Here is a 72,089-nt window from a genome sequence, read left to right on the forward strand (position 1 = left end):
AAGTGCATGCATGCACTTATATTTAGTATAGGAAATCTATGGAAAATACAGGGTCAACCTCAATCTAATTGCAAAAAAACCAAACTCAGCTGATATTGCATCTTCAATATATCCTGAATAACAGAAACAAAGTTGCCTGGAATTGTCTTAGGGGAAAGTGTTGAAAATGGCCTGTAGGCTACAGTATGGCCACCATTGACATCCTATTATAAGGCAATATTTTCTACATTTCCTTATGCTTTAAGTAACATGTGACGTGTCAAACTAGGGGGTTTTCATGATGCTGAATCCATTCCAAGCATTAGTTTTGCACAAAAACAGTCATTGGGCTAAATTTGGCCATACCCAAATGTGCTGACATCATCACATTTGGGCAAGTTGCTATGGCCACACAGGAAATCATCATAGAGGAGGTACAAAGGGGGGAAAAACATATACAGTGAGGGGAAAAAGGGGTATGTGGGGGATTCAGATTTTACGGGGGCCAGTTTCGAATTGCAGCCGTCAGTAGGTGCCCTTTGAGAGCGGTTTTGAAGGAGTCAAGGGATTTGCATGTCTTAATGACTGTTGGTAGGGCGTTCCACATTTTGGTGGCATAGGAGCAAAATTAATATAGTCCCTTGTTTGTTCCGAATCTGGGTTGCACATGGTTTGTTGAACTCCCTCTGGTGTTGTGGGTGTGGACTTCGCTGACATTAAGGAATGATCTTTGGTTGCAAGATGCTGTTCTCTGTCGTCAACCCTAAGCCATTCCAGCCTGTCAAAGTGGGCAGGGGTGAGGTGGGTTCGGTGTTCCATTCACCTCCACCATCTGTTCTCTCCCCTCCAGCTCACTGATGTGCTATCAAAACCAATTGCTTTTAGCTTGTTAACCAGTATGGACTGGTTCACAGTGTTCCATTCACAGCATACACCATACTGTCTTTGCTAATTTACTGTAAAGATGAAATAATCTATAGTTGTATTTTCAAACACAATGCATAGGAACCAGCATGAGAGTGCACAAAGCAGACTTCACCTGATCACAATGCTTAAAGTCAAAAGTAGAAGAACTATTGCAACACCCCGAAACTGTGTGGGCTCCCAAATTATACAGGCCAGCTCTATAGTGTTATTTAATATTCGGAGCTCAGACAGTTCTGTAGACACCGGGCAGAGAGGTATATCCCTCAATCCTCATACTATGTGTGAACAAATGAAAATGTGTATCCAGTCGAGTCACAAACAGGATTTCGCACAGAGTTTCATTACAGGTATCCGTGTAGTTCAGTTGAAAGTGATTCTTTGCTACAGTATGTATGCTGAATTCTGCAGCTTGAAAAATGAAATGGAAAGATAAGACAACTGGATCAAGTCTGATAACCCAAATGGCATATTAAAGATGGAGTGTGTTTATGAAGTGACAGACTGACAGTATACTTCATTACACCCCTTGGCGTGGTTGTTTTGGGCAATGATGTCTTCCCTTTGTATTTAGGGTTTCGAAACCTTGACAGTCAAAGTGCCAATGAAAAGAACAGTGATATAGTGACATCACAATATCATCCCTCCCCCTTTTTCATACAACAACAGCTGTGGGTGCGGCTTCAGTTCAGGTGGATCCAGAGTAATATAGTAAGAGAGTGGCGACACTAGTGTTGACTCCCATTGTAACAATGGAATGTGGAAGTGCTCATTCTATCTCAATGGGATAGTTCCAGTCATAGGACCAATGTTTGGAACTATAACCCATAGGCACCCGCTTTGCGGCGAGATCAAAGTGTGTCGCTACTCTCCTACTCTACACTCTGGGTGGATCACCACCCATCACTACCCACCAGGCAAACCAGGCATACTTAATAAACTGGTGGGTGTGTCCACATAAAAACATAATTTTAACAAATACTGTACACTTAAAAAAAATCTTCATCCTTATATAATAACCGGTAAGACGCCTAAGGGCGAGAAGCAACGTCGCCCTAAAGGGCGAGGTCACCTGCACTCATCCGCCTCGTTGACGGCAGACTGTTGGGCGAGTGCTGGCGCTTTGGCATGGGGGCCCTTGGGGGGGTCAGATCAACATGGAATTAATTCTGTACTGGCCACATAAGGAGCTTGACTTCAGTGTACAGGGTTTGATAAGGTCAGAACAGGTCAGCTCCATATATGGAGATATCCTCAGGGTTTGATGAGGTCAGTGTCCTGATCTTCATATATGGAGATCCAGGTGATGATAGTCACGCTCCCACGTATGGAAATCCAATTGTGTTGTACCAACTTGGTTCATTTGAAAGTCTGAGTAGCGTCGCGGCAACCACAGTAGTTAATAGTTATCATGACTGTCACAATATGGTCATATATTGACATTCCCATATATGCGCTTAATATTGATCACATTAGGGATCTCCATATATGCGCATAACAGGGATTGTATAAGGGCATACGCTGGGAATGCCCATGTATGGACTTTTTTCCATTCACGTTTTAGGCCTATATGGATTTTCTCACGTTTTCGGGCTGGGTATGGCGTAAAATGTGTGCTGCTAATTAGTAAGGCCAGGCGCTCCGCCCGGGCCACCCCAGTTAGGGCCCAGGTAGAGCCAGACCTTAATTTCCGGCCCTGTTGAGAGCTCTATTATTCTCTGTCACTACTAGCCACTGGTCGGATTTCCATTACTGTGGTGTCCACTTGCTCATTATCGTTGTATGTCTCCAGTTTGACATCTGACCTCACAGATTCCATAAGGATATATCTGACCTGTTGTGACATCACAATAATGACTCACTGGCCAATATCTCTACTGCTGGGGCAGACCGGCGTGTGCACGCATCCACCTGGGTGATGGCAGACTGTTGGGTGAGTGCTGTCGCTTTGGCATGGGATCAACTTTGCCCAAGAAATGCACAATGAAAAATGGGTATGGACAGGGTTCATGGCCATAGCCAGGGTTCATAGCCATATATAGCGTGTCTTGGAGACGTGACTACTAGTCTACTAGTGATATCACAATATGTGACCATATATGGTGACATTCCTATATATGGGCTTAATATTGATGACATCAGGGGGGGCATTTCCATGTATGAGGATTTTGAGTGACTGACTGACGGGAAATGTATTATTTCATAGTAAATGCGACCTGCTGTCGTAATAATACCTGATCATGTTTTAGGGTGGAAAAAATATCACGGCACTCCATCTTTAACATACTGTATGTTAGTTAGGGCCCATTGTTTAAATGGCTAATGCCAACTTGCATTGCACGCTCTCGCACACACTCATTAATAAATCTCCATAATATTTGCATGCTCTGCTGATAGCTGAAGGTCATGAGGGCAGGGAACACTATGTGCTCTCTCAGAACACACGCCCCTGCCCTGTTCACCACAGTGCACGCACCTCATAGGTTCTGCTGCATAATTTAAGGTGGAACTAATTACTTTAAAACAAACTCACAGGAGGTTACCATTCAAATCATTTAAGGACTCTTAATGAGTTTCTAGGCATGCATTACAAAGCTATTTATCAGGTCAAGGAAACTTTGGCTCGGCAGCACTGCTTTGTTAGTGTCACCACTGATTTATGATGTCTTGCCCTCCTTTATCCGGCTGAGAGGAAAAGTTAAAAAGCATGCAGTGTTGAGGGGAGTGTATCTTGAGATACCAAGGACAAATGACAGAATACACCTGAAAATACCAATATTTTTGTCAACCGTTCAATGCTTACATTAGGTCAAAATGTGACTATGTGGTTCTAGGGCCCGTGTGGCGCAGGTGTAAAGTGCGCAGTGGGTTTGATTCCCGCTCGGGACGCTGGGGGCATGTTCTCTCCTCCGCTGGGTAAACTATCCAACTGAACCAAGTTTTCATGCAATACAAGGACGGGTTCAGGAGCGACTTAGCGAAGGGAAAATTGACACTGGGTAAAAAAAAATGGGTTGCAAAATCGTGGGATAAAAAAAAGTAATGCGCGTGTCGGACCAATGCACCGTCAGACAAATGACAACGGAACCCCGGAACCACCACAACCACCAGCTTGAGCCGTTGATACAAGGCAGGATTGATCCATGCATTCTTTCACCTTGTAGACACCAAATTCTGACCCTATCACCCGAATGTCGCAGCAGAAACCGAGACCTATCAGACTAAGCAATGTTTTTTCCAATGTTCCATTTTGGTCAACCTGTGCAAAGTGTAGCCTCAGTGTGCTGTTCTTGGCCGACCGGAGTGGCACCACGTTTCAAAGATGCTCTCCTCGGTTGTAACGAGTGGTTATTTGAGTTGCTGTTGTCTTTCTATCAGCTCGTACCAGTCTCTCGATTCTCATCTGACCTCTGGCATAAACAAAGCATATAAATAACAAACAAAACCTGTGTGCAAAGATCAATACATCATGTCATTCCGGGCTGTATACTGAGCAGGGTTAGGTAAACAACAGCCAGGGGCAGCCATTCATTGAATGCTGATACATTATGAGATATTGTACAGTGTCAAACATAATGGACATTCCCCCAGGTACTGCCTGCCAGTGTTGCCAGGTCAGCTTATTATAAGCGACTTTGGGCTTGTTTTCCTATAAAGTCACTTGTAAATATTCATAGTTGCGAGTTGCTTATTTTGTTTGGCTTGTTTGAAAGTTGTCTCTGAAGTGTAGTTGCTTATTATTTTGGGCTTGCGAGTTGAGATTGAGAATATGGTACTGTCATGCACTAGGGATCGAGGCATAGCAAAAACAGGGAGTTCACACAAGAGTATAAATGTTTTTAACGTATATTTATTAAGTTAAAGTAATTAAAGAATGGTAAATAATCAGGTGTGAGATGTGAAGAGATCAATTAATCAGTAATGTCTGCAGTGTATGGATGTGTGGAGGGTGCTGTGTGCATGTTGTATTAAATGGTGTAAAACATATAACTTAGACCAAAGGTTGGTTATAGGCCCTTGGGCCAGGTGGTAACCCAAGCAGGTCCTGCTTGCAGGGAGGACAGAGAGAGACTGAGCTGCAGCCAGGAGAGCTCCCTATATACTGCCCTAAGCTCCACTCTGCCATCACAGAGGCTGCCGACTAGCCTACAAATGTTGTGTTTATTGTCATGAGTTGTCACCATCCGAGTTGGCTTTGTCCGAGGCTTACAGGTCTTTAAATAAATACGTGAAAAATGAATTGGAAATTCTCTTCCGGGCCGCTCGTCGGGGACTTCGACACTCTATAGCAGACGAGAAGTCCACTTTACAGAGTTTTATCCCCTCTTCACCATGCAGCCCACGTCACGACGACGGGTTCTATACGGTCGGGACCTGACCCGGACCTGAACCTGAACCTAGCTGCAATATGTACACCAGGCTGTCGGCAGGAGACACTTTCCAGCGCCTTCCGAGTTGGGCCGAAATCGGCACGGTGGCTTTACTGTCTGTCATTTTTGTAGGAGCTTGTTTCTCTTCAAATGAAGGATAATTTATGTATAAACATACTGTGGTAACAGCTATGGCCAAGAAAGATCTACGGTATGCAAAGTACGGTATGCCACAATCCCACACAAAAGCATAACCTGTTGGTGTTGTTTTTGACCTGACCTAGAGTTCATAAAACGGCTGATTAATACTGCACTCAAATCAGGGCAATGCTAGTGATGACTAGAAGATGAAGACATCTTCAGTGTTAATGTAATTCGAACCACAACTTTCTTCACAAAGGACTGAAAGGAGAGAGTATAGTACAGTAGTTTTTGAGGGCAGAGATATATGCCCACTCGCTGCAGGGCATTTCAAGTTTAAAGCATACATTTACAAGCTTTCACAAGACTGAAGTAGAAGTATTGTAAGTCCCTATGATGTTATTCTTGTCTGAAGGATTTGAGTGGTTCTCTCTGATCTTGAGACTGGCCTAATCATGGCTTTTACCAGCATAAAAGCCTGGCCTTTCAAGCTGCAGCAGAATAGCTATACTTTTGACAAACGGCATGAAACTGCAAAAAGATGGGGCTAAAGCTTTCCAATGCTTTTAGGCCAGTGCTGTGATGAAGGGGGCCTTTTGTGGACAAAAGTCAGGATGGGTAAGCTTTCAAATGCATGCAGGGTTAATGATGTACAGTACATTAGGTGCAACAATGCTAGATGCCTTTCAACGGCATGGTAAAGAAGAAGCGGGGAGAAGTAGAAATAGTACAGAGAAAAGGTGATGAATTGGGGACTGCCCACTGGTCCGACCTCCCCTTAGTCCGACTAAAGAGAGCTCCTAGCAGTACCAACAGCCTGACCTCCCGTTAGACCGCTGTCAAAGCAGCTTTTTCAGAGCGCATTAAAGCAGCCAATGTAGACAGTAAAACCAAGCGTTGTCATATTTAAAATAATATAAACATTATTAATTTGATGAATTTGGTTGATAAAAGATCCAAGTGTGTCGCTATAATGTCGTGTTAACTTTATCGACATTATGAATTAAGCACATTCTGGACTTGTATGTCATAATAGGTGAATATTTGGAAGAAATGTGCAACCATTATGTGACAATTATGCTCACAATTCAAGTATCCAAGTATCCAACATGCTAATTCTCATTGCTCCTTGCCAGTGATAGTGGAAAAAAGACATGCAAAGAAGGAGGAAAGAGAGCACTTGGCCATGCCTCCTTCCCTGTAGGAACCACATGTCCTTTGGGTCACCTTAGTTAATTTGAAAGCCTTAGTCTTCAAAGGCACTTGCCTAACACTTGAGGTGGGCAGTAGTGTGAGAAATTACAGGGCTTCAATTAGTTTCTACCCCTTTTGCCTCTGAACCGTGACACCCAGAAAGAATCGATAACCTCTCAGTTATGGTGGCGAGTTCGCTAATGAGATGCATGAGAACACTCCCTGTGGCAGGCAGGCTCGCTCTCAGACACATATTAAAACATTCTCTAATCAACCAATGAAGGTTGTCAGGGGTTTTTGAAGGTTAGTTGCTTGGATATGTCAAAGGGCTATGCGTGTGTGACTGTATGTGCGTGTGTTTGCATGCGTGTGTCTGTCTGTCTCTGGGTTGAATGAACATGCATGCAACAAAGACATGAGATCTAATACTCGAATGTTCCTGAACATTTGTGTACGATGCAAATTTGTTTGTCTCCACCAGCCGAAGGCTTGGGGAGAGTATGTTTTGCACTCCGTCCATCCGTGTGTCCGTCCGTGTGTTTGTCCGTCTGTTACCAGCTAATCTCCGGCACCGTTAACCCGGTCGATGCCAAACTTTGCACATACACTCCCTGGATGCCAACGACAAACCTCTGCCCCCAAATTTCCACCATGAGGCAGCTTTTCACCTTTTTTCCCTATACCTGCACCGATCTGCGTGAAACGTTGCATGCACACTCCCTAGAGGCCAAGGACAAACCTTTGACCTGCATTTTCCACATCTGCCTTTTATAGCACCACCAGGAGGCTGACTTTTGTAAAACACATTTTTTGATATTACTCCTCCAGATTCTGTCCAAAAATCATGCAAATCGTTACACAGTATCTCTATAGTCATGTGCTCAAGACGGCTAACATTGGCTTTCAAAGTTTGCACGATTGGCCCGTTTTGAACAAAAAGCCTCAAATCGCAGCGTGCAATTTACGTGAAAACTTTCACGTACTTTCCTACTAGGCTGAGGAATATATCCCACCCATTTCACATTGGCCTATTATCGCGCCACCAGGAGGCCACAACCTGACCTAGCCTAGTGGAGACCTGTGCCCCGAGGGGCACTTTTTCTAGTTAGTCCTTCGTTTTGTTTTGTTCTTTTGGTAATTTCTCCCCTTGTTAGTCCCCTTTAGGTCGACCTACATTTCCTCACAGACTTGTCGCTGTCATTTCTGTCCCTGAGTGGTAAACATTATTCTGTTGCATGTATGTTATCACAACTATAGTAAATGTAAAGAAATCTGGGGAGGGGGTGACAGAAATCCTGAAATCCAGAAAGCCTTGAAATCTGCCTAGACATCTATACGAGAGAGAAAGACCTATGTCACAGAAGCAAGGCCTGAATGATCAGGTAACCACAGAATAAAAGCAGCTACACCACTCACAACCACTGATGACGGCGTGCCTGACTTCAAACATATATATATGTTTATATAGAGATATAACCTATTGTATCTGTGTGTGCATAAACATACAGCTGCAGCATTTCTTATAGCGACTGGCAACATATATATATTTAACGCTGATTTATTATAATTTCATTTCAGCTCCAACCTCTAGTGAGTACAGTAATTGAAGCATACAGTATTAGGGATGGAGCTTGAAACCCGATACCCGGAAAAACCTGATAACAAGCTTATTGATGCCCTGTAATAAGCTTTAGTTTGGGCTTATCAAGCCTGTTATCGAGTGTAGCTAGTGGCCCATGACGTCATATTTAAACAATCGACTCTTGTCTTGATTAATTACCCTATTGGCCTGAATATAAGACTATGTTCATGGCAATATCCTAAAAAAATGGGGTCGTATTATAATCTGGGACTAGACTATTTGACATTCAATGTTCTTTTTCCACAAATGAGTCTTGAAAAAGCGGGGTTGTCTTATAATGTGATAAGAGTAGTCTTATATTCGGAACAATACGGTAATCGCCCATGCTGGCACAAACATGTCTGTCTATTGACGGTGTATTGATACCTGCCAACCAGCGCTGCCCGGGTAAACAACATTGTGCTTTTAAAGTGACTACAGACATTAACCCAAAGTTGTTCTTTGGGTTAGCAACAGTAAGTATCAGTGACAGATCACTTGGCAGAGTCAAAACACTACAAAACTAATACTTGGAAATCATGAAAACCCTCTAGTTTGACACATTACATGCTTCTTAAAGCATAAATAGTTTTTAATGGTAGCCTACTCCAACTTTCAACCCCTGAATTTACCATGATCCAAAATGTACATAATTCTCAATTTTTCAGCATCTCCCCTAGGCCAGGGGTAGGCAACCTTTATTATCAGAAGAGCCATTTTTCGCCCAAAAACGTATTACAATTCTATCTGGAGCCGCAAAATATGTTTGCTTTAATTAAGCAAACTTTCATTATTTGTGATTTTTCTGGTCTTTTAATATTACATTTTATTGTTTGCTAATTTCTCAAAGCATGTCAAGTATACTGTACCAGTAAGCCAGCAGCATTGGTGGTGAAAACAAACATAGATGTGAGATGTCTTATCATGAATACATTCTTCTATTCTTCTATTTTCCTTCATTAAGAATTAAATTCTTATTTTTATCTGGTGTATAGGCAACATTGTTTTGCAATATCAAAATGAAAGAATAACTTTATGCCTACTACAAATTCAATAGTACATTATGATTAAATGTAAAAATAAAAGAAAACCTCATTCCTTTTCATACTTCTTTGCCGCCCGTAGCAACTGGGAGCCACGGGAGAGGACCACATGAGCCACATGTGGCTCTAGAGCCGCAGGTTGCCCACCCCTGCCCTAGGCTCATGAGATGGTGAAGCATCAAGCCCTTCACGGAGCACATGAGGCAGCATAGCTGTCGGCTCACACGCTACAGTTTGTCCGCACGGTTTCGTACGTGTACGTGTGTCTCCGGAGATGGGTTAACGCTACAGTATGTCCGTAGGGGTGCATACGTGTACAGTTGGGTGCCACCGATATTGTCCCTTATCATTTGACCCATTTAGGCCTGACCTCAACATTTTAAACAATCCTTCTAAATCCTCCAGTTTTCTGAAATAAATATTTTCACGATTTTTCAAAAATAGCAGACCTACAAGCTCGTAGCGCGCCACTCGGTGGCGCGCTATGAGCTTGTAGATCTGCTAGTTTTCAATAGCTAAATTATAACAATGTTTAAAACACCAAAAGGGGTTCCCGCCCAAAATGGATTAACTGTCCTTTTGCGCAGATCACGCAAACCTCAGCAAAAAGAAAAGGACAATATCACTGGCCTCCAACTGTACGTGTAAGTGTGTCTCCTGAGAAGGCGGACCGTGGATCACAAAAAACACTCCTTGGGGCCTGGGCCGTGGCTCAGCGGTCCAGGCACCTTGGCCGGCAGTCCAAGTATGGCAGTGTGCCGTGGGTTCGACTCCCGATCCCGACGGCCTTTACTGCATGTCACGATCCCCCCGGCCATAGCCCAAATGTCCCCAAATGTGATGAGGTCAGCACATTTGGACACATGTTGGGCAAGTGGTTATGGCCTAATTTAGCCCAATAATTTTCGTGCAAAACTAATACTTGGAATACATTCACAATCATGAAAACCCTCTAGTTTGACACATTACATGCTTCTTAAAGCATAAATAGTTTTTAATGGTAGCCTACTCCAACTTTCAACCCCTGAATTTACCATGATCCAAAATGTACATAATTCTCAATTTTTAATATGTTATTTGGATGACCATTAAAAAAAACCTTGAACGATTACTATTGCAATTGCTTTTGGGCCAGGCCCCTTTTTCTTTTTTAGCTTAGATTGACTGGCCTTAAGCTAACTACGGGTTACTTCAGTAAACACAGTTAAGATAAATGACTCGAAGAAGAGAGTCACTATAACTACCCTTTAGCTTATCAAGAGGCAGAAAAGTGGTTGAATGACACTGCCAGGCGGGACCCGTTATGTACCTGCGGGGCTGGGTCAATGAACCTCACTCACCTTGAGCGACAGTGTCACCATCCAATTTAATTTTTCATGGGTGCATGTAATGTTCTGTGCGTCTGCACCATCTAGTGGCTGGACCCCACATGACGCTCTTCTTCGAGTCACTTATCTAACTGAGGTTACTGAAGTAACCCGGGCCGTAGTTACAGCATGTAGAACTGCTATTTTCAATAAAACGTTGAAGTCCCCTGCTGTAGACGTTAACATTTATTTGTATGTTTAATTTATGGTAATTAAACTCGGCGAGAGTGTACAGATCTGCTATTTCCATGTTCCCCCCAGAAAAGATATGCTAGGGCTATGCAGGTGTTGGAACCCCCCCCCCCTCCCCCACACACACACACCCAAAGGAAAACACTCCAAATCCAGGCAGTATTAAAGTCAACTAGTTTCCATGGTTTTGTGTGATTAACATGATAACATTTCACTACTCCAGGCAGCTGGAGCCCTCCTGATGTTTTAATTGAGTTTGCCTGCTGCAAACCCAGCAGGACGAAAGACTTACAATGAGAAATAATCCATAATGACCGCTTAAGCAGTCCAGAGAAGCCTCATGTGTGACGCCGCTACACATTAGCCAGCCAATGCATCCATCCATATACGTATCAGTGGTGTACTCACATGTTTTACTTAAGTCCGGAATTACACATTTTCTTGAGTAAAAGTACAGTATCGGCATCAACATGTACTTAAAGTACCAAATGTAGAAAGTACTCATTATGCAGAATGTCCCATTTTAAGTTTTCAAAATGTACAATCATCCTTTGAAAATAGCCGCTATTTTACCAGTAAGACCTCACCCTAAAGGGCGAGGTCGCGTGCACGCATCCGCCTGGGTGACGGCAGACTGCTGGGCGAGCACTGGTGCTTTGGCATGGGGGGTCAGATCAACATATCAAATTAATTTTGTACTGGCCATATATATATGGAGCGTGTCTTGAGCGTGCAGTTCGGAGACACTTTCACGTGTCGCTGTGTTAGCCGCAGGGACCTCAGCCACCGCTGTAAAGGTCTCATGTGCAGCCTGCCAAGGCGTATCAGGGAAATGGGCAAGGCCACGAGGCCAGCCATCCGTAGGTAAGGCCTACGTTCCCAACAGGAGTGTGCAACCTGTCCTGAATTGTACCACACAATTCGACATGCCGTTGACTCTGTCCGGGCTCAGTTGCGCCTTGTAGGCGAGACATGAAAGACATGATGCCTATGCATGCATCTTGAAATGAAAAGACTTGGTGTCTGTTGAATGAGGTCCAGGATAGGACAGAGCCCTAAAAGTACAAACGTATTAGTATAAAAATGTACTTGAAGTAGGCCTAAAAAAGTAAAGTAAAAGTAATCATTATGCAGATTGTTCCATTTCACGTTCTCAAATGTATTATAAAAACATATTTTGAATGGATCCGAGATGCATTGGAGTAGAAGTAAAAGTATTGGAAATTGTGAAATACAATACCTCTAAATGTTACTTAAATTCAGTACTTGAGTAAATGTACTTACTTTCCACCACTGAGTATACAGTATAATAAGTTTGTCTGAGAGCTGTCAAACAGAGTATGGCGGGATGTCATTCAGACCCATACGTTGTCAATCAGAAAACGAGAGTGAAGGTGGGCTTCTGTCAGCACTGGGGAATGGAACAGTGATGAATAGGCATGGTTATAGAAGGAGGGAGGACTCTGTCAATAAAGTGCTAGCAGTGTGCCATATCTTATTATTAGTAGTTTCACACGCGCGTCACACACACACATATTGTGCAATATATGCACAATCTCTCGATATAGAATATAAAGGATCGTAAGACCGGAAAATGGCAGTGATCTAATTTACGAAAAATAGTATTTATTCGGTTAAATTCTTTTATGAATGAATAATGAATAGATTCATGCGATGAACACTGAAGACGGAGCAATGAAAAAGGTCCGCTTTTCCTTATTAACAGCTTTATTATTAATAACCTTTTATTTAACCAGTAAAAAACACATTGAGACTGAAGTCTCTTTTACAAGTGTGAATTGGCCAAGAGAAGAGGCAAAATAAGTAACACAGCTCTGCCAGTATAACAATGAATTCAAGACAATAACAGGACAAACATGCAACGCTCATAAATACAGTACCCACTAACAAAGAAGCTCAGATGGAGAACAAGAACATCTAAAAAACAACCAATAAAGGCTAATAAATAAAAACTAAGCAACGAAATGTGCTAATAAACTAAAAAGCAAGAGAACCAACATTTGCTTTACGTCAAAGCAGGAGCAATGTTTGGGAAGTGTGCCCATGGCAATCCTTTTAAAGCTCACTAAGGGAATCACAGAAGCCAGTTTAAGTCTGGTCTGTAGGTCATTCCAAGACCAGGGTCCAAAAAAAGCAAGGCTTTTTTTCCCCAGCCTCAGATTTTATTGGGGGCACGACATAGCGCCCCAAGCGCAGCCAAGCGTTTGATCTGAGGTTGAGAGAGTTTTGGAAAAGTTCAAATTTAGAACAAATGTAATGTGGATTAAACATTATAAGAAGTTACGGTCACTGCTGATGTTTATAGTTACATTTGAAGCGTCAAAGCGTCGTAATTCTACCTCCTTATGATGAAAATCCGGCTGAAAATAGTCACATCGTTTCTTAGCGAGTCGACACATAAGCCACTTCCGCGATCCGATCAACAACAAAGAGCCTAGCCAGCCAAGATTGTCCCTTGTTTAGACGTTCACTTTGCATTGGACTCAGTTTCCCAGAAGCCCTTGCAAGCCAGTTATAGTTCGATTTCCGGTTATGTCATCAGAACGTGTCAACCTCGTCACGATGTCCGCGACAAAGCCGGATTTTCAAGTCATTGAAAAACGGCGAATTAAACATATAAAACAAATAGTGGGTTTAGCATGTTACGCAGGGAAAGACAATGGAATAAAAGGTGTGTTTAGTGGGTTATGCAGTGAAGCTGTTAACCACTTGGATCATTATATCGTTGCTGTTGCGGTGGAAACCTCATATGTCCTAAACCTAAACTGTTACTTTTCAGAATTTAAATTTAAAAAATAGCAGATCTACAAGCTCATAATGCATCTGCTATTTTTTGCTACTTTTGTGTAACACTGTTGAAAAAGAGGGAAGTCTGGAGCACTCTGGTGGAGCTAATTCCCCCGCGACCCAACTACGGATAAGCGGTTGAAGATGGATGGATGGATGGATGGATGGATGGATGGATGGATGTTGAAAGAAGAAGTATTAATTAACAAAAAAACAACATCAAAAGTTCAAATTATGAAAAGCAACATATAAAGTTCAAATTATAAAGATCAATAACCCAGACCCAGAACACAAAGTATCTGTTCTCCCAACGACATCAGCTGTCCATTTATCTCCAGCCGAGAGAGACTCAGTTATTCCACCGTGTAGCTATAAAATCTAAAATGCTCCTCCATTCAAATCGTGAACTAAGCGGATGTTGCTCGAGTTGAAGAATAAATACTTATTTACAAACAAACAGTCAAACACGCCATATGGGCGGTGCTCAGAGTGAAACTAGAGGACAATGCATTCTAAGACCAATCGAAATGTGTATGCAAATATATAGCCTACTCGGAGCAAACTCGGGTAAAGTAACCGAAAAAACAAGCATACTTTTTGCCTAATAAATGTAACCATTTAATGACTTTAAATCAACTATCTGTTGGAATGAAAACCTTCTTCAACATTCGAACGGTGTTAATATGAAGGAAAACAAACGAAAATCGAAAAACGAAAAAAACGAGTTTATTTTTCCCTTTTTCTGGCTTTTCATTCTAGCCGAGTTGAGGACCATTTTGTCAGCCTGAGTTAGATATCATGGTAATTTGAAGGTCTTCTCTTCCACACTGTGAATATACCTTACCGCTTTGAGTTTGTGTTCATCAAGCTCAGTGGTTTTCAACCCTTTTCATATCAAGGGCCATTATTTATTCTTCATTTGAGCCCACATACCACCATTTGATGAGATTTTGCCTTGCACACCCAGAACTAAAGTTGGTACCATAGAAGAGATAACAGGCTAATCAACAAACGTTGATCAAAATAATTATTTCACATTTAACTCTAATTGTGTAGACTTCTTGTAAATTAACTTAAGTAATGCAGATGTTTAACAATAATTGAACTCTTGACAGTGTAAAATGAAACTCTCCATTTAGCTGGGGACCACCTGGAACCCCCGCAAGGACCACTGGTGGTCCCCGGACCACTGGTTGAGAACCACTGATCTATCTGTATCTTGGCTACAGGCAAAGAATTAACTCTTGTATTTAATTATACAGAAATAAATGCAGTGTGTTAATTGGACAAGGTCATGATGGAGCTGCACAGTTTCACCACAACTATAGAAAAACCTTTAGTTCTAATCTGCACGACTTGACCTTTTGGTCATGCTGTAAAAAAACACCACCTCCGCACCAACATCCATAGTATGCAAAACCTTGGCTGATTATGTATCATTTTTCTGTTCCTGAGATGTGAGCAATTATGTAATGTTGAAGGTTGATTTGTAGTTTGACATTTACATGTACTGTATATTGAATTCATTTGATACCATGATGTCACTGATGGCAAAGCACTTGATTTAATTTTCCACATTACGCTTTTTATGTATCCGTTACTGAGATACATGACCTTGATGGTGAACTTGACGAATGCAGCCAGCCTCTGAACAGAATGTAATATATCAACAGGGATCATTGGGCTTACCAGGTTGTCATTGCACATAGTGAAATGACACTGCAATGTAGTACAACGTACTACACACAATGCACTTACACAAAGTGCAAGCACGTACATACTGCACACACATATACACACAAGCCATTGGTCAAGTGGATCCTGTTCACATGCCTGATTGCATATAGCATGTCATGGATTGCATGATGAATATACCCTAAAGATATAGAACAGAAACTGTAAGTTGATTTTAAACACAGATAAGACAAAGGTCATGCTATTCTCCAGGGCTAGGGAGCTTTCCACAACATCTCCCTATAGGCCTATACACCTTGCAGGGAGAAGCTATAGCATTCAGTCTCTACCTAATATCTATACATATCTGTCTTTTCTGAATCAGATTGACCATTAGTTATATGTTTTAAACTCAAGCCTAGTCTCAAAACTCGTTGCAAGCCAGGTGTCATCATACCTCTTACCTCGGCTTGACTGATGATTTGTTGTACATGAATGCTTTGTCACCGAATTCTGTATAGAGGGTATGCGCGTGACATCATCATCAAACCCGGAAGTTATGCAGGAATGCCTACTGAGTGGCGAAAAACTACTTTCTGGCCTTGACAGCCCATACATCCAAAAAGAAAAGTCCTATTTGATTGCATTAAACAACGTTAAACAATGTTAAACTCACTTTGTAGGTTGCTTTGCCACTCGATTTGCCACTCGAAGTGCCATTCACTTTAAGCATGCGCATACCCTCTATAGTGCCTTACGGCCAAGCTACACCAGGCTTTTCTCGTGCGGGCCGCGCGTTTAGGGTAAACGCGCGAGAAAAGCCTGGTGTAGCTTGGCCGTTAAGGCCTATTCATACTCCAGTTTTAGGTGATAAGGTGACCACCGAAAACTACAACATGACATCATGGTGCAGTGGTAAAACTACAACATGACATCATGGTGCAGTGGTAAAACTACAACATGACATCATGGTGCAGTGGTAAAACTACAACATGACATCATGGTGCAGTGGTAAAACTACAACATGACATCAGGGTGCAGTGGTAAAACTACAACATGACATCATGGTGCAGTGGTAAAACTACAACATGACATCACGGTGCAGTGGTAAAACTACAACATGACATCACGGTGCAGTGGTAAAACTACAACATGACATCACGGTGCAGTGGTAAAACTACAACATGACATCACGGTGCAGTGGTAAAACTACAACATGACATCACGGTGCAGTGGTAAAACTGGAGTATGAATAGGCCTTTAAAGGATGACTTTGCCCATTTTCAAACTATCTTCATATAAATGGTCCTCAGTGCCTTACTAATGCTCATGATATTATGGTCCCGTTTTTGTCTACTCATTCTGTGTCTCAGAGGAGGGCTGTCGACAGTTCAGAAACCCACATACCAGTGACATCATCGATGGGGGGGATCCAAGTTACTGTACGTTCTATTCCTGGAAGGTTAGCATGTAATATAAAGCCACTGTTCTGGCTTCCATCATAATGTCATCAGCATTAATGAGGAGGACCAATTATATGAAGATAGGTTGAAAATGGGCAAAGTCGTCCTTTAAGAAGAAACCATAGGCATTACAACCTCTGCTCGCAGGATATTGTTATACGTTAACTCTTCCACGTGTGCAGACTGAGCAAAAACAGAATTCAGATATGCTGGCCCCTTGAGAGGACGACTTTCCAGAAAGACGTGAAGCTTTCTGAACTGATCTCTTATGAAGCTTTCGTCAAACTTCTGAAGGACTTGAAAGTGTAGGAAGCTGCCATTGTTTTTAGGATCAGTATATTCGTGCCAGCCAAACCCTGTCATGAAAATCTACAATATTCACGTCTAAACAAGCAGATTGCTGAGGGGGAAAGAAAGACAGCGTGCTTATTTTGTAACATCTCAGATGGCAATCATGCTATTTGCTCACACAGAGAGGAGCAGAGAGGAAGAATGACATGAAAGAGTGTGAAAGATTAAAAGATTGTTTGTATGGCATCTACACTACATCCCCTTTTCCTCAGTGTAGAAGATGGAAGGGGTGGAAAGGAAACAGAGGGGGAGAATCAGCCATGCGAAGAATTGCTTCTTCAAAGGCAGAGCACCTCTTACATAGCTGAATAGCAAATGAAATGGACACATTTATACATACATAGATGATGGGTAAGATCCACCTATATGCTGGCTCTCATACTCAATGATGGACCATGTGGTAGCCTTAATGTATTTATTTATGCCGTCCTGGGGTGCGTGCGTGCGTGCGTGTGTGTGTCTGTGTGTGTGTGTGTGTGTGTGTGTGCGTGCGCACGTGTGCGTGCGTGCGTTATTTCGTAATGTTCCCTGATCTTTGGTCATTGGTCAAGCTTTACGTTGGACTGTTCTGCCTCTGACCTGCAATTGTGTTCTACCTTTTCCTAAATCACATCCTTGACACATGCATGCACGCAAACATGCACGCACGCACGCACGCACGCACGCACGCACGCACGCACGACAACTGTATATGTAAAGGAGCTCTGCCTCTTGCACTTTGTTCTGTCTACAGCTGAACAAATCTGCTGTCCTGGTCAGAAGGTCAGGCTGCAGTCTGTGCTTTAGGATGCGTTTCTGTAAATAATTCTCATATAAAAGCACCATTCAAGACTAATGGCTCCGTTCATGCGTTGAGCACCAAATCCATTCAGCTCTACGGGTGGGAGATTGGTAATCAAAGCTTTAAAATGAGAGGTCTGAGAGTCCAGGACTCTTAAGAGGTTTGTGTTAATATGGTTTCACTCCCTACACTGGCAAAATATACAGAGGCCCAGAAAGGTATCTATGCAGAGGGATTTTAGCAGCGAATATAATAATCAATAATAATAATAATAATAATAATTTAAAATGAAATGTATCACAGATTTTCTAAATTCAGCACTTAAGTTAACTTAAAGGGAGGACATACTACATACATTGCTTTCCTGTCCAGACTCTCAAACACAAAAATCCAAACATGCAAAGCCAAATGCACAAAGATGTTGTATTATCCCACAAAGGTTGGGAATTACTGTATCATACACAGGCCATATTTGCTACTTGGTTGCATAATCAAAAAGTATATTGAAAACCCTTAAAGACGGTTTTGTGCACACTGATGTGAACAAAAGTGAATCATATCTTCGGGGCATCTGTTCTTGCTTTTTACCTGTTTGAGGAAGTTTGGTAATAGTTAGGTCCTGACCTTGACGTTAACTGTGACCTTGACACCCTGCCATGCAACTATAGTCTCGCGTAGCCAGACAACTATTCCACAATCTCCGAATGCTATAGAGTCTGGAACTACACCAAAATCCGAGCAAGGAAGCTGCCATTTCGGTTCACGGAAATATATTTTAAAATACCTTTTTTTTTGCTTAGATGATTTCGATTTATATTTTTAAATTTGCGCAGCTGTAAAAACGAAACGGAAGTGGGGAGGAGGTTTCACTTCTGCTTTATCGCTTGCTCAGGATCAGGGCTTCCGTAAGAAGACAGACATTAAAACCCATTTTGGGCGGGAACCCCTTTTGGTGTTAGCATTATGTTATGCTTTAGCTATTGAGAAATATCAGATCTACAAGCTCATAGCGCGCCACCGAGTGGCGCGCTACGAGCTTGTAGGTCTGATATTTTTGAAAAATCGAAGAACGACTGACATAGAAACATAGCTTTTTCAGAAAACTGTCAGGATGTAGAAGACATTTTTAGAATCTGATCTCAGGTCAAAATGGGTTAAAAAGCTATAGTCTTGGCTGCCACACGATGTCATGTCTGAAAGACAGACGTTGGAGCAGGCCCTCAAAAAGACAGACGTTGGAGCAGGCCCTCAAAAAGAGAGACGTTGGAGCAGGCCCTCAAAAAGACAGACATTGGAGCAGGCCCTCTAAAAGAGAGACGTTGTAGCAGGCCCTCAATAAGACAGACGTTGGAGCAGGCCCTCAAAAAGACAGACGTTGGAGCAGGCCCTCAAAAAGACAGACGTTGGAGCAGGCCCTCAAACAGAGAGACGTTGGAGCAGGCCCTCAAAAAGACAGAAGTTGGAGCAGGCCCTCAAAAAGAGAGACGTTGGAGCAGGCCCTCAAAAAGAGAGACGTTGGAGCAGGCCCTCAAAAAGAGAGACGTTGGAGCAGGCCCTCAAAAAGAGAGACGTTGGAGCAGGCCCTCAAAAAGACAGACGTTGGAGCAGGCCCTCTAAAAGAGAGACGTTGGAGCAGGCCCTCTAAAAGAGAGACGTTGGAGCAGGCCCTCAAAAAGACAGACGTTGGAGCAGGCCCTCAAAAAGAGAGACGTTGGAGCAGGCCCTCAAAAAGAGAGACGTTGGAGCAGGCCCTCAAAAAGAGAGACATTGGAGCAGGCCCTCAAAAAGACAGACGTTGGAGCAGGCCCTCAAAAAGACAGACGTTGGAGCAGGCCCTCTAAAAGACAGACGTTGGAGCAGGCCCTCTAAAAGACAGACGTTGGAGCAGGCCCTCAAAAAGACAGACGTTGGAGCAGGCCCTCTAAAAGACAGACGTTGGAGCAGGCCCTCTAAAAGACAGACGTTGGAGCAGGCCCTCAAAAAGACAGACGTTGGAGCAGGCCCTCTAAAAGACAGACGTTGGAGCAGGCCCTCTAAAAGACAGACGTTGGAGCAGGCCCTCTAAAAGACAGACGTTGGAGCAGGCCCTCTAAAAGACAGACGTTGGAGCAGGCCCTCAAAAAGACAGACGTTGGAGCAGGCCCTCTAAAAGACAGCCAAACATAGTGAGAGTCCAGACAGGCCAGGCCTTTTTAATTCCTTTTGACCTGAGATCAGATTCTAAAAATGTCTTCTACATCTACGATCTACATCTTCGATTTTTCAAAAATAGCAGACCTACAAGCTCGTAGCGCGCCACTCGGTGGCGCGCTATGAGCTTGTAGATCTGCTATTTTTCAATAGCTAAAGCATAACAATGCTAACACCAAAAGGGGTTCCCGCCCAAAATGGGTTAATTCCTTTGTGTCTACAAATTAATGAAAAGACGAATACGTTGGAAAAACGAAATAGGCCTGTACTGTACATTAGTAAACAAATACACAGTAACACAAAAGATGTTCCCGAAAAGTAGGCCCCTACCTCTGAGTGGTTGGAAAAAAATAAAAAATCAAGTGCCAGAAGGGCAGATAATCTTATTGTACATGCCTACTCTCTGCACAAAATCTAATTACTGGCATGACAAAAGCATCTTTCCATGGAAGAAGAATGGAGACAGCCAATACATTCACGTGGTCTTTTTGTACAGTATACAGAAGTTAATTAAGGGTCAGATTGGGGGCAGACTCATCCAGCCTCTTTCTCCAGCTCCATTATCTGGTCTGTATTCATTTGGAACAATGACAGAAATGCTTCATGCCGAATTGAGGTTACAAAAAACTGTATGCATGCACAGCTGCTGTAAGGTGAACTTAGACGATCATGCCAGTGGTCTAGCATGTTTAGCCCATTTACTAAGACCAGATGGGCAGTATTTACATGAAATATGTATTTACATTACTTTTTAGTACCTTGTAATGTATTGCATTTGACAGGCCTGAATTGATTTGAAACAACCAGTAAAAAGAATAGCAAATTAAACTAGAAAATTTGTAATTTGTGTGGTTGCCGCAATGGCTTATATAGGCTCCTCCGACAATTTTTTCCAGCCAATTACATTGTCACGTCACCCCTGTGATCATGCGTAAGAAAATCGGAGGGGACTTATCCCCCCAAAAATATTTTTTCTGCAACAAACGGTAATTTTTTTTGCATTCCCGGCACCCCCTATGGATAAAAATGGAATTGCTTTGGGCTCTGGGTTGATTAAACCTGCACCCGCGACATGTGATTCAAATTTGGGATGGATTGGACATTCCGTTTGTGATTTGTGGCGTGTTTTGTAAAATAGGCCCCTCCCACTAACTTCGGAAGCCAATTACGGCTTCTGTGAGATTTAGACAAAATCTGTAGGCGGAGGAGCAAAACTGTGTTTTGGGGAAAATTCTAAATGGCGGAAAATCTATCCTGATTTTACGACTTACGGTTCAAGAGTTATTAGCCAAACATAAAGTGGACTGTTATAGCACCACCATGAGGCCAACCGATATAATCATAAGTTAATTAATTTTAGTAATTATTATGAACCTCCCCTCCAAGTTTTGTAACTATAGCACTTACGGTCTCCGAGAAAAACATACTTGAATGTGAGTTTTCGCATTCATGTCAATGGGGAAATTGAATGCACAAATAACTGAATCAATTAAACTATACAACATTTCTCTTAGCAAAATACAAGCGCACCATTCCCGATGAAGCCGGTCAATTTGACATATGGCTCAAAACTGTGGGACAAGTAGTACGTCAAAATAAGTTACTCTAGAAGAATAAAGTGTTACAAGTACTATAGTCTGGTTAAAACATACTTTGCTCTTGTTTAAGGGCAATAAGCCTATCTCACAGAATGTCCCCGCCCCCTTAATACGCCCCCTTTCGGGGTTAGTGGTGATAACGTGACGTCACTCCATAGACGCTACATGTTAACAGAGGTCATTTAAGAAGTCTACAACTTTTGTTTTCTCAAGGTAAGGTTTGTTCTATCTGTTCGAGCTGATTTACCATCTTGTTTGCTTCATAATAATATTGGTCTGTCACATTTTTACATTAGAAAATGTACTTAGATTCTCCAGAGAAAAAAAATTGTAAATGCTAATGTTAAATGACACCACTATTTACCGGAAGTGGGCGTGGAAAGCGGGCTGTGAGATAGGCCTATACATGCTCCTATGATAATGTTTTGAATTGTTGATGGGGGGTCTCGGAACTTTTACTCAGAACTCTTGCACTCACAGATGTCCTGACTCACAGATGTGTGTGTGTGTGTGTGTGTGTGTGTGTTAGGCTGTGCGACAGTGACACTTGGTGGTGAACAAATGCTATAACGCTATTTTCGTGCTCGGACAGACCCAGCCACCCAGCCATGGACAGACCCAGGGACACACATAGCTGTCTACAGGAGTGGTTGCACCACTCAAAAATGGACTTCAAGATTATTTTGGCTTAGAGCAGACTTTGTCTACTGTCCCCCCGAGTCTTTCCAGGCTCAAACTGGGGCTTATGTGATGTATTTGTGTGACATTGTCAACTTCGACCGGGTTGAAAAAAGAAAATTAAAAAAAAGAAGCTTAGTCGGCCTAAATCCATTTCAATGCAGGAAAAACATAAAGTGCAAAGTCAATAACAAGCATGCCTACTACACGCACGCGCACACACGCACGCGCTCACACACACAAAAGCACACAGACAGAGGAAAAACACACATTATCTGGTGTGTTTTTCCTCACATTGTGGAGAAATGAAGAATTAAAGAGTCATCCTTTTTGAGCTGCTGATTGACAAGTATACGCAGTAGGAGCAGGCCATGGAGATATAAGGTCTGATTGACAAGTATACGCAGTAGGAGCAGGCCATGGAGATATAAGGTCTGATTGACAAGTATACGCAGTAGGAGCAGGCCATGGAGATATAAGGTCTGATTGACAAGTATACGCAGTAGGAGCAGGCCATGGAGATATAAGGTCTGATTGACAAGTATACGCAGTAGGAGCAGGCCATGGAGATATAAGGTCTGATTGACAAGTATACGCAGTAGGAGCAGGCCATGGAGATATAAGGTCTGATTGACAAGTATACGCAGTAGGAGCAGGCCATGGAGATATAAGGTCTGATTGACAAGTATACGCAGTAGGAGCAGGCCATGGAGATATAAGGTCTGATTGACAAGTATACGCAGTAGGAGCAGGCCATGGAGATATAAGGTCATGTGTGTGTGTGGCAGCTCAAGCAACTCACTAATCCCACGCTAATTAGCAGTGGTGAAAAGTAACCAAGTACATTTACTTAAGTACTGTATTAAAACAGTTCTCCTGCCGCTAATTGTTTGATCCAGTGTTCCGCCGCTGCATAATACGACATTCCCGCTATTTGTTTTATGTGTCTAAATCGCCCTGTTTTAATAATTAAAACGAAAGTCCGTCTCTGCCGCGGAGCAGGGGGAGAGAGCTACATGTTGTGATCTCGAAAACGGAAATCGACACATTCGCTGGGTTGCTAGGGCTTCTGGGAAATTGAGTCCAATGCAAGTGAACGGGGGTTTTGTCTGACTACAACAGCCTCACACCCCCCTCCATGTACCGTAGCAAGATGGCGATTGGTGCGATGGAATGTAAACACACGGCGCAAGCTATCTTCGGCGGAATTTCGACGATCAAAAGCCCAGATACTTCAGCGTATGATCTAAAGGTAATAAAACAATCTAGGCAGCGTAGAACATTTGATTAAAACGCGGGGAACGCGGAGTATGGCGTCAAAGTGTTAAGTAAGATGTTTAGCTATTTGTACTTTTATTTACAATTTCCAAAACATTTACTTCTACTCCACTATATATTTCGGATCCAAATATTGTACTTTTTTTCCCAAAACCACTGCTAATTTTCTGCATTGCTCTACATCATTAATGAATGGACACGTGCTCTGCTGCCAAAGACTAATAATAATAATCGCAGAGCTGATCTATTTCAGATGCAGTGTCTTGTAAATCAGTGGTTCCTGAATTGGGGTCCGTATCTCTGAGAGTGTACAAATGGAACCAAATGGACCCGTTACTCAGAGTTAAATTAGCATTGGTTATTAATATAAGTTGGGGTCTCAGAGATAGAAATGCCATTAAATGGGGGTCCGTAGACTTATGCATGTCAAACTGGGGGTCCTTGAAATTAAACGGGTTGAGAATCACTCATCTCCCGCTTCCACTCAGATAAATTACCTCTCTAGGCCGCTTCAGGACTTCCCTGTATTCATATCTTCAAACAACCTGTTCATGCTTCTAACACTGCTTGCTCACATGTTTACCTCTACTTTGAGACAGTTTATAATACCGTTTTCCCCATTATTCCCATATATAAACGAGTCGGGGGTCAGGGATGGGGTGGGGATGGGAGAAAGGGAGCAAGCGAACTGTATGTTATGTTATGTTATGTTATGTTATGTTATGTTATGTGTACCTGCACTGCTGTAATGTTGTATGTATAGGACCCCCTCTAAAACGAGACATCTCAAGGGGCCATCCTCTCAATAAACTTCAAACTTCACTGCTAGAGCCGTAGAAATTGTCTCTTTATGGGGGTCCCTCCTGGCATATCTTTACAAATGGGGGTCCGCGGGCTAATTAGTGTCAATTTGGGGGTCCTTGACATGAAAATACCGCCAACTCAGCGAATGAGTTGTACAGCTTGGATGCCAGTGTCTTTTCTGGCAAAATTGCATTAAGACTAAAGCCGTATTCGCACAGGATTAGTATTATGTAGGGACCCCAGATAATATGTAATAATCATGGAGGACGTTTGTGATTTTAATCCCGTGCGAATCGACCATGTCTGTAATAATTACAGGCAAAATTACCTACCTATATATTTCAGCAAACATGGACGTCCTATGATAATAGTAATCCCGTGCGAATCGACATCTCAGTAATTTGGGGTAGAATTGAGATTATTTTTTATAATAAGGAGACAGAGCGCCGCCTGCACTGGGAAGACTCCTGTTGGACGGTTTAAATTACAGGCCAAAAACACAGACATCAAGGGGTCATTTCTAATTCCCTGGGGTCCTGGGGTAATACTAGTCCAATGCGAATATAGGTCTTAAGACTAAATTAAAATATTCTGAAAGAATTAACACTGTTGGGTGCGACAAGTCCTGTGGTAATGCTGGGAGCTGGTGGTCGGTGTTGAGCTCCACCTCAGCAGTCCATCTTTTTACATGAGTTGGGCGTTGTCATATTCTATAATGCAGACCGGATTCCACATCTCTTTTTTTCCCCTAAATGTTTTATCCCACAATTTTGTAACCCATTTTTTTCACCCAGTGTCAATTATCTAATGTAATCCTGGGCGCTACACTTCCTCTGCCAACCTGGGGGGGCAGCGGACTGACCTCATGCCTCCTTCTATGCATGAGCAGTCCAAGCTGCTTCTTTTCACCCGACAGGGGAGAGTTTCCCTGGCCGGACGTAGTGCGTGGAAGGAACACGTTATTCCGACCAGTTCCTTTCCCCTCCATCGGGCGCCCCAGCTGGCCAGGGGGAGGTAGTTTAGAGACCAGGATTACGGCATGTTTTTGTGAGGGTACCTACCCTAGGGGACACGGGGAGAACATGCAAACTCCACACAGAAAGGCCCTTTCGCCAACCCCGCCTCGGGTATGGGCACTGATGACGCGGAGGAGGGAACACGCCCCCAGTGCCCACAGCGTCCCCAGCGGGAATCGAACCCAGGACCTTCTAGCTGTGAGGCGACAGCACTACCGACTGTGCCACCCTGACCCCGGATGCCCCATCTCAGCACCGGCCTCAATGCGTATATCTTTTCTACATCCGAGCATAGACATGGTAACGCCCCGCCTGCCTCTGATTGGCCTACCGACACAGCCGGTGTCTCCGAGGTGGAAGATACATGCTGGATAGTCTGCTGTGCGAGGTTACTCCGTGGTGGGAAATCAAATAAATAAATAATACAAGTACGATATATAATAGCTACAAGAGAATGACAGCTTGGCACGAGCGACAGCAACTTTTATTTTTGTAGAAGAGGCAAACTAATATTGTTTATGCCGTTGGCCTGTTTATTTGTATACATGTGTAAACTTGAAACATTATTGTACTGTAAAAAAAGTATCTTTTTCCTTGATCTTTATTAGTATAATAGTATTAGTTTAGTGTTAGTTTAGATTAATACACGATAATCAACACTAACACTTTAATTTAGAACACAGCCAAATCAAATCATAGTACATAGGCCTACGTGTTATTCAATCAAAGCAAACGGCACAAACAATATTAGTTTGCCTCTTCCACAAAAAATAAAGTTACAAATTACTGTTGCGTGTTGCCATTCTCTTGTACTTGTATTATTTCCCACCACGGAGTAGCCTTGCATCTCAGAGGACAGGCAAGACGGGCAGTGTCGGTAGGCCAATCAGAGGCAAGCGGGCGTTACCATATATGCTAGGACGTAGAAAAGATATACGCGGCCTCAATGGCTTGGAACCCACACCTCCTGCATGGTATCGAATCCTGCTTGTGGCACTGTTTTTCCGCCAAATGTATTGTTTTTTCTGATAAAAGTGTTAGACCTAATGTTGTAAACTGCTGTAAACTCTATACCCGTGGACCGGTGAACCAGCAAACATAATATAGCAGCAAACAATACTTGACATGCTGTCGACAGCCTGCAACACTCCTACGACCTCTCAGGTCGTCTGGGACAGGTCTGCTTTTTTATCCCCAGAGTCATAACTAAAGATAGAAATTGTATTCATCCCGAGGGAAATTGCAGTTGTTTCAGCAGAATACACAGTAGTAAAAACATACAGTAGGACAAACTATAACAGGTCACTGTGCAAAACTTATTTAACCCCCCCCCCCAAAAAAAAAAAACACCATACATTATAGCTTTGTCGCTATAGCCACTACTAGCATCCATTAAAGAAACAGCCAAAACCCGCGTGCACGCCATCTTTAGTGACATTATGGCTCATAATGAGATGAAGTACCATGATCGGAGCCTAATCATTCGAGCTCCCACTAAACAAAACAATGATCGGCCTCTGTGAGCCTCAGTAGACTAGGGGGTATGAGTACTTTCAGTTTCAGGCACAACAACAAGAGCTCTTCTTCTCTGCTCATATTAGCTGGCCCTCTGGACCTACCGCCCCCTATGGGAACGGGCGTATAAAGTGTTAAATAAGTCTAAATGCAGACAGGTCACATGGAATCTAATTGTTTCCAATGTGACTTTAGCCACATTCAGAAGTGGTTTAAATCTGATTCAAATCTGATTTGAGGAGATCTGTCTCAGTCTGAATGCAACAACCTGATCTAAATCAGATTCCATGTGACTGATACAGGATGCCTTTTATTCTGCCTACCTGTGACCGCCACAATTACTGAAAGGTCTTTATCCAAACTATAATAGCATATGTTTTGAGAAATACTGAACATGGTTGTTCAAAGTGCAGTTGCATTTAACATTATGAAATGTTATGACATATTTGCCTAAGGCAAACACGTACCCAATTCTCCCCCTGTTCTAATCCTTGTTTATCCGAACAATCAGACGCACATGTAGCACATCTTTTCACAGGTCCCGCACAACTGAATAGAACTGCTGCAAAGGTGTCCATGTACTCATTGTACTGTATCTTCTATTCCATCTGCAAGAAAATAATGTGTAGGCCACTCCAATTTAACAAAGGCAAGATAATGAAAGCACAATCCATTGTTTGTCAACTCTAAAATCCAGAAACATACAATGAAAAAACATTCTGTAATATGATACAAAATAATGATAGTTTGCAATGTATAACATGAGCTGGACTAGTATTGGGTATTTCACCACCAATGATGAGGTCCACAGTTCAGCTTGTGCTACCCTAAACCCGAAAGCGTGGCCGAGACTGTTTTGCACCCTGTCCGTCCGTCTGTCCGTCCTTTTTGGGAATGGTTGACATGGTTGACATTTTGAATCCTGCAAGGACCAGAGCCTAGGAGGGAGAGGTTGAAGATGTCTGTTGCCAGCTAGTCTGCACCCTGGTCATTTGCAAATTACTGTAGATTATTGAATGTGTCCTTCATACTACCCATTACCAACCCTGACCGACAACCTACCTCAAACCCTAACCTAACCATAACCGCAAGCACGGGAGCAGCGCATGTTCGACCGCATGTCCGACCCTTGTTTCTGCATGTCGGACCTTTGGTGTGTCGGATCTGCGTGTGCATCCCGTCAAATGCTCTAGTCTTCCGGTGGCATCCTGCCCCAGAGCGATGACTGTTATAAGTCAATGTTCAATTTGGGCACCATTCACTAAGCTCATATTGTACTTCACATTTAACTGCCAGAGTAAATAAATACATACATAAATAAATAAATCAGTACTTGCCAGTTGCCAGCGTTTTTAAACGTTTTTACTAATCTTTCAAGGTTTTATTTGGTTTTGTGACACCATCGCTGTCCATGGTGCTGAAGGGCATCAAACGTTTTTTTTCTCTGCTGCGGGGTGCCTCTGCAGATTCCACGACTTACACAGCCATGGCTAGTTGCTACAACTGCTGGAGTTGTAATGGTTGGACGCATTGCTATCTAGGAAGTGTGACAAAAGACAGAAGGTAATTTAGTAGTTTCACCATAGACCAGCTCAAATTTGGTCAAAAAGTCCAGTAGCCTATATTATTGCGATTTATTGTGTGTCGTCCTACTAGCCAAATTGCAGTCGGACATGTCTCCAGGCAGGGCACTTGTGCCATCAGCACTTTAGACCTTGGCCACCTTGCGCCATGTAAATGGGGCCCTAAGTCTTTCATTACTCATTCATGTTTCCATTATACTTTATATGAGTTGCAGAAAATATAATCACTGAATAATAAATGACTTAACATTGTGATGAATGAACAGAGAAGGGATATGACATTCCGTACGAAAGGTCAAAACAATGTGATATTTCTGCTCAGGCTGTGATGTTCAAGGCATTCAAGGGAAAGGAGAGGGCATTATATGGTTGTTGCCCTGCCAGCCAGGTTTGAACTTTTGGTGACTTTGCTCAGAGTCAGGGATTAATGCCACTCCCACTGAGCTGAGTAAGTGCTACATTTATCTGGGTAGGCAGATAGGCAAAGAGGAGAGAGAGAGAGAGAGAGAGAGAGAGAGAGAGAGAGAGAGAGAGAGAGAGAGAGAGAGAGAGAGAGAGAGAGAGAGAGAGAGAGAGAGAGAGAGAGAGAGAGAGAGAGAGAGAGAGAGAGAGAGAGAGAGAGAGAGAGAGAGAGAGAGAGAGAGAGAGAGAGCGCTTGTTTTGCAGTTCTATGTGAAGCCATAGTAGCCTGGTTAATAAACCAGACCGAATCAGCCGTTGGCAAAAAAAAATTGCCTACCAGCGGATTACGGTCTGGCGAGGCTCAGTAGCACGCCTCTTTCCTACAACCGAGAACAGGTCGGACCAATCGGGACACGGTATGCAATATGGGCGGGCTTTGGTACAGTGACGTTCAATGCTTGAGACCTTTGACTGACAGTAGCTCTGACCAATTGCGTCAAAGAGAAAATGTTTGAACCCGCCCCCCGGGAAATGAAATCCAAGTGGAGCCAGCCCAGACTAATATACCGCGACAGTGTTGTGTGATATTAGTCTGGCTTATTAGCCAGGCTAAAGCCATAGGCCCTTAGACTAGAGAGGGATGGTTGGAAGTAGAGGGAAAGGAAATGGAGACTGGAGAGGAGGGACAACTAAGTCCTGCCTCCACCCGGTGGACGGAGTGGTACTGTACGTACGTCGTGTTGCGCGTAAGCCATGATTTACGGAGCCATGGGAGAGATCCATTAGCAACGAAACAACATAGCCTGCAACCAGAAAGTGATTTATGTATTCAATAAGCATCTCTGGCTTTCGTTCCCTTATTTCCCTCCTTTCACTTCCTTATTCTCGACAGCTGCAGTAAGAAAAACCACAGCATGAAAAGTGCGAACTGCCATGCAAGGTGTACCATGTAGGTGAGTTTGCAATAGGCCTATCTCACAGCATTTCCCCGCCCCCTTTTTACGCCCCCTTTTAGAGCTAGTGGTGTTTTGGTCTTTTTTTTCGGTCCATAGGCTTCCATGTTAAAAGAGGTATTTTCACAAGCCACAAACTACCGTTTTGTAAGGTTTATTCTACTTATTTGAGTTGTTATACCATTGTTTTTTCTTCATATTATTATCGGTCTTTGACATTTTAACATTAGGAAATGTACTTAGATTCTCCAGAGAAAAAAAGTGTAAATGCCTAATGTTAAATGACACCACTATCTACCGGAAGTGGGCGTGGAAAGCGGGCTGTGAGATAGGCCTATTGGGCTGTAGGCCTATATTCCTTACTATCGGTTTGTATTGATAGCACTCCCCAGCAAAGTGCTCCATATGTTCAGAATGGGACTGGCTTTTTCTTAGCCAATCAAAATGTATTTGCATCGATAAAATGTCATACATTAAATCCCCTGTTAACTGAGCAAGTGTGACAATACCAGCTGACAGCTGCTGAAGCTAGACTAAAAGCACTGGGTGCTGGCAATGTGATAAATCAGTAGAAAAGAGCTAGAAGAATGATGCAACATGGGAGAATTACAAGAAAGGGAGCTTTCAGGAGAGAGTGAGAAGTAGCAGGTGAAGATCAAGTGACCACATCCTGCTGACTACTCTGCTTTCTAACAGCTTGGTTAGGGAACTTGCAGCAGCCATTTACATATCACTAAGCTATAAATCTACAAACGTCAAAGTGTGGGAGGACTGCAGAAAAAGGATGAAAATGGCATGCAGAGAGAGAGAGTTGGAGAAAGAAAGAAAGGGAACTTACTTTACCACCAGTTAATTTCTAAAATGCCAGGTGTTGAGGAAATCCATCCTTAACATTTCTCGTCCAGCCAACACAGACGCTTTCAATTCGAACAAACCAAACTTTGCGCGCAAATTGCTTTATATTATCTCTGAAAATACATTCATAAACCCCACTGTAAACCTAACCCCAACATTTAAACTGTGGACTGTAAGGCTAATCCTAATGATAAACACTGACACAGAAAAATAAATAAATGTGATCAAATTAGCCTACAGTATAGTACAAATGCATGAACTTCCCACATTGCTGTAATGTGTCTCGGACTAAAACCACACATCTCAAAACCCAGAAAACAATATAAATGATTGTATTAACTGTAGCACCACACATGTGGTTTATTATCGCCTCACATTTCCTTAATTGTCCCAATGTATTTTATGTACGCAGAACTATAAGCGCCGCCTACGAGATTGCTTGGCTGAGCATAAATATGCCATTCGAACCAATAATATGAATTACCCTATAGCCAGACAGTAGACACGTTAATCAGTGTCATGACAATAATGACACCCTGACCCTGCTGAGGATCATAGGAGTCTGGAGAGTTCATTCCTGAATACAATACGTCAAACCTCTCACGATAAGGGGGTGGTCGTATTAAGAAATTGAGTGAGAGTGAAACCTTCTGGATGCACTCACCGTGCCTAGCCTTAACAAGGACAGCTTGTATGTGTTTTCTATGACCATGAAAAACGACATACTATAATGTTGTTTTTCACGACTTTCGTCTTTTTTATCGTCAAACCATGAAAAATGACATAGTATATTGTATGTCGATCGTTTTTCATGACTTTCTACTTTTTTATCGTTGAAAACCATGATTAACGAGTTCCTACAATGTAGGACTTTCCCTGGACCTTCTAGCCGCTAGAAGGTCCAGGGAAAGGCCTACATACTCTCCAAGAGTTGGGAAAGAACATATCAAGAGAGTGGAGTGGTAGGCCCTTGGATTGACCAGTGGATGCAATGTACCCCACTTTGAGGTGTCACGTCTTAGGCCTAGATTTAGGGTAGGATTGAAACAGTCGCACTGTAGCCATACAAAGGCCTATAAGGGTTCCCAGATTGTAAAATGTTGTTCCTCCATCTTGGGAGAGTATGTAGGCCTTTCACTGGACCTCCTAGCCACTAAGATGACCACAGGCCCACCACTTAAAGACCACATGTTAGGGTGCCCAAATCTGAAGTTAGGTGGTCAAATTACCTGAAACTGAAGCAATTCAGTAAACGCTTCCTCATGGGGTCATTTTAGGGCCTAGAACCTCCAGTAAAGGGTAAAATACTCTTCTCGGTTGTGGGAACAACATATCCAATGATGAGGACCCCAGGCCCAAAAATTTCCCCCTGGCAACTGTTTCAACTTTGGGTCAGCCTACATGTAAAAGTGCCCAAAGTTGAAAGAAGGTTGTCAAATGAACTGAAACTGAAGCAATGGTGTAATTATGCCCAAATCTGAAGTTAGGTGGTCAAATGAACTGAAACTGAAGCAATTCAGTAAAGGTCAACGCTTCCTCATGGGGTCATTTTAGGGCCTAGGACCTCCAGTAAAGGGTAAAATACTGTTCTTGGTTGTGGGAACAACATATCCAACGAAGAGGACCCCATGCCCAAAGATGTCCCCCTTGCAACTGTTTCAACTTTGGGTCAGCCTACATGTAAAAGTGCCCAAAGTTGAAAGAAGGTTGTCAAATTCAGATTTGGGCACCGTAGCATGTGGTTTTTAAGTGGTGGGCCTCGGGTCATCCTAGGGGCTAGAACAGGGGTGCCCACACATTTATGACGTGAGATCTACTTTCAAAATGACCAGCTCAACAAGATCTACCCACTGAAAAAATAAGTGTACAATTGCTGAAAATAGTTTAAATATATAATGTACCTGGGGGGGCTTTGCAATAGGGAGAAAATATGACAGGCAGTTTGCTGTCATATTTCCTCCCCGTATTTAACTTAAACGCCCAATGCATTCCCAATGGCAATAGCACAAACTTTGGCATGCTACTAGTCCTACATACTTACACCTAGAAACCCCATTCAAACCTATTTAGGTTCATCTTACGGTGGACATGTTTGCATGAAAAGGAATCTTTGAAATGTTTAATCGTTTTAGAAATATAGTGCTTTCAAATTTGAGACATTTACAATGGGGCTCAATGGCAGATATTGGCACGTCAAAAAAGCACTTTCCCCTAGAAACTCCATTCACACTTTTTATAATTCAGCTTACTGTGGAGACACATGCTGGAATTTTTTACTTTGAAATGTTTTGTAGTTTCTGAGTTATTTAACTTAAACGCCCAATGCATTCTCAATGGCAATAGCACAAACTTTGGCATGCTACTAGTCCTACATACTTACACCTAGAAAACTCATTCAAACCTATTTAGGTTCATCTTATGGTGGACATGTTTGCCTGAAAAGGAATCTTTGAAATGTTTCATAGTTTTAGAAATATAGTGCTTTCAAATTTGAGAATTTTACAACGGGGCTCAATGGCAGATATTCAACCTTGGGTACTGGGTAGCTGTAGTTGAAGCTTTCAACTTCAGCTATCCAGTGCCCAAAGTTGAAGGGCGCTTCAACCTTGGGTACTGGGTAGCTGAAGTTGAAGCGCTGCCCTTCAACTTTGGGCACTTCTACATGTAGGCTGACCCAAAGTTGAAACAGTTGCCAGGGGGACATCTTTGGGCCTGGGGTCCTCATCTTTGAATATGTTGTTCCCACAACCAAGAAGAGTTTTACCCTTTACTGGAGGTCCTAGGCCCTAAAATGACCCCATGAGGAAGCGTTGACCTTTACTGAATTGCTTCAGTTTCAGTTCATTTGACCACCTAACTTCAGATTTGGGCACAATTACACCATTGCTTCAGTTTCAGTTCATTTGACCACCTAACTTCAGATTTGAGCCTTTAAGTGGTGGGCCTGGGGTCATCTTAGTGGCTAGGAGGTCCAGTGAAAGGCCTACATACTCTCCCAAGATGGAGGAACAATATTTTACAATCTGGGAACCCTAGGCCTTTGTATGGCTACTTTGTATGACCGAAGGTCGCAACATAATGTAAGGTGAAAGGAATGAGTGCATTCGCCATGTATTTGAACGAAGCCTGATCTAACCACACGATTTTCTCCAGTTTATCCCTGAGTTTAAGTTTACCCTATTGTTTTAGTATTTGTTTAGGGTTAATTCACCCCATGGCTCCTCAATTAGCCAGTGGCAGGTTTTATGACTAGCTTGTAGCTTCCTGTGAGGTTTAGGTTTAGCGTCGGAATTTAGGTTTACGTATTTGGTCTATTCTTTAAAACTAGATATTGTTTTGTTATTTGAGTTTTTACTGTTTCAAAAAAAAGAAAAAAACCCAGGCTCTTCTGGTGTCCCTGTCATGTGTTTCTCTTTTGTTTCCTGGGCGTGTCTGGGGGTGTCTAATGGCCCATTTGGTGTCAGTAGCCTCGGAAACCCAGACGTTTTCATTTCCAGGGAGAAAAAAAAAGTCTGGGTCCGAGTCCACTTCAATTCGGCATAGAGTAGCGCAAACATCTCTCACTCTCTGCTGATTTGTGATCGTCTGCACCTTTGTTAAATTGACACACACGCACACATGTACACACACACACTCCTCTCTCTCTCTGTCGCTCTAAGTAATTAGTTTCATGTCGCGCAGCTGCGCATAGTTTCTCCCGGCGGATCCTGCCGGGAGCTGCCTATGCCATAAAAAGCATAGGTGAGTTCCAGGCTAGGTGTCAGTGACACCGCTTCGTGTCCCAGGTTGGCTTGGTGTGGAATGTGCTAATTTGTCCCCTATTCAAAGTATGATTTCCATTGATTGTTGGCTGTGTTTAGCATGTATGGCTGTGGAGTTTTGGTACAAAATCAAAACAACTTAATAATCAAAACGTCTAATATTTTGGCATGTTTAAACCTCCAGGAAAATCCGTGTTGAGATTCTTGATCCACTGTTTTTCATTAAAATGTCTTTGTCCTACTGTCCAGTTGGGATTGTGTTGAAGTCTAGACACTTTTAGAGCTGCAATGCCATGTGCCATGTAATGTTAAACAATCCTTGTAGTTGTCTTTTTTGCATTGTTGTCTCCACCAGGCCGAAGGCATGGGGAGAGAGTATGTTTTGCACTCCGTCCGTGTGTGTGTGTGTGTGTGTGTGTGTGTGTGTGTGTGTGTGTGTCCGTCCTTCCGTTACCAGCTAATCTCCGGCACCGTTAACCCGGTCGATGCCAAACTTTGCACACACACTCCCTGGATGCCAACGATGAACCTCTGCCCCACATTTTCCAGAACGGCCTGTTATAGCGCCACCATGAGGCAGCTTTTCACATGTTTTACCTAAAACTGCACCGATCTGCATGCGTGAAACGTTGCATGCACACTCCCTAGAGGCCAAATGCACCGATCTGCATGAAACGTTGCATGCACACTCCCTAGAGGCCAAGGACAAACCTTTGACCTGCATTTTCCGCATCTGCCTTGTATAGCGCCACCAGGAGGCCGACTTTTGTAAAACACATTTTTTTAGATCACTCCTCCAGATTCTGTCCAAAAATCTCACAAATCGTTACACAGTATCTCTATGGTCATGTGCGCAAGTCGGATCTGTCCGATATTTCATATTCCATCCTAATTGTCTATAATTGGCTTTCAGTTTGCAAGATTGCCCCGTTTTGAACAAAAGCCTCACATCATGAACGCAGCGTGCAATTTACGTGAAATCTTTCACACATTTTCTTACTAGGCTGAGGAATATATCCCACCCTTTTCACATTGGCCTGTTATAGCGCCACCAACAGGTTGATTTTTGCAAAACACATTTTTGGAACAAAATGCCTCAAATCATCCAATTGCCATCAAAGGCGTATGAAGAAATGGCACCCTTTTCACATTGGCCTATTATAGCGCCACCAGGAGGCCACAACCTGACCTGCCCTGGTGGAGACCTGTGCCCCGTTAATATTGTATCTGTGTTGTCTCAGCTATTGTTTTACTTGTTTCTCCGACATATTGTAAGCCACATTTTTCACATGTGATTAAATAAATACAGTTGCTGGTGCTGGCTGTTATCTGTTGTTTAATCTCCAACACGCGTTTTGTAGTTCTATTTTTAACTATTTGTTTGGGTTTGAAGTATTCTGGGAGGCACTGGGGGGATACTGGGGGACACACTGGGCAGACACTGGGCAGACACTGGGAGGCACTGGGGGGACACTGGGGGAACACTGGGGAGGCACTGGGGGAGACTAGGGGGAAACTGGGGGGGGGGGCATTTTCAAACTTGAATATGTTAATCTTACGCTGGACATGTTTGCCTGAAAATTAATCTTTGAAATGTTTTATAGTTTTAGAAATACAGTGCTTTCAAATTTGAGAAAATTAGAATGGGGGTCAATGGCAGATTTTGGCACCTCAAAAAATCACTTTCACCTAGAAACTATTCACACGTTTTATAATTCAGTAGCTGTGGACACACATGCTGGAACTTTTTACTTTACGGACAGAGGGCAAAACATAGGCCTACTCTCTCCCCATGCCTTCGGCCTGGTGGAGACAATTAAGCATCCTTCAAACTGGTGGTTCTGTCTTATAGAGTAGACCATATCTCTTTGAAACATGGTTTGGTATAAAGCTCCTTCTAAAGATGCTTCTGTTTTCATGAAATATGTAACACAAACGTTTCCTCTCTAAATTAACTAAAGTTTTACATGTTTATATAGGCTAAGGAGTTGTATATGAAATGCAAATTGCAAATTGACCACTGAACACCAGCAGAAAATATAACTTTTTGACTGCTTTTCATAGAATGGTGTGTAATTCTTTTTTTAGGGTTTTCATAGTAGAATCCAAGTCAGAACAAAAAAAAACATTCATGGTTCAGTGTATTCATGATTTATTTTTGTGAAAAACTGTTAACATGTCACAATAACTGTTATTCATAATAACATGAGTGTAACATAAAATGTTGATGTTGTGCAACTACATTCAATACATTCAAACTCAAACTACAACTACAATCAACAAAAACAAACTACCGGTACATGCAATGCTTGATGTCTGCCTCGCCATAGTATCCACCATCAACACTGAAGGTGAACAATACGCTCACCAGCCTCTGCTACTGTGCTTGCTCTCCATGGTGACGTGACTGACGTCTCATTTGCGTGAAGGACATTATTCACACACAGTGTGAATTTAGCCAATCATATGATGGGATTGTAGAGATGATGGTGGTGATCTTTAAATATGTGAGTATACACACCAAGCCTTTATGACCAAGACACACCAATGCTTCGCCGCCCCCAGAGTAGGAGTAGCCATAGCACCACTCAAAAAGAAAACATAAAATATAAAACATACTCAATGAAGGACTTGACATCCTTCCAGTCCGTCTCATTGTGAGTATAACAGCACTGTCCGCAGGCATCAGGGAGTTTTCATCTTAACACGTACATGACACACAAAAACATCTCTGTTGACCCATGTAAGCCTCATGCAATTAAGACCCATTGTGCACTTGGTTCATAAAGGCACTCAATGGAATCGAGCCTTAATTAGAATCATTGGTAACACCTGTGTTTACCCTACTATTGGTCTTGAGGCCTAAGGGCCATCACGTGAGACATTTTTCATGCAGATTGGCACTTTTAATGTGCTTAAACATGATTAAGTGCCATAATTATAGCACAGGAAGCTGTGCATGTCTCTATATCTGTCCTGCCCCTGGACAGGGTCATGACAAAGTCAGCATCCACTGGCAAATGCCTCATAAATTGGAGTCAGGGGCCATTAACGAAATATTGAATATAAAGTGAATGGAGGCTGTTAAAAAAAGTTAAAAAAATAAAAAATAAACCTTATGTATGTATGTGTAAAGTATGACTTGAAGTATGCCTCATGCAGGGATGTGCAGAGAGTGTTACAGAGACAGGGGCTGAAATTCCGTAAGAGGGCACTTTTGTTAGAAAATAGCTGATCTATAAGCTCTCAATGCGTCGCGCTGCGACGCGTTGAGAGCTTGTAGTTCAGCTATTTTCTGGGCGCGACCCCGCACTCGTTGGCTACTGGAGATGCGGCGATGACATGGATTTCTAAACAAATTCAAATTCAATGCAAAATGCTGAGTTCAAGATCAGCAGAGTTCAGAATAAAGCAATTCTTAGGTATGGCATGGAAAGGAGAGGAGTGACATTTGCATTTCATTCACCATAGTAAATGCTGCATTCATGGTCTGGAGAGGGCAGTTGTTTTACATATGGGCAAAAGGGCAGGAGCTGGATGTCTATGTGTGCACGTGCCTGCTTTCCTCTGACCCTGATGTGTGTCTATTAGTAATACAGATAATTGTGATCATCTTCTGTACCTGACAAACTTCCTTCACAAGCTTCTGCAGTCTCACCTTGTTTCCTGAGTTGACCATGAGTTGGTTGAACTCGGCAGCTCCTGGGAACTTGTCTTCGGACTTGGGGAAAACATTTGGGGTATATGGATGTTTTACTGCTCAACGATCATGCTCATCATCCTTGATGCTGAAGAGAAGGTCATTATTTGTCATTGACGAGAATGTAAACAATATCTGTAGTCAATCAAAGTATGCTAGATATCACATGTATGCAGATGATACGGTTCTGTACACCTGTGCGCCAACGCTTGAGGTGGCTGTAGCAAATTTGTCTAATGACTTCATCTCCCTGCAGCATGAATTGATAAAAATCACACCCGTGTGAACTGAGTGGTGTAAGGCCTGTCTGACGTAATGAAATCATGTCTGACGTAATGAAATCACACCCGGGTGAACAGGGTGAACATAGCAACCATGCTCATTTTTTCTGCACTAACAAAGCCAGTTGTCTGACGTAATGAAATCACACCCGGGTGAACAGGGTGAACATAGCAACCATGCTCATTTTTTCTGCACTAACAAAGCCAGTTGTAGGAGTGGTTTACACCACTCAAAAAGCAAATTACTGCTAAACGGCAAAAGAAAAAAAAAGGTACAGTATGTTGTTCACTCCATGCGCTATTGCAGCCCCAGTGAATATCTCCACTCTAGATGGAGTCCCCATCGAGTGGGTGGAGCGCTATAAATACCTTGGCTTTTGGTTGGATAACCTTCATTTTAAATTTCATATCGACTCTTTGTGCAAAAAGCTTAAATTCACTATGGGCTTCTTCTACAGATTGAAGGCTTGTTTTGCCTGTTCAGCCCACAAAAAAATGGTCACTGGTCTCTTTCTGTCCCAGTTGGATTATGGTGATACCATCTATAGGTTTGTGTGCTCCTCCACCCTAGCCAAACTGGGTCCCTTGTACCATGCTGCACTGAGATTCATAACTAACTCACCTTTTAGAACACATCACTGTTCGTTGTATGCTCCAGTTGGTTGGTTTTCATCTCACAGGATAGGTACTTTGGGGCATTTCTTGCATGACATGCATCAATATTTTGGACAAGAGGGTCAGACATTTCTAAAAATGAGAGCCAGAAGCCCCCCATGTCTGTGCCAGGTTCCTCATACATTCTGCTGATTATAACCATATCACCATTGTTCTGTTTGTTGATTCAATGATGAGTACTTTGACTCCAAGGCTTCTTTATTCAATCAAACAGGTATACAAATGTTTGTCCTTGACATGAACTCTATCTGATCTGACTTCCTGTCTCTGTGTGCCCTTATATGGATTTCACTACTGACACTACAGACACTGACACCTTGTGGTTAAAGATAATAGATAATGATCATGATCATCACAACCATCATCCTCAAGATTGGTGTGAGGTTCTTGTAGAGCCTCCTGTGTGTCGCTGAGAGTATTGAGGTTCTTTTTTATGTCCTCTGTAAGTTCATCAAGAATCTTTGTCAGTCGTTGGTGGATAAGAGCCTTTCCAGAGCAGTACGCAGTGCAGTTATCTTCAACTATGTACATATGTTTACAATTGACAATTTAGGCATTTAGCAGACGCTCTTAATCCAGAGTGATTTACATTAAGCAAGAACAAAAAGCATGGCAATACATCACATACATAAAAAGTAGTTATCATGAAACATGTGTAAGCTAAGAACGTAACAGTGGAATATCTATATAATGAAACTATACATATTATACATATATACTATACTATGCTATACATTATGTACTATGAAGTGCTATGATTACATACAATGGAATTCTAGTGCTGTCTACATAACATGCTATAAGTCTGTATCAAATGCTATCTAAGTCTACAAAAAGTGCTTTCTAAGGGTTAGGGTAAGTGCTACGGGCCATGATGGAGTCTGAAAAGGTGGGTTTTCAGACTACGGCGGAAGATTGGGAGTGAGGCTGCAGTTCTGATTGTAATGGGAACTGCATTCCATAGTTTTGGAGCCAGAAGGGAGAGGAGTTTGGGACGTGTGGAGCGTTGTCCCTGCGTTTTTAGTGATGGTACTTCCAGCTTTCCTGCGTTGGCTGATCTGAGTGCGCGGGAGGGTTTGTAGGGTTCGATCATATTTGCAAGATATGGGGGAGCCATACCTTTGGTTGCTTTGAATGCCAGCATCAGAGTTTTGTATTCTGTGCGGACAGCGAACGGGAGCCAGTGGAGGGAGCGGAGAAGGGGAGAGACATGTGAGAATTTTGGCTCGTTGAAGACCAAGCGAGCTGCAGCATTTTGGATAAATTGGAGAGGCTTAAGTGCACATGCCGGTAGGCCAGTAAGGAGGGAGTTACAATAGTCAAGTTTTGACAAGACTGTTGTCTGGATTAGGAGCTGGGCTGACTCCTGGGTGAGGAACGGTCTAATTCGTCGTATGTTATAGTGTGAGAACCTACAGGATCGAGTGACAGCTGTGATGTGTGTTTTGAACGAGAGCTGACTGTCCAGGACAACACCAAGGTTCCTGACTGTTGGGACAGACGTTACCAGGGCGTTGTCTACGGAAATAGTTAGCTCCCGCATAGGGTAACCGTATGCGGCCCTCCCATCCCGCATAGGGTTAATATGTTGACCTTTTGACCTCTGAGATGACCTCTGTGTACTTAGCTTGAGCAGAGCTTTCATTTATATATTTATAATATGAAGGTTCTACGACATTGTTGAAAAATTGACCTTTCAGAGCTGATAATTGGATAATCTTGGATACGAAATGCAAAAACAGGTTAAATCATTAAATTAACATCAATTATGGATTCCTCAGCCCAAGAAGTCACAGAAAACAAGTTCTACACATCACTGGAGGACAAACCATTGAAAAGTTAATTTTTGTCATAGCTGGTGGTAGCCATTTTGGATTTGGGGCTCTAAAACAATTTCCCCGCCCTTTTAAAATGTACACCCCAGCCAAATTTGTTTAATAACTACACCATTCGATTTGGTGTGCTCCGAATAGTAGGTCTCGATTTCTTACGAAAAGGTGCGCTGTGGCGAAATTGCGTCACTCCAGGGAAAAGCCGAGCTTGTAGAAAATATTCACCTCATGTGTGTGACGTCAGGGAAATTCCGCGCTCTTGAGGCTGTGCTTTGGAGGGAGTTCTGTTTATAACTTCTATAACTGTAGCTAAGTCTTTTATTTTTTCTAAACCGTTTTTTAACTGGACATTAGGGGGTCTTTGATAGATTATGCATCATTAGTTTTATAAGTAAAGGTCCCTGCTTTAATGCAGGGTGCAATCCAGCAGGGGCCAATACTCATACAGCTTGGTCATACGCCCTCCAAACATATCTCCAAAATATCATCGCAAATTAAGGTCACCTCACAGCACAGCTTTAGCCCTCTATGACATTCAAAATCTAAGTCCATGTCTGTCAAAAGAATTCCTGCTTCAAGCTTGACACTCTCTCCCAGAGGAAAGGATAGCCCTTCACCAAAAACACTCCAGCACACAAGGCCCCAGAAGCAATCAAAAAAAGTAATCATTGAGCATCTGATTACTTGGAAATATTAGAACAGAATAGAAATTTCAGAAATCAGTGACTGATTGCATTTGACTGACAGCTAATTAATTCAATCATCTGAGGAGATTCCATTTTTAGATTTAGATCTCCTATAAATGCCAATCAATAATAGTCCCAGGCCTAATAGCAAGTAGCCTTAATAAAGTGGCTGCCCTTCAGAAAATCAATTCACAAGTATCGCCACAGGTGGAGAATGTAGATAGGTTATTATGCTGGCTTGAGTTATGAAGCATGCACCCTATATGTGTTCATCAAATGGACTGCTATTTTATGACATGCATGGTCAGTTATTTTCTTTTCATTTTGATTTGCTATTTGCTATGTTAAATGTATAGTTAGAAATTAACAGTCAGTGTAGTTTAACATTGTTAGCATTTGGCTGCAAGGAAAATGAAGTTGAACGCAGATCTCTTATATAATATATTCTAAATCATTGAACATAATTTTGCAGGACATGAACTGAAACATTGATTGTTAAGGATGTTAAAGATTTACTTTGTTGTTTGCACATTGTTAGTGATTGCACATTGGTTAAGTGCCATTGCAATCTCACACTGTCCTATTTTGTGTTTGTGTAAGTGTTATTCTTATCATATATTTCATGTGGCACCTTAAAGGACGACTTCACCACTTTTCAATCTATCTTCATATAATTGCTCACTAATGTTAATGATAGAATAGCAAAACATAATAATTCTCTCCCAGTATCTCATAGGAGGGCTGAGGGCAGTTCATAAAACCCGTCTTCCAGTGACATCATCGTTAGGCAGATTTTTTTTTAAACATGATTCTTATACGGTATATTTCACTTAGTAAGAGACCACACCTTCGCTCAAGTTCAACAGTTTATTGAATGATAAATGGAGGGAGGAGGGGAACCCGGGATGGGTGAGACTCAGGGTGGGGGAGTAGTCTCTGGAGAGGACGCCGTGTATGCGCGCTCGGAGAGCGGACGTCTCTGCTCCGGTACTGCCCGTTCCTGAAAGAGAAGGAGAGAAGTGTGATTATGGAGAATTGGAGATGGAGGTGGAAGGGGTGGATGGAGGGATTGTTCTCGACCACGTATGCAGTGAGAACAGGTAGTTGATGGCGCACAGGTGTATTTATACTGTGGTGACTGTGGCAGGATTGGCCAGGAGATAATGGAAGGCAGGTGAGTTTGATAAGGAAGGAGGAGTGATTGATAAGGAGGGGGGAGTGGTTACGGTCGAGCGGAAGGAGGCCTCTTCTCCCGAAACTGCGTTGTATAAATACAACTTCCCTTAGATTCTTATTATCGCAAGAACGATGGCTTCCATTATCGCATTGTAACTTTTCAGGAATAGAAAGCCTGCTTCGATGATGTCACTGGAAGTCGGGTTAAATAACTGCCCACAGCCCTCCTATGAGGAAAAAAAATTGCTATTTTATCATGAACATTAGTGAGGACCAATTATATGAAGATAGGTGGAAAAGTGGTAAAGCCGTCCTTTAATCAGAACCAATTCATGTACTCTATATCCTACTACAGTACTGGCAATGAAGTGAGTTCTGATCATTTGACATCTCTGCCATACTACGGTAGTACTGTGTGCTGCGGAGCATGAAGTGGTGTTATATCCGCAAGGTCAAGTGTTTTAGACAACATCACAAGAGCCTCTTGTACAGTCTGTAAAACCCTCAACATCCAAATGACAAATAACGTAGTGATGGAGACGGTGGAGTGGAGCCATTTACTGGCAAACTGATTTATACTTCCAATAACAATGTAGGGTCTGTCAATTGTTCACCGGGAATTGTTGCACGCTCTGGAGAGTGAACAGAGATACAATCAATACAGGACCACACACAACTGTAGTTATGATGAAGAAAAATAAACCTATAGCGATCCACACGGGATATGTCACATCATCTGTGTGACATATGAATCCATATTTGGGGCAAAGTTTCTGTCGGATCTGTAGATTGGGTATTTTCATATGGCCGATGGCAATGTATGGGGGCTGAAGTGGTTAATGTACTGTATGTTTTGTAATAATCCAAATCTACAAAGTAACTAGTAACTAAAGTTTTCAAATAAATCTAGTGGCGTAAAAGTACAATATTTGCCGCTGAGATGTATTGGAGTAGAAGTAAAAGTATTGATAATTGAAAATACTTGAGAGTAAAGTAAAGTTGTACCTCAAAAAGTAACTAAATGTGACCACATTTTGCTGAGGGACTGCCATTGGATTTTTTTTATTTTTTTTGTATCATATGAAAGCAGGGAATCCCTTCAAATTGGCATATTGGTTATTCAGTTTGACCCACCAGTTTTGGAGATATGGCTTATACTAGACTCGAGTAATGTCTTGCAGAAAACAGCGAGTTGAGAAAACAGGCGTGAAAGGTTCACTTCTGTGGACTCTAACATTATACCTAGCTACATGTTTTAAGCATTTATTTATGTCAATTTCAGCTCTGATATTTATTTCAGACATGTATGTGAAAAGTCTGCCTGTGCTATTAACTCATTTGGGATAAAAAAAATAATAAATTCAGTTTTTCTCCCTGGTGAAAAGCTGGAGGTTGCACGATGGCAGTCCCTCAGTCAAATCTGGTCACAAAGTAACTAAGTACACTTAGTTACTTTCCACCACTGGCTACAGAGAGGACATGATGTAACATTCCACCAGCTACTGGAGTTTAGGGGTGCTTCTTCAGACAACAAGACACTGTCAGCCTGGCTTTTCTCTCTTTACATTTCCATCCGCCATGCACCCACCAGGTTCAGACAATATAGCAACGCGCCACTCGGGAAGAAGAGTTCACTTCATGCTCAGTAGAAAACAATCTCATTCTCATCCGTTGTCAAATGATGTGCACACAAAAAGAATGAGCTATATTTCTGGATGCATATCTGCTGTCATCATCGGGGTCAGAATGATTCATCTAATTTATGTGAGGCGTTCCGACTCTGTGTTGTTGCATGCAGAATTAACCTATTTAGACCTGAGAAAAGATTCTACAAATGCCTTCTAAATCCTGACAGTTTTCTGAAAAACCCATGTTTCTGTCAGTCATTCTCAACCTTTTTCACGTCAAGGGCCCCCAGAATGATCTGTATTTGATCGATTTTTTTGATCGATTTTTTTCGAAAATAGCAGATACAAGCTCGTAAAGCAGCACTCTGTGCCGCGCTATGAGCTTGTAGATCTGCTATTTTTCAATAGCTAAAGTATAACACAATGCTTAAAACACCAAAAGGGGTTCCCGCCCAGAATGGGTTTTAACTGAGACGGGTGTTCATTTGCATAGCTCTATGACTTCTCAACCTGAACCTGCACAGTATCACCTGTTCTGTCTCTGACTCCTGAGAGTAATGTGTCCCCAAGTTAACTTTATAAAGTTGGGCTCGCAGTGCTTGTACAGTTGGGTGCCACCGATATTGTCCCTTATCATTTGACCCATTTAGGCCTGACCTCAAAATTTTAAAAAATCCTTCTAAATCCTCAGTTTTCTGAAATAAATATTTTCACGATTTTTCAAAAATAGCAGATCTACAAGCTCGTAGCGCGCCACTCGGTGGCGCGCTATGAGCTTGTAGATCTGCTATTTTTCAATAGCTAAATTATAACATAATGTTTAAAACACCAAAAGGGGTTCCCGCCCAAAATGGGTTAACTGTCCTTTTGCGCAGATCACGCAAACCTCAGCAAAAAGAAAAGGACAATATCGATGGCCTCCAACTGTATGTTCTGAAGGTTTATTAAACGCACATATCAATCCTAATCATATCTTCATCTGAGTATAGGAGCCAACGTTGTGGGTGATTCATTAATTTCCAGAGCATACAATAAGAGATGCGAGCCTTTCTTTATGAATTGAACTCAGTGCCAAAGAAAAGGTGGATTAAGGATATGCAAGCCCTCATTTCACATTAAGTGCATTCACTTGTATGTGTTATTCACCCTTGACCTGTCCTCGTTGAGGTAACGGTTTAATGTCAGAGCCATCATCTGCTCAGACTGTTGTTCTATATACCTTAAGTAGCCTTTATTAAGCAATAATGGTCCTTCAGAGGTTGAACATAATCTAATTACAGCAGCCAAATTAGGTCCTAACAAACCACAGTTCCTGGGGAAAAAGCCGTAAAAAGAGTGTAATGAGATTGCAATTACATTTTAGCCGTTTAGCAGATGCTCTTATCCTTAGCGATTTACAAAGTGTGAGGAATAAGTGCAACGGACAAATTAGAGGTGAGTTTTCAGACAGTGACTGAAGATGGGGTGACTCTGTGGTCGTGATCAACTGACAGAGGTGTCAGTCCACAGCTTGGCAGTTCAACGGAAAGTGAAGCAACACGTGCGTGCACACACACACACACACACACACACACACACACACACACACACACACACACACACACGTACACACACACACACACACACACGTGTTAGCTTCCCTGTCATCTATGGTGCTTCCTAAGTTCCTGTGGTGCTTCCCTGTCATCAGAGGATAAGAGAATCATCAGACCAGTCAGGAGACAATCCCAAAAGACTTTCATTTTAATAGAATCGTCTCACTTTATATTTCATTTCATAGAATAAATATTGGTCAACAATCCTCAAAGCCAGTATCAAACCACCTAAAACCATCTTTGACTATTATACCCCAGGTCTTTGTTATTTATCAATACATGATCCAGCGTATCCAGCATGAGAACATGGACATGGTCATTTACATTACAGACAAAATGCCTCTGCATTAGAGCTATGCTACCCTTCCTGCGCTCGCATGAAATGCAGACCAGCCTCTCGTCTGTAGCGAAAATAAAAAAAGAACGTTTTCACTACTCACCAATACAAAGGCGGCTTGTGTTATTAGAAAGCCTACTTTCCTTAGTGGATGCACTTTGAGCCCACCACCACACGTATAAATTGCACATTTTGGCAGAATTTAGGTTTTTTAGGAAAATTCTTGTCTATGGGGTTTTCTCTTGGCAATATCGGTAGAGGGTGCAGTTGAGTAACTAAAAGCATTAGTGTGGTGGGGGGCTCAGAGTGCGTCCACTAAGGAAAGATAGGCTTTCTAATAACACAAGCCACCACCTTTGTATTGTGAAAACATAGTGAAAACATTATTTTGTATTTTCGCTACAGAAAGAGGCTGGTCTGCATGTCATGCGAGAGAGGAGTAGCATATAGGTGCTATAGGTGTTGCTCTGGTTTGGCAGTAAAAGACAGTTTGGGAACACACAGGCAACAAAGCTTATTTACACTGACAGGCATGGGTATAAATGGGTTCAGTAATTATAATCCAAAAGATGATTGTGTTCATCCAGTATCGCTGCAATAGCAATTCTATACAGCACAGGAGGAAATAATGGTTTATTTGCATTGTTCATTGTTATTGGTCATCTTTACTGTACTGTATATCATTGGTTCCCAAAGTGGGGTCCGGGGACCCCCCGGGGTCCTTGAGGGAGTTCCAGGGGGTCCCCAGCTAAATGATAGTTTGTACACTCTGAGTTACATTAGCATTGATTTTACAATATAAATTGGGGGTCCCAGAGATAGAAATTACATTAAATGGGGGTCTGTAGACTAATGTATGTCAAACTGGGGGTCTGTGAAATTAAACGGGTTGAGAATCACTGCAGTAAAAATCTTCTCTTATGAGAGTCCCTGGCATATCTTTTTCAAATGGGGGTCTGCGGGCTTATTAGGGTCAATTTGGGGGTCCTTGGCATGGAAAAGTTTGGGAACCACTGCTGTATATCATCACTGACTTTCTTTCTTGTCTCTGCCATAAGTACATGGTATTCAGCAATGCATGGTGGTGTAATGTGGCAGCGGTGGCCGAACGGATAGCGGCGCGGTCTAGATACCGGAAGATTCCCAGTTCGAATCAGCCGTCCGACACGTTAGAATTACCACCGCTGAAATGCCCTTGAACAAGGCATCAACCACTACGATGAAATGTGTTCTATGAGCAGGGCCTGGCTGGAAACAAGTTCTTGAGCTTAGCCCAGATACCCTGGGTAAATATAGATTTCATTTCATTTCATTTCATTTCATTTCATTTCATTTCATCCGGGGATGGATTTGCAACAGTGTATATCAGGTCGGCAACCAAAAGCACTGAAGTGCAATGTGCAGTAATATTGCAGTGCCCCCTGCTGTACAAAAGTATTTTGTGATTTTCAGTCACATTTTGTTACTTCAGAGCTAGAAGTGAGCTGTGAGTTGAGCAGGCACCGTGACCTAATGACCGGTTTCCGTGCCACATTGAAAAATGAATGGTGGTGTAATTGTCTATAGAAGCATTTTCTTTCCGATTGGTGGCATGAAATATCTGCAACAAGAGTATTGCAGTATGAGGAGAATGCAATGCTCTGCACTGCAAGTAGGATGAAGTTAATAAACAACATTGACACAATGAGAAATGGTGAGAGAATAAAGTGCTTTTCAAATAGTTCTTCTAGGGGGAGGGAACCATTGCAGCGTACAATCCACAGCTGAAACACTCAAGTGGACATTCACAATGTTCTTAACAAAGAGCTCTGTACACATACCTCTTAGAACAGGAATGTCAATAGACATTGGTCAGGTCACATGACCACATCATCATGTTAACTATGACACCAGTCAGGGACGTGCATACATAGATATCAAAGGGGGCTTCAGCCCCTGCCCTTTTACCCGTCTGTAAAACAACTGCCCTCTCCAGACCACGAATGCAGCATTTACTATGGTGAAAGAAATGCAAATTCCCCTCCTTTCCATGCCACGCCGGAAGGCAGCATTCAAGAGAAGTTTTTCTTTTCTCCGAAGTCTCCTGAACTTGAATGCAACATTTTGCATTGAACTAATTTGTTTCGAAATCCATGTCGTTACACCGCATCTCCAGTAGATAAAGAGTGCTGGGTTGCGCCCCGAAAATAGCTGATCTACAAGCTATCAACGTGTCGCAGCGCGACGCGTTGTGAGCTTGTAGATCTGCTATTTTGGGCAAAAAGTGCCCTCTTAGCCCCTGCCTCTCTAACACTCTCTGCACATACCTGACACCAGTATCTACCTAACCCCGGGTCACCAGACTTTCCACCTCAGAGGAAAGCCTTGTCTGTGTTACTTATCGCCTGTGTGATCGCCTGTTTATCCGGTCTAGACCGGATAACACAGTTTTGGTACCCCGTTTGTTCTTATTTAAAATGTATGGCTGCCAACCCCCATCTGAAAATATGTTGTTCCAGGGACTCCCCCAGAAGCAAAGAATTAAAAAGGTTCGCTCTGAAAGAATATATTCAATGATTTGCACGCAATTTCCCCCAAAATAGCAGATCTACAAGCTCGTAGCGCGGCACTCGCGACAATCTGCTATTTTTCAACAGCTAAAGTTTAACATAATGCTTAAAACACCAAAAGGGGTTCCCGCCCTGAATGGTTTAAATGAACCACAGAGTGAACAGTGTCTGAATCTAACGCTCAAAGTAACTGCTGGCACTGACGGAAACTTTGTGCCAAAGGCTTTTAAGCATCTTCTTCATATCACATGGCTCACAGTACATTTGTACATTGTACTCTGATACGCTTTTCTATCTGCAACAATAATTAGCAAAGTTATTTACTCTTGGATTTATGAGACCTAAAAATGGTTCCGTAGTTATAAAAGCACCAGTGTGTTAAAAACAAAAAAGAAGAAATAGAAGGAAAGCACAAGCAATTTCTGATTAGCGTAATTTCTGAAAGTTCAAATAAATTCACAAGATTTTTGTATGCCTCTGACAGGTTTAGGTTTATGCTAAAACAATAATAATACGGTATAATAACCAATTATTGGTGTTCATACAATGTCAATATTTTGTATCAATTCTGTTCACATTTTTGGGGCACATACCAACCAATGCAAATTATTCTAGAATTAAAACTAGAAAAAGTGCCCTTCTGGGCACAGGTCTCCACCAGGAGGATAGGACTGTGTGAGATGTTTGGCAAAATGTTTAGGAGTAGGCTAATATAAACATGTTTTTTTGTTTGTTTGTTTTTTGCAACAATTTTCTTCATTTTGTTGAGGAAATGCAGAGCCAGATCACTCATAGCATCTCTGATGATAGAATTCTGAAGCAGGACATCTCATGTGTACTGATTTGCGTGAGATTTGGATGAAATCTGTGCGACTAACATAAGCAATGTGTTTTGCAGAAATCGGCCTCATGTTGACGCTATAACCGGCAGATGTGGAGGGATGCAGGGACAATGTTTTTCCATGGCCTCTAGGGAGTGCGCATATGTACATAAGTTGTATACAGATCGATGCAGTTATAGCGAAAAATAGGAATTGGCCTGTTATAGCGCCACCATGAGGCTGATTTGGAAAAAAAGGAGTGGCATGTCGTCCTCGGCCTAGTGGAAATGTGCGTGTATAATTTCACGGAAATTGCACACTGTGTTTGTGATTTGTGGCATTTTGTTCGAAACGGACCAATCATGTGAGCTTTGGAAGCCAATGTTAGCCAATCAGGATGGAAGATGGGACATGGTGCAGATCCGTGTTGATCACATGACTATGGAGATAGTGTATACCGAATTGTGTGATGTATGGATAAAATGTGTACGAGTAATCTACAGAAATGTGTTTTGCCTAAATCGGCCTCATGATGGCGCTATAACAGGCCGTTGAAGAATATTTGGGGCAGAGGTTCGTCGTTGACATCCAGGGAGTGTGTATGCAAAGTTTGGCATGGATCGGGCCAACGGTGGCGGAGATTAGCTGGTAACGGACGGATGGAAGGAAGGAAGGAAGGAAGGAAGGACGCACACACACACACACGGACGGAGTGCAAAACATACTCTTCCCCATGCCTTTCGGCCTGGTGGAGACAATAACATTACACATGTTATTACCTATGGTTATTACACGTAAACGCAGTTTCACTCCTCCTTCCGGGTAGGAACATAGTGCATTCTGGGATGGATTGGGCCAAATCGTGAACGCGCTGTGCCGTTGACTATTATTGCACACGTTCACGATTTGGCCCAATCCATCCCAGAATGCACTCTGTTCCTACCCGGAAGGAGGAGTGAAATCGCCTCATGCGCTTTTGAGCAGTGGATGGGAGGAGAAATCCGTCTCTATTAATATATATACTCTAAGGTGCACACCCACACGATCAGAATCAGAATCAGAATCAGGTTTATTTGTCACATCACATTACAAGTAAGGTGGGTGAAATACTTTGTTGTGCAGGCACTCATTGCAGTTACGGGGGATAGAGACAACAATTAGAGCTACACAGCTGCAGCCATATTTCGGCGCTGCCCTCAGCTTTCTTGCATCAGAAAAAAAGAAAAAGAAGAAAAAGAAGGATAGGGGGGGAGGCAGAGTTGGGGTGGGGGTATTGACAGAGAGGGAGGGGGCATACGGAGACATCACATCACATTACAATTTTCATTTTATCGTGCAGGCACAGAATGTACTTGGGTGGGGGGCAGGGCGGGCTTGTAGGTCTGGGCAACAATCAAAAAAACACTACCCTCACGCCACCCTTCAGGTTGGAGAAATGAGATGAAATAGGCATAATCGGCACATAGTAAATCATTAATCCAACCTCCCGCTAATGAAAACACTTGATCGCATTGCTAGTAGGCCTCATTGGGTGTCCACAGAGCCGGAGGCTCGATTAGTTTCACTTCAACCAAAACAACAAAGACCGCCCCTTCTTTGCTCATGTTGCAAATTTGGCTGGCACCTGCTACCTAAAGCTCTACCGCCCCCTGGCGTTGAAAGAGTTAACAAATTGCCCGAATTGTCAAATATTATGCAAGAAAGAGGCAAACATGAAAACAGACTATAAGCTCACAACACCTCGCACTGCTTGTAGATCGGCTATTGCAGCTGTAACTATAAGATGTTTTACTTTAGTTCACATACGCTGAACATCTAGAGAGTGTGCTGATGATCTCTGGGATCCATGTGTGTTTTTCACCAGACAGATGTACCGTCCAGAGTCTCCAGGAGACACATTGTTCTTCACCAGCTGAGGACCAGTGGAGATGGATCTGCGGTCTTTGTACCAGGTGTATCTGGATACTGGTGGGTTGGCGTCACTGCTGCAGCTCAGAGTCACCGTGCTGCCCTCAACAACGCCTCCTAGTGGACTCACTGATACTGAGGGAATTTCTGGAGGGTCTGTGGAGGAATAAACATTGATGCACTCAAATAGCACTGTTATTATGATATGGACAAACACTTTAACTGTATATGTTTATGTTCATGCATAGCCAATCCCACCCCAATACACACACGCACGCACGCACGCACGCACACATCCTCATCAATATAATTAGATTTTAATTAATATAAATATATATAAATACATAAATCTAAAACTCACAGTGCACATCAACAGTGAGTGGAGGTGAATCGACTCCAGCGATGTCGTTCCATGCCTCACAGTGGTATGTTCCACTGTGACTGGGCTGGACATTAGAGATGCTCATTGTGTTCTTCTGTGCCACTGCAGTGTTGTCTTTGAAAAGGATGTAGATCTGGATTGGTGGATGTGATCCACTGGCGCTGCAGGTCAAAGTGACTGAGCTTCCTTTGATAACATCTCCTGGTGGATCTACTGCCAAAAGGACATTCTTGGGACCATCTGTTGGAGAAAGATGTATATCTCTTTTTTTTAATACATTTTATCCCACGATTTTGCAACCCAGTTTTTTCACCCAGTGCCAATTAGCTAATGTAATCCTGGGCGCTACACCACTTCCTCTGCCAGCCTGGGGGGGGGGGGGGGGGGCAGACTGACCTCATGCCTCCTTCTATGCATGAGGAGTCCAAGCTGCTTCTTTTCACCTGACAGGGGGGAATTTCCCTGGCCGGACGTAGCGTGTGGAAGGAACACGTTATTTCCGACCATTCCTTTCCCCTCCATCAGGCACCCTGGCAGGGGGAGGTAGTTTTAGAGACCAGGATTACTGCATGTTTTTGTGAGGGTACCTACCCTAGGGGACACGGGGAGAACATGCAAACTCCACACACAAAGGCCCTTTCGCCAACCCCACCTCGGGTATGGGCACTGATGACACGGAGGAGGGAACACGCCACCAGCGCCCACAGCGTCCAGTGGGAATCGAACCCAGGACCTTCTAGCTGTGAGGCGATAGCACTACCGACTGTGCCACCGTGCCCCTAGATGTATATCTCTTTAACAGTCATCTTTGTCACTATCATGTCATCATTAAGCCAAAACCAGGCTTGTTAAATCCTGGTCAGTACAGCCTGGTTTATTCTGTTCAGCTAAAGCCATGCGAGGCTGAGAATGGGCGGATTTGTCAAGCCAGGATCATAAAGCCACAACACAAACATATAATAATTGAATAAGTGTGGGGGGAAAATCATTGGTTTGTGATCAGATTGACTGCTTAATGAACAGTAAAGACATCAGGATTAGTTAAACCTGGCTGTTAGCCTGTCCACAGCATTAGTTGCGACAGCATGTCGGTCGCATTTACTATGAAATAGTAAATATATGGGAAAGCCCCCATATATGGTGCCCAGGTCTCGTGACATCACTTGACATCATCAGGGATGTCATAGTAAATGCGACCTGCTGTTGCAATTAAGCCCATATATGGAGATCCCTGATGTCATCAATATTGGCCAACTCTACATCTGGCATCAAACCTGAAACCCTTAGATCTCCATATATGGATATATGTCAGAACCTGTTCTGACATTCCATATGTTGATCCTTCCCCAATCCATCCTCCATCTTCGATGTCTCCCTTTTGACTGATACCTGTCCAGGCCCCTTGGTTCCATGCTTAAAATATTAACATCAATACTTTATGAAATCTCTATGGAAAGAATAAAGTGTTTTCCATCCGTGCCGCTGTTGAAGTCACGTTTGAAAACATACGTCTACAACGTTTGTTTTTAACCTTGATCTGTGCAGAACTTTGGAACCTTGTTGTTTTTAAAAATGCATTCAAGGCACCACTAAACGGATGCCACTGCTATAGTCAGTAATAATAAGGAACACAAGTCAGTATTGAATCTGTAAAAAGGAACACAAGTCAGTATTGAATCTGTAAAAAGGAACACAAGTCGGTATTGAATCTGTAAAAAGGAACACAAGTCAGTATTGAATCTGTAAAAAGGAACACAAGTCAGTATTGTGTCAGTTGGCAGTGGCTCAGGGGTAGAGTGGCCGGATGGGAACCATGAGGTTCCCGGTTCGGTTAGTGTCGAAGTGTCCTTGAACAAGACTCTGAACCCCTAATTGCTCCCCGATGTGCATGTTTGTGCCTTGCAGCATGGTTTCCTCCACCATCGGTGTGTGAATGTAATGCACCTTGGATACAGGCGCTATATCAGGGGTGCCCAGAAGGTAGATCGCGATCTACCAGTAGATCACAAAGGCTTTGCAGGTAGACCACATGACATGCCCCAAAATATATATCATTAAAAAAAATGAATTAAGGTGACTGATTGATTAAAAGAGCCTGTCAGCTCAAACACACAATACAAATGCAATATAAATACAAAGTCATATACAAATAACTACAAATTCCTTTTTCCTCTCTCTATTTCCCATTCCAAGTGTGTTTGTCTTATAGTATGTAACGCCAGTGCTGCTGTTTTCAGCAATGGGATAATACTTTTTTGGGTGAGTGGATCTTGTTGAGCTGGTCATTGTGAAAGTAGCTCTCAAGTCAAAAAAGTGTGGGCACCCCTGTGCTATATAAATGCACCATTTACCATTTAGTAAAGTATCAGTGGGCTGGCCAGATGTATGGAGAACCGGGATGACTGGAATTAACAACGTAGGGCTCGTCTGAGGAAGACCTAGAGAGACTAAGGAACATAAGGCAGTATTGAGTCAGTAATAAGGAATGTAGAGAATAAGGGAGTCATTCAAAAGTAATGAATCAAATCATTGTGATGAACATTCAGTGGTCAACGTTACCTGGAACACATCTGGGGATATCACAGTACTCAGAGAGTTTCTGTGGGTCAGTGGTGTAACACCATGGCTTCATGGAACCTTCTGGATTACGGCAGTAGTTGTTGTTCTCCAGACCTCTGATAAACATATGGAGGTAGACAGTAGGTAGGAAGTACAGACAGACAGACAGACAGACAGACAGACTGTAGACGAGTAGATGTTTAGATGTTTAGCTGGGTGTTCTTACGCGTGTGGAAAGTTCTCGGGGGTGCGGGTGTGTCTGTGAGGTGTCTGGACCGACCAGCTCTGGCAGGTTCTCCCAGAGGTCGTCATGGCAACCATCCCTCTGTAGTTCTGACCCGTACAGGTGATGCAGGACAGCTCTGGAACGATGGGCTCTGATGTAGAGGACAGGATGTAGATAGATAGAGGACAGGAAGTAGATGGATGGATGGAGAGGACAGGAAGTAGACGGAAGGAGAGAGGAGAGGACAGGAAGTAGACGGATGGAGAGAGGAGAGGACAGGAAGTAGACGGATGGAGAGAGCAGAGGATTTAGTTAAAAACTGTGTGTGTGTGTATGCGTGAGCGTTTTTGTGCGTGCGTGTTTGTGTGCGTGCGTGTGTGCGACCGTGCGTGCGTACGTGTGTGCGTGCTTGCGACCGTGCGACAGTGCGCACGTGCGTGTGCGTTGTCATGAACATTCAGTGCCAGTGGTCAACGTTACCTCGCACACCAACACATCTGGGGATCTCACAGAACTCCCAGCCTTTCTGTGGGTCAGTGGTGTAACACCATGGCTTCCTGTCACCGCCTGGACTACGGCAGTAGTTGTTGTTCTCCAGACCGCTGATAAACACATGGAGGTAGACAGTGGGTAGGAAGTACACACAGTACACAGTACACACACACACACACACACACACACACACACACACACACACACACACACACACACACACACACACACACACACACACACACACACACACACACACACACACACACACACACACACAGATCAGGCTATATTATTTTGTATTTCTGCTATAAACTAAATATGAACTCATGAACACAAGATGTAACTAGAACTGCACTCTGTCGAGTGCCTACTTGCTAGTGCGCATGCAGAGCGTGCAAGTATTGTCGACCTCTACGACCTCAGCCTCTCTGTAAAACATCGAAATTAAATACTAAAGTCGGGTCATAACTGGCTGTCAATGGTGATGTAATTACGATATGTTTCAATATTGGTTGGGTAACAGGTAACGTTTACAAGTTGTAAGTTGAAAGTACTATACTGTGGTCGGCTGGCTTTTTGATGCGTATGCTCAGAGGTATATATGATGTTGATGGTGACGTAATTAAGATATGTATCAATGCCGGGGTATAACTGGCTTTGGATGGTGACGTAATAAAGATATAGGTTTCAGATTACATACATGTATACATACAGACATTACCTTTAATTCACCCGACACTGAAACATAAACATAAACAGCAACAGGAAAGGAGCTGTTCCTGAGCCTACTGGTACGGGAGACAATAGTCCTGTAGCGCCTCCCAGAGGGGAGAAGGGAAAAGAGTCTGTGGTTTGGATGAGAGGGGTCTTATATATTATATATACCTCCGAGCATACGCACATTCGTACCAGCACGACCACAATACTTGCTGCTTGCTCAAGTAATAATCACTCCTGTAGACCAGTAGATGTTAGGATGGATGTTCTTGTGCAGGAGGATGCTAAACGCACACCAGTCTTAGTAGTGGTGCCAGCTCACGGCAGAAACATCTGAAGAGTTAAGTCTTAAAAAGACAAAAGAGTGGCTGCACACACTGATAGCCAAAGTGCCGATTATTTATTAGGATGCAGAGTAAAAACCAACGTTTCGGCAGTACAACTGCCTTCTTCAGGGTATATGGAAAAACAATTAAAATCACATATATATATAGAGCCAGGGCTCAACATTCAACCAATCACATACTGACAGTGTTGCGGGCAATCAGGATCAGCTGTCTCACATTCCTGGGTTATTAGGGAGGAGTTATACCTCATGAATAGCTGATGAGACTCTGGAAGGTTAATTCCTTGTCACTAAGACAAATACATATATCCAAGATATTGTCTATACATTACAGTTTAGGAATATCAAATAGAGATGGAACCACACAGTAAAGAACAACTATACAATACCAAACAGTTCCATCGATCACAAATATATAATAAATATAGAGATACAGGATGGATGTTCTTACCTGCATGGATAGTTCTCGGTAGTGAAGCGGTGTCTGTGAGGTGTCTGGACCGACCAGCTCTGGCATCTTCTCCCAGAGGTCGTCGTGGCAACCGTCCCTCGGTAGTTCTGGCCCAGGCCAGTGTAACAGGTCACGTCTAGGACTATGGATGGACAGGGCAGGAAATAGGAGATGGATGGATGGACAGGACAGGAAGTATGAGATGGATGGACAGGACAGGAAGTATGAGATGGATGGACAGGACAGGAAGTAGGAGATGGATGATGGACAGGACAGGACTAGACCTGTAGGTGCCCGGCCTACTTGGGAACGATGCAACTTGGGAACCTAATAATACCCGTTGTCATAGCACCCGTTTTAACTATCTGCCTGTCCCTTTTGTGCCCATAGAGCGTCGCAGTCACGCCCCCTTTCATGACGACGTCAGGCCCAGGAAATCATTCCAAATGCATTTTTCCCATAGACATTTCAAAAAGTATTTATTTAAAGACCTTATAAGCGACAAATCATGACAACAAACACAATATTTTGGACCAAACAAATCATTACAAAGAATATAAACAACAAAAAAAGTGTTGTAAGTTACAACACTTTTTTTGTCGTAAAAAACGGCAGGTTACAACTTGTAACTTGTAACCTGCCGTTTTTTTCTTCTTTCAAATTCTTTGTTTGGCCCAAAACATTGTGTTTATTGTCATGATGTGTCACGACTCCAGTTGGCTTTGTCCGCGGCGTAAACGTCTTTTAAATAAATACTTTTTGAAAAGTCTATGAGGAAAATGAACAGGGAATTATTTTCCGGGTCTGGAAAAAGGGGGCGGGACTATATATATATATATATATATATATATAGATCTATATGGAGCTCTAGTATGCAATACCTGTTGTCATACCACCCATTTTACCTGTCTGTCTGTCTGTGTCCCACATGGAGATCTCTGTATCTGTCTGTCTGTCTGTCTGTGTCCCACATGGAGATCTCTGTATCTGTCTGTCTGTCTGTGTCCCACATGGAGATATCTGTATCTGTCTGTCTGTCTGTGTCCCACATGGAGATCTCTGTATCTGTCTGTCTGTCTGTCTGTGTCCCACATGGAGATCTCTGTATCTGTCTGTCTGTCTGTGTCCCACATGGAGATATCTGTATCTGTCTGTCTGTCTGTGTCCCACATGGAGATATCTGTATCTGTCTGTCTGTCTGTGTCCCACATGGAGATCTCTGTATCTGTCTGTCTGCCTGTGTCCCACATGGAGATCTCTGTATCTGTCTGTCTGCCTGTGTCCCACATGGAGATCTCTCTATCTGTCTGTCTGCCTGTGTCCCACATGGAGATCTCTGTATCTGTCTGTCTGCCTGTGTCTGAAGAACTGACTGTGAAAAGTGGACTGGTTAAGTAATGAATTGGCAAGTGTGGGGTTGCCATGGTGGCAATCAATTGGCTGAGGCAGAGGCTGGACACTGCACAGGTGATGGGATTTAGGCTGACAAGCAACACGTTTTCAGCTTGTAGATCTGCTATTTTTAGTTTGTAGGACTAGTAGCATGCCAAAGTTTGTGCTATTGCCATTGAGAATGCATTGGGCGTTTAAGTTAAATAACTCCGAAACTACAAATCATTTCAAAGTAAAAAGTTCCAGCATGTGTCTCCACAGTAAGTTGAATTATAAAATGTGTGAATAGAGTTTCTAGGTGAAAGTATTTTTTTGACGTGCCATAGAGCTGCCATTGAGCCCCATTAGAAATTTCTCAAATTTGAAAGCACTATATTTCTAAAACTATGAAACATTTCAAAGATTTATTTTCAGGCAAACATGTCCACCGTAAGATTAACCTAAATAGGTTTGAATGGGGTTTCTAGGTGTAAGTATGTAGGACTAGTAGCATGCCAAAGTTTGTGCTATTGCCATTGAGAATGCATTGGGCGTTTAAGTTAAATACAGGGGGGACATATTTTGACAGCAGAAACTGCCTGTCATAATTTCTCTCCCCTCCCTATTCCAAAGCCCCCCCAGGTACATTATATATTTAAACTATTTTCAGCAATGGTACACTTATTTTTTCAGTGGGTAGATCTTGTTGAGCTGGTCATTTTGAAAGTAGATCTCACGTCATAAATGTGTGGGCACCCCTGGTTTAGGCCTATACTTATGTTAACTTCATGGGTCATGTTTGCATGTTTGGAACTGAAATCAATAATATATCAGTATTCCAACGTTAACCTGCGGGCCGCAATAAGTGATGGTGGAGGCCACATGTGGTCCCCGGGCCGCCAGTTGACCATTTATGTGCTATGTGAATCATAACACATACTGAAGGTGATGACTGACATGACGAGTTAATCATTTTCATTTTTATACACGCACGCACGCACGCACGCACGCACGCACGCACGCACGCACGCACGCAAACACACAGTACATTTAAGCTAAAACTCTGCCTTGGTTAACTTGGGACCCTCCTTAAGCCGTATAGTATATAATATGATATATATTTTCACAGGACATTATCTCACACCAGTCAAGCAACTTTGAGCAGAGGTACAGTATGTGTACAGTTTGAGCAGAGGTACAGTATGTACAGTATGTATTGCCATTGTTGGCATAGGCTTGGCTGATTCTTAATATCTTTCTTTACTTGTATTTCATGGTGATAATTGCTTTTTAAACAACACACATTGATCACCCTTTTGGTGTTTAAGCATTATGTTATACTTTAACTATTGAAAAATAGCAGATCTACAAGCTCATAGCGTGGCATCGAGTGCCGCACTATGAGCTTTTAGATCTGCTATTTTAGAAAAATTGTGAAAATGTGCCTCAAATCTTTGAGTATATATCAGTGTGATAGAGGGGTCAAAATCTAAAAAAATAATGATGGTTGCACTATAGAAATAAATATAGGTCAGCAATACAAATGATGCTAGTTTTGTGAATTAATGTATACTTTGAGTGTACTTTTAATGCGTGGCCCCCTGTTCCCCCCACAAAATGACCGGAACTAGGCCTACTTAATATTCACTAAAACCAGAGCAGAACTCCCACCACGGGACTCAACGCAATCAATGAATCAATGAATACAGTCGCAACCACTAGCCCCCTCAGTTTAAGTTTCATGTAGGCCTATAGGCTATATATTGTTTTACTATAAAAAACATGAGATGTGCTCCCTCAGTTTAAGTTTCATGTAGGCCTAGGCTATATATTGTTTTTCTATATAAAATGAGAGATGTGCCCCCTCTCCATTTTCAACTCCCCCCTTAGTCATTCCATCCTGGAGCAGAGCCTGACTTAAGTAAATGTACTTAGTTACTTTCCACCACTGTTAATATTAACAATTTGACATAAAGGCTAATTATAAAACAGGACACTGACGTGCATAAGGAAACAAAATCACACCCGTGTGAAGTGAGGGGCGATCTTATCATAGTACATCATCATACATCATCTCATTCCGGCAAATCAGAATTTGCGTCCTCACCTTCGTCTTCAATGTTTGTGTTCACACAAACCCTCAACATTGTCAATTCATTATCAATGGGATTTAATGTTTGTGTATAGGACAACGTTGTGGACAACGTTGTGGACAACGTTTGTGCTAGCACATACATACACCAAAAGCTGGACAGAGGCGCTATACTAAAGAAAAATCACACCCGTGTGAACTGAGTGGTGTAAGGTTTTATATAGCATGATCAGCTGTGGTCTGACGTAATGTCTGACGTAATGAAATCACACAAAATATGTTAAGTAAAAAAAGCTATCATTTTTGATAAATGTATGTATCACACCCGGATGTGATTTCACAACTGGCTGTTTTTGCGCAGAGAAAATGACCACGGTTGCTACGGTCATCCAGTTCACCCGGGTGTGATTTAATTACGTCAGAAATTATTTTGAACATAGCAACCATGGTCATTTTTTTATGCACACAAAAGCCAGTTGTAGGAGTGGTTTACACCACTCAAACACAAAAGCCAGTTGTAGGAGTGGTTTACACCACTCAAAAAACACTGTGATCTAGTCTTACCTTCAGCTGGACATAGGAGGCGCTATACTAAAGAAAAACATCGTGATCTGGTCTTACCTTCAGCCTTCAGTGAGTCCAGAGAGAGCAGCCATGATGTGAAGAGGAGAGCGCACGCCGTTATCACACGCATCTCTGCACAGTCAGTCAATCTGTCAATGTGTCAATCTGGGAGAGCAGAGAGAGAGACTGACAGCATTAGGAGGAAATCCACGGCTGTTCTAGTCCAGTCTAGTGTAGTCCCTGCAAGCACAAAGACATCCCCTCCACCACGGCGACAGGGTCAAAGATCAGGTGACACCACACCACTGCCTCATGACTTACCGTATGAACCCTGATTAAATCAGCACCTCAGATTGGACTGATTGATTGATTGAATAATTTTAAACAGTGGTTTTCAACCATATCGAGGTCCATAAATGGTGGTCAGCAGTTGAGCCACGGACCACCATTTGATGAGATTTAGCCTCTCAGGCCCAAAACTAAATAATATTTTGTTGTCGTTGCCATACGATGGAATTGTGGACAAAGTTGTCGTTCAGAATTCCATGCTGTATTGATGTTCGTGCCATTATGAGAGATAACAGGCAAGTTCTCTCAAATCAATCAAGATAATTAAGGGCCTTTATATGTGGAATCTTTAATTTAAATACATACCAAACCTGCAACTTTATTTTCAATGTATTGTTCCAGCCAGTTTCATTTCCTTTGCCATGTAAAGACTTTTTTCCAGTTCAACAGTGATGTGCACCACTTCAATACGAGACAGGCAAATCATTTACATCTCCCAAAGTTCCGTACTGGTCTGTATCAGTTCTCCATCAGATACAGGGGGGCCCAGCTATGGAACACCTATACAGCAATCTCATCTAATTCTACTTCATTAAATAATTTCAAATGGCCCTGGCGACCTGGCCCGCCGGGTCGCCTGATGGAGGGGAAAGGATCTTGTTGGAATAACGTGTTGCTTGTTGCTTTGCTTCCATGCGCTACGTCCGGCCGGGGAAACTCCCCCCTGTCAGGTGAAAAGAAGCAGCTTGGACTCCTCATGCATAGAAGGAAGCATGAGGTCAGTCCGCTGCCCCTGCGCTGTTTTTCCTTTATTTTCCGAATGGTTCTCAGATTGGCTAATGGACTATTCAAGGTTTCTTTATTTGGCACACCAATATATGTCAGACATAGAGGGAGGAAATTATGTTTCCCTCTCATCCACGGTGCAATACAAAAACATTAGCTTCGTCGGGAATCGTGTGCTTGCTCATTGCTAAGAGATCCGTTGTATAGTTTAATTGATATTAATTAATTAGTTCTCCATTGACTTATAATGGGAAGATCGAAGAGTAATTCAGGCTCCAATTTAAGTATTTTTTTCCCTTGGAAACCGTAAGTGCCATATTTACAAGACTTAGGAGGGAGGTTCATAATAATTATGAAAATTAATTGAAAAGGAATTACATCACTCAGCCTCATGGTGGCGCTATAACAGCCCACTTCACGTTTTTCCCTATAACTCTTGAACCGTAAGTCATAAAATCAAAATGTCTTTTTCCATGGATTCCTTGGATCATGACGGATCTCCCCGCATAGGCCACGCCCATTTCCGTCTAGAACGAAATTGCACCAAATTTGCATTTTCTTCAAAACACACTTTTTGCTCCACCTCCAACAGATTTTGTCCAAATCTCACACAAATTGATACACAACATCTCTGGTGCTCTCCGATTACTTGAACACTGGCAGAATTTTGATAGTCCATACCGTTCGGCCGTAATCGGCTTCCGAAGTTAGTAGGAGGGGCCTATTTTACAAAGAATGCCACAAATAATGAACGGAACGTTCAATCCACACGGAATTTTAATCACATATCGAGAGTGGTTCAATCAATGTAGCGCCAAAAGCAATTCCATTTTCACCCATAGGGGGCACCGCAAATGCCCAAAATGTCACAGTTTGTTGAAAAAACAATATGTTGGGGGGCTCAATCCCCACCAAAATACTTACACATGATCTCAGGGGTGATGTGACCATTTAATTGACTCGTAAAATTAGTGGGAAGGGCCTATTTTTACGAAAAAACTAAAACACTATATGTCACCTAATCAGGATCCGATCAGCTCCAAATTTGAATGGCATGTTGTTTGGCCTTGGCCTCTAACACAACACCTCCTGGCAGACTCCTTGGGTCCCCAACGACGTCTGTGCGACGGGTGCGATGGAGGCAACCATACTTTGCAATTTCCCAGAATTGCTTCTTTCTAGATGTTTTTTTTCTGTATAAACTTTATTTTGATGTGCTACTCCTCCCACAGTTTTTGTCGCACACACTTGAGCCATATGTCAAAACGACCGGCTTCATCGGGAATAGTGTGCTATCTCCTTGCTAAGACATCCGTTGTATAGTTTAATTGATATTAATTAATTAGTGGATTAAATTTCCCCATTGACATGAATGGGAAAATGCAAAAACTCACATTCAAGTATTTTTTCCTCTGAGACCGTATGGGCTACAGTTACAACACTTGGGGGGAAGGTTCATAATAATTACTAAAATGAATAACCTTATAAGTATATTGATCGGCCTCATGGTGGCGCTATAACAGCCCACTTTACATTTTGGCGTATAACTCTTGAACCGTAGGTCGTAAATTAAAATTATTTTTTTCCTGGATTCCTTGGGTCATGACGCATCTCCCCATATAGGCCACGCCCATTTGCGTCTAGATAGATTTTCCGCCATTTTGAATTTTGTTCAAAACACACTTTTGGATCCTCCACCTACAGATTTTGTCCAAATCTCACAAAAATCGGTACACATGATCTCCGGACCTATCCGATTAAAACAGCACAGTCAGAATTTTGATCTTCTGTATCGTTCGTCCGTAATCGTCTTCCGAAGTTAGTGGGAGGGGCCTATTTTACAAAAAATGCCACAATTCACGCACAGAATGTCCGATCCATCCCAAATCCAAATCACATGTCGAGGGTGGCTTAATCAACGCAGAGCCAAAAGCAATTCCATTTTCATCCATAGGGGGCGCTACAATTGCAAAAACAATTACCCGTTTATTGCAAAAACATTATTTTGGGGGGGAAATCCCCTCCGAATGACTTATGCATGATCACAAGGGTGACTTCACATTGTAATTGGCTGGCAAAATTACTGGGAGGGGCCTATATCAGCGAGTGAGGCAACCACACTTTGCAATTTCCCAGAATTGCTTCTTTCTAGTTCAGCTTACTGTGGGCACACATGCTGGAACTTTTTACTTTGAAATGTTTTGTAGTTTTGTAGAGTTATTTAACTTAAACGCCCAATGCATTCCCAATGGCAATAGCACAAACTTTGGCATGCTACTAGTCCTACATACAAGAAACCCCATTCAAACCTTTTAGGTCACGCTTTTTTGTCACGCTTTTCCGTCAACTTTGGCATGCTACTAGTCCTACATACAGAAACCCCATTCAAACCTATTTAGGTTAATCTTACGGTGGACATGTTTGCCTGAAAAGGAATCTTTGAAATGTTTCATAGTTTTAGAAATGTTGGGCTATATTTTGCGTGTCTTAAGTACCAGGTCTTATTACTTGGAGGCGTGGTCAATGCTGTTTGGCCACTCAGAATAGCCAAATGGCATTGATCACGCCTCCAGGTCTTAAGTTAAGTAATAAGACCTGGTACTTAAGACACGCAAAATATAGCCCATAGTGTTTTCAAATTTGAGAAATGTACAATGGGGCTCAATGGCAGATATTGGCAAGTAAAGATTTGAGTGGGGTTTGAACCCACAACCTCCAGATCATGTAACCAGTGTGATAAGTCACTGAGCTACTTGCTACCTGCCACAACACAGTTTGCCTTTCCCTTTGAGTAACAACACTTATACAAAAATAAAATAAAATAAATAAAATAACAGGAGATGTGTCTATTGTTTCTTGTGCTGTTGTTTATCTCTAGAGGTTTGAATGCTTATGAACCACAATGGAAACAAGTTTCTGGCTCTTCTATCATTATCTTTTTTGCTTTTTGTACACAGCAAGCACAGTGGCTCACTGGGTACAGAGCCTGCCTGGGAATCAGGAGGCCACAGGTTTAAGTCCTGGCTCTGACGTGCCCCAAAATCGTGGAAAAATGACATACTATATTATGCTGTCTGAAACCATGAACTATAGTAGGCCTATGTCGTTTTTTCATGATTTTCATCTTTTTTTCAAATCCTCCAAAATCACGAAAAACGACATGCTATAGTATGCCGTCCGAAACCAAATATGAGAAATGTATAATGGGGCTCAAAAAAAAAAACTTTCACACTTTCACTTTCACACACAATTCAGCTATTTAGGCCATCTTATGTCCATGTTTGCCTGAAAAGGAATCTTTGAAATGTTTCATAGTTTTAGAAATATAGTGCTTTCAAATTTGAGAAATTTACAATGGGGCTCAATGGCAGATATTGGCACGTCAAAAAAGCACTTTCACCTAGAAACTCCATTCACACTTTTTGTAATTCAGCTTACTGTGGAGACACATGCTGGAACTTTTTACTTTGAAATGTGTTGTAGTTTCTGAGTTATTTAACTTAAACGCCCAATGCATTCTCAATGGCAATAGCACAAACTTTGGCATGCTACTAGTCCTACATACTTACACCTAGAAACCCCATTCAAACCTATTTAGGTTCATCTTATGGTGGACATGTTTGCCTGAAAAGGAATCTTTGAAATGTTTCATAGTTTTAGAAATATAGTGCTTTCAAAATTGAGAATTTTACAATGGGGCTCAATGACAGATATTGACACGTTGTAGATCTGCCCAAAGTTGAAGGGCTTCAACCTTGGGTACTGGGTAGCTGAAGTTGAAGCTCAGGGGGATAGCTAGTTGTTGCCAGGGGGACATCTTTGGGCCTGGGGTCCTCATCGTTGGATATGTTGTTCCCACAACCAAGAAGAGTATTTTAGCTCGTAGCGTGGCACTCGGTGCCGCACTACAAGCTTGTAGATCTGCCCAAAGTTGAAGGGCTTCAACCTTGGGTACTGGGTAGCTGAAGTTGAAGCTCTGCCCTTCAACTTTGGGCACTTTTACATGTAGGCTGACCCAAAGTTGAAATAGTTGCTAGGGGGACATATTTGGGCATGGGGTCCTCATCGTTGGATATGTTGTTCCCACAACCAAGAAGAGTATTTTACCCTTTACTGGAGGTCCTAGGCCCTAAAATGACCCCATGAGGAAGCGTTGACCTTTACTGAATTGCTTCAATTTCAGTTCATTTGACCACCTAACTTCAGATTTGGGCACAATTACACCATTGCTTCAGTTTCAGGTCATTTGACCACCTAACTTCAGATTTAGGCACCCTAACATGTGATCTTTAAGTGGTGGGCCTGTGGTCATCTTAGTGGCTAGGAGGTCCAGTGAAAGGCCTACATACTCTCCCAAGATGGAGGAACAACATTTTACAATCTGGAAACCCTAGGCCTTTGTATGGCTACATGGCGACTGGTTCAATCCTACCCTAAATCTAGGCCTAAGACGTGACACCTCAAAGTGGGGTACATTGCATCCACTGGTCAATCCAAGGGTCTACAACTCCACTCTCTTGATATGTTCTTTCCCAACTCTTGGAGAGTATGTAGGCCTTTCCCTGGACCTTCTAGCCCCTTGGATAACTCGAGGCCCACCACTTACAAACCACATGTATACGGTACCCAAATCTGAATTTAGGTGCTCAAATGAACTCAAACTGAAGCAATTCAGTAAAGGTCAACACTTCCTCCTGGGGTCATTTTAGGGTCTGGGACCTCCAGTAAAAGGCCTAAATACTCTCCAAGAGTTGGGGAACAACATATCAAGAGAGTGGAGTGGTAGGCCGTTGAATTCACCCAGGACCAGTGATTCAATGTACCCCACTGAAAAATAGCAGATCTACAAGCTCACTACGAGCTTGTAGATCTGCCCAAAGTTGAAGGGCTTCAACCTTGGGTACTGGGTAGCTGAAGTTGAAGCTCTGCCCTTCAACTTTGGGCACTTTTACATGTAGGCTGACCCAAAGTTGAAACAGTTGCCAGGGGGACATATTTGGGCCTGGGGTCCTCATCGTTGGATATGTTCTTCCCACAACCAAGAAGAGTATTTTACCCTTTACTGGAGGTCCTAGGCCCTAAAATGAACCCATGAGGAAGCGTTGACTTTTACTGAATTGCTTCAGTTTCAGTTCATTTGACCAACTAACTTCAGATTTGGGCACAATTACACCATTGCTTCAGTTTCAGTTCATTTGACAACCTTCTTTCAACTTTGGGCACTTTTACATGTAGGCTGACCCAAAGCTGAAACAGTTGCCAGGGGGACATCTTTGGGCCTGGGGTCCTCATCGTTGGATATGTTGTTCCCACAACCAAGAAGAGTATTTTAGCTCGTAGCGTGGCACTCGGTGCCACACTACAAGCTTGTAGATCTGCCCAAAGTTGAAGGGCTTCAACCTTGGGTACTGGGTAGCTGAAGTTGAAGCTCTGCCCTTCAACTTTGGGCACTTTTACATGTAGGCTGACCCAAAGTTGAAACAGTTGTTAGGGGTACATATTTGGGCATGGGGTCCTCATCGTTGGATATGTTGTTCCCACAACCAAGAAGAGTATTTTACCCTTTACTGGAGGTCCTAGGCCCTAAAATGACCCCATGAGGAAGCGTTGACCTTTACTGAATTGCTTCAGTTTCAGTTCATTTGACCACCTAACTTCAGATTTAGGCACCCTAACATGTGGTCTTTAAGTGGTGGGCCTGTGGTCATCTTAGTGGCTAGGAGGTCCAGTGAAAGGCCTACATACTCTCCCAAGATGGAGGAACAACATTTTACAATCTGGTAACCCTAGGCCTTTGTATGGCTACATGGCGACTGGTTCAATCCTACCCTAAATCTAGGCCTAAGACGGGACACCTCAAAGTGGGGTACATTGCATCCACTGGTCAATCCAAGGGTCTACAACTCCACTCTCTTGATATGTTCTTTCCCAACTCTTGGAGAGTATGTAGGCCTTTCCCTGGACCTTCTATCTAACCCCTAGGATGACTCGAGGCCCACCACTTAAAAACCACATGTATACGGTACCCAAATCTGAATTTAGGTGCTCAAATGAACTCAAACTGAAGCAATTCAGTAAAGGTCAACACTTCCTCCTGGGGTCATTTTAGGGTCTGGGACCTCCAGTAAAAGGCCTAAATACTCTCCAAGAGTTGGGGAACAACATATCAAGAGAGTGGAGTGGTAGGCCCTTGGATTGACCCAGGACCAGTGATTCAATGTACCCCACTGAAAAATAGCAGATCTACAAGCTCACTACGAGCTTGTAGATCTGCCCAAAGTTGAAGGGCTTCAACCTTGGGTACTGGGTAGCTGAAGTTGAAGCTCTGCCCTTTACTGAGTTGACCTTTACTGAATTGCTTCAGTTTCAGTTCATTTGACCAACTAACTTCAGATTTGGGCACAATTACACCATTGCTTCAGTTTCAGTTCATTTGACAACCTTCTTTCAACTTTGGGCACTTTTACATGTATGCTGACCCAAAGTTGAAACAGTTGCCAGGGGGACATCTTTGGGCCTGGGGTCCTCATCGTTGGATATGTTGTTCCCACAACCAAGAAGAGTATTTTACCCTTTACTGGAGGTCCTAGGCCCTAAAATGACCCCATGAGGAAGCGTTGACCTTTACTGAATTGCTTCAGTTTCAGGTAATTTGACCACCTAACTTCAGATTTGGCACCCCTTAAGTGGTGGGCCTGTGGTCATCTTAGTGGCTAGGAGGTCCAATACTCTCCAAGAGTTGGGGAAGAACATATCAAGAAATTGGGGTGGTAGGCCCTCTTATTGACCCAGGACCATTGATGCGATGTACCCCATATTGAGGGCTCAAATCTTAGGCCTAGATTTTGGGTGAAATTGAACCAGTCACCCTCCAGGTATACAAAGGCCTAGGGTCGTTCCTCCATCTTGGGAGAGTATGTAGGCCTTTCCCTGGACCTTCTAGCCCCTAGGATGACCCCAGGCCCACCACTTAAAGACCACATGTTAGGGTGCCCAACGTTGAAGGAAGTTGGTCAAATGAACTGAAACTGAGGCCCAAAGTTGAAGCTTTGCCCCTGGGGGCCCCTGAGGGCCCAGAAGGCCCAAAGAAGGACACAGTGCTCTATTGGGATGTGGGAACAATATATTGAAAGATTGGAGCACAGATCTGTCAGGAAAAAAACATGATCCTAATGTTCCAAATAATGGGGAAGGGTGTTTGACTTATAGCCTGCAACACGATCTGTGAATCTTAGGCTGATCTTAGGCTGCGCTCCAATCTTTCAATATATTGTTCCCACATCTCAATAGAGCACTGTGTCCTTTTTTAGGTCTGCTGGGCCCTTAGGGGCCCCCAGGGGAAAAGCTTCAAATTCAGTTAATTTGAGCATCAAGCTTCAACTTTGGGCACTTTTACATGTAGACTGACCCAAAGCAAAAACCTTCAATTTTGGGCATTTTTACATGTAGACTGACCCAAAGTTGAAAGTTGATGATCAAATGAACTGAAGTTGAAGCTTTGCCCCTGGGGGCCCAAAGAAGGACACAGTGCTCTATTGGGATGTGGGAACACTATATTGAAAGATTGGAGCACAGATCTGTTAGGAAATAAAATATGATCTTAATGGCCCAAATGATCGGGAAGGGTGTTTGACACAATCTGTGAATCTTGGGCTGATTAAAGACGTTTTTTTTTCCCTGACAGATCTGCGCTCCAACCTTTCATATATTGTTCCCACGTCTCAATAGAGCACTGTGTCCTTTTTTGGGCCTTCTGGGCCCTTAGGGGGCCAGGGGAAAAGCTTCAAATTCAGTAAATTTGAGCATCAACCTTCAACTTTGGGCACTTTTACATGTAGACTTTATTATTCACATGCACCATTCACACACAGAGTGTGAATTTAGCCAATGATATGATGGGATTGTAGAGATGATGGTGGTGATCTTTAAATATGTGAGTATACACACCAAGCCTTTATGACCAAGACACACCAATGCTTCGCCGCCCCCAGAGTAGGAGTAGCTAGCACCACTCAAAAAGAAAACATAAAATATAAAACATACTCAATGAAGGACTTGACATCCTTCCAGTCCGTCTCATTGTGAGTATAACAGCACTGCCCGCAGGCATCAGGGAGTTTTCATCTTAACACGTACATGACACACAAAAACATCTCTGTTGACCCTTGTAAGCCTCATGCAATTAAGACCCATTGTGCACTTGGTTCATAAAGGCACTCAATGGAATCGAGCCTTAATTAGAATCATTGATAACACCTGTGTTTACCCTACTATTGGTCTTGAGGCCTAAGGGCCATCACGTGAGACATTTTTCATGCAGATTGGCACTTTTAATGTGCTTAAACATGATTAAGTGCCATAATTATAGCACAGGAAGCTGTGCATGTCTCTATATCTGTCCTGCCCCTGGACAGGGTCATGACAAAGTCAGCATCTACTGGCAAATGCCTCATAAATTGGAGTCAGGGGCCATTAACGAAATATTGAATATAAAGTGAATGGAGGCAAGTTTTAAAAAAATAAATAAACCATATGTATGTATGTGTAAAGTATGACTTGAAGTATGCCTCCTGCAGGGATGTGCAGAGAGTGTTACAGAGGCACTTTTGTTAGAAAATAGCTGATCTATAAGCTCTCAATGCGTTGCGCTGCGACGCGTTGAGAGCTTGTAGTTCAGCTATTTTCTGGGCGCGACCCCGCACTCGTTGGCTACTGGAGATGCGGCGATGACATGGATTTCTAAACAAATTCAAATTCAATGCAAAATGCTGAGTTCAAGATCAGCAGAGTTCAGAATAAAGCAATTCTCGGGTATGGCATGGAAAGGAGAGGAGTGGCATTTGCATTTCATTCACCATAGTAAATGCTGCATTCATGGTCTTTGTTTTACATATGGGCAAAAGGGCAGGAGCTGAAGCCCCCTTGGATGTCTGTGTGCACGTGCCTGCTTTCCTCTGACCCTGATGTGTGTCTATTAGTAATACAGATAATTGTGATCATCTTCTGTACCTGACACACTTGTGCTTTCAACCGTTCCTTCACAAGCTTCTGCAGTCTCACCTTGTTTCCTGAGTTGACCATGAGTTGGTTGAACTCGGCAGCTCCTGGGAACTTGTCTTCGGACTTGGGGAAAACATTTGGGGTATATGGATGTTTTACTGCTCAACGATCATGCTCATCATCCTTGATGCTGAAGAGAAGGTCATATTTGTCATTGACGAGAATGTAAACAATATCTGTAGTCAATCAAAGTATGCTAGATATCACATGTATGCAGATGATACGGTTCTGTACACCTGTGCGCCAACGCTTGAGGTGGCTGTAGAAAATTTGTCTAATGACTTCATCTCCCTGCAGCATGAATTGATAAAAAGCAAATTACTGCTAAACAGCAAAAGAAAAAGAAAAAAGGTACAGTATGTTGTTCGCTCCATGCGCTTTTGCAGCCCCAGTGAATATCTCCACTCTAGATGGAATCCCCATCGAGTGGGTGGAGCGCTATAAATACCTTGGCTTTTGGTTGGATAACCTTCATTTTAAATTTCATATCGACTCTTTGTGCAAAAAGCTTAAATTCACTATGGGCTTCTTCTACAGATTGAAGGCTTGTTTTGCCTGTTCAGCCCGCAAAAAAATGGTCACTGGTCTCTTTCTGTCCCAGTTGGATTATGGTGATACCATCTATAGGTTTGTGTGCTCCTCCACTCTAGCCAAACTGGATCCCTTGTACCATGCTGCACTGAGATTCATAACTAACTCACCTTTTAGAACGCATCACTGTTCGTTGTATGGTCCGTTGGTTTTCATCTCACAAGATAGGTACTTTGGGGCATTTCTTGCATGACATGCATCAATATTTTGGACAAGAGGGTCAGACATTTCTAAAAATGAGAGCCAGAAGCCCCCCATGTCTGTGCCAGGTTCCTCATACATTCTGCTGATTATAACCATATCACCATTGTTCTGTTTGTTGATTCAATGATGACCAAGTACTTTGACTCCAAGGCTTCTTTATTCAATCAAACAGGTATACAAATGTTTGTCCTTGACATGAACTCTATCTGATCTGACTTCCTGTCTCTG

This window comes from Electrona antarctica, assembly GCF_951216825.1.
Source record: "Electrona antarctica genome assembly, chromosome: 3".
NCBI classification, from domain to species: Eukaryota; Metazoa; Chordata; class Actinopteri; order Myctophiformes; family Myctophidae; genus Electrona; species Electrona antarctica.